Source organism: Amblyraja radiata, chromosome 27, assembly GCF_010909765.2.
Source record: "Amblyraja radiata isolate CabotCenter1 chromosome 27, sAmbRad1.1.pri, whole genome shotgun sequence".
NCBI lineage: Eukaryota > Metazoa > Chordata > Chondrichthyes > Rajiformes > Rajidae > Amblyraja > Amblyraja radiata.
Genome location: NC_045982.1, coordinates 34,261,282 through 34,333,370, shown reverse-complemented (window position 1 = coordinate 34,333,370; position 72,089 = coordinate 34,261,282). Strand labels below are relative to the sequence as shown.

Below are 72,089 nucleotides of genomic sequence, written 5' to 3'. Positions count from 1 at the left end.
TGAAATACCTGTCTTTCCACAGAGAGGAAATGATCCTGTCTGCCTGGTGTGAGGCACAACAATTTAAAAATGATGTTTTATTTTTGCAAATAAGTTGAGGTAACAGAGAACATGCTGAAAACACACGGAGCAATTTGCAGCTTGGGCTGGGGTGCGCTGATTGCTGCAAGATAATAGATGTATGGGGGCAGAGTTAGGCTGGATACTTGTTCATGCACGCAGTCTCTTGTCCAGAGCAGGTCAATCGAGGACCAGAGGACATAGGTTTAAGGTGATGGGGAAAAGATTTAAAAGGAATCTACGGGGTAACCTTTTCACACACTGGGTGGTGATACAAAGCTGCCAGAGGAGGTAGTTGAGGCTGGGACTATCCCAATGTTTAAGAGACAGTTAGACAGGTACATGGATAGGACAGGTTTGGAGGGATATGGGCCAAACGCAGGCAGGTGGGACTAGTGTAGCTGGGGCATGTTGGCCGGTGTGGGAAGGTTGGGCCGAAGGGCCTGTTTCCACGCTGTGCCACCCTATGACTCTATGGTGTCTGACAATGTACTTACTGCCATTTGAGTGTGCATGTGGAGTATGCAGCAGACGTATATAACATAGTTGAGCATAGTGACCTTTCTGGCCTGGGCCTCCTCCACTGTCAGAGTGAGGCCACACACAAATTGGAGGAACAGCACCTCATATTTCGCTTGGGCAGCAAACAATATCCTGACCAGACTGTGGAAGTAACCCTTGCTTGCCCTCTCTCCCATCCCTCCCCCACCCAAGACCTCTTGCTAATTTCACCATTTGTATTCCTTCGTTTTCACCTCGTCCCCCTCCAACAATGGACCATTGTGGGCTCCACCTCTCCTGCGTTATCGATGCAGTCTCTGCTTTGTTCTAAGTCGTTTCATACATCTAGCTTCCCCCTCCCTAACTCTAAGTTTTTCTAATCTATCAATTGGTAACAAGTTTATCCTGCTTCCGTTGATTGAAATTTGCATTAGAACAATACCGCAAAAGATCAGGCCCTTCAGCCCACAATGTATGTGCTGACATGATGACAAGCTAATCTAATCTTCTTTGTTTTCACATGATCCATATTCCTCCATTCCCTGCAAATCCCTGTGCCCATCTAAAAACTTCTTCAATGCCTCTGTTGTTTCAGCCTCCACCACCACCTATGGCAGCACGTTCCAGGCACCCAACACCTTATGTGTAAAAAAAAATACCCCGCAACTCTCCTTTAAACTTTGCTCCTCTCAGCTTAAAGTTATGCCCTCTAGTCTTTGACATTTCCATCCTGGGAAAAAGGTTCTGACTGTCTACCCCATCTCTGCCTCTCATAATTTCATACACTTCCTATCCTTAATGTCCATTCAAACATAACTGTAGGTTGGTTTTTGCTTCCAAAAAACAAATTGTTGAGATTGCCTTTCAGTAAGATTGGATTGTAGAGGCAGAATTTTTGTTTTGTGAAGTTCACTCCATCAACAAGTTGAGTTCAAATGTGAACAAATCTATTTTCTAGGCGGGAAATACGATGCCTGCTTTGCAAAGAAAGATTTTGGAGAGAAGATATATTATCAGTTCAATTAATAAAATTTGAAGTTCTGAATAGATTCTCCATAGAGAATCCCTATTGGCCGAACTTATGATGTTTCTTACACCTGAAGAAATCACCTATTATGTTAAATCGCAAAAAGAGTACAACACCTGTGATCCAATTATTGCTGGAGTTGTCAATATCCTGACCAGACTGTGCAAGTTGCCACTGTTATAAGTTCATTAGTTATCGGAGCAGAATTAGGCCATTCTGCCCATCAGGTCGACTCGGCCATTCAATCATGGCTGATCTATCTTTCCCTCTCAATCCCATTATCTCGCGTTCTATCCAGTAATCGGAGGTGCAAAGGGATTTGGGAGTGCTGTTGCAGGATTCCCATGAAGTTAATTTGCAAGTCAAATCGGTAGTAAAGAAGGCAAACCCAAAGCTAGCATTTATTTCAGGAGGACTAGAGTACAGGGATGTAATGCTGAGACTCTATAAGGCGCTGGTCAGATCGCATTCGGAGTATTGTGAGCAATTTTGGGCCCCGTATCTGAGGATGGATGTGATGGCGCTGGAGAGGGTCCAGAGGAGGTTTACAAAAATGATCCCAGGAATGAGTGGGTTAATATGATGAGCATTTGATGGCACTGGGCCTGTACTCACTGGAGTTTAGAAGGATGAGGGGACACCTCATTAAAAATTACCGAATAGTGAAAGGCCTGGATAGAGTGGATGTGGAGAGGCTGTGTCCACTAGTGGGAGAGTCTAGTACCAGAGGTCATAGCCTCAGAATTAAAAGATGTTTCAATGGGAAGATGATGAGGTGGAATTTATTTAGTCAGAGGGTGACTTTAAATTCCATTGGGAATATTTTGGAGGATCAAGAACAAGAACCAAGGGTGGTGAATCTGTGGAATTCATTGCCACAGAAGGCTGTGGCGGCCAAATCAAAGGATATTTTGTAAGGCTGAAGATGATAGATTCTTGATTAGTACGGGGGTCAGGGGTCAAGGGGAGATGGCCGGAGAATGGGCGGAGAAAGATAGATCAGCCATGATTGAACAGCAAAGTAGACCTTTTAGACCAAATGGCCTAATTCTGCTCCTATCACTTATGAACTATGAACTTCTCCCCATAAACCCTGACATCCTCACTAATCAAGAATATTTAATTCTGTGCCTTAAAAATGTGGGTAGGTTGTGCCAAAAGGCCAGTTTCCACTCTGTGCGTGTCTATGACTCTATACTCTCTCTGGCTGGAAAACATTCAAGAGATTTTACTAAAATATCTTATAAACAATTCTGAAATTCAGTGATATTTAAAAAATGATACTCCATGTCATCATTGATAAGTCAAGGCAATTTAGAGATTAAAAACATGCTGTTCCTATTACTGACCCCTGGCAGCTCAGTGCGTCTCTCCAGAGAAAAATAACTCTGCCTCTTATCTTTTATTGAACATTATAACAACAACTCCTCTAAAATCCATCTGCTCCAATTTCTGATATGTGGCTTTTGAAAATTTGCACTGTCGACAACTAATGCATTTCCTTCTTAAGACATAATCAAAGGTTTCAAAGGTCTTTTATTGTCACGTACCAATTAAGGTGCAGTGATATGCGAATTACCATACAGACATACAAAAAGGCCAACTAACCGAAAGTCTGCGTCGCCTACAAGCCAACTCACAGAATGGCCGCTCAGCCGAAAAGTCAAATAACGGACATGACGTCGCCGGGGGGGGGGCGGGACTTGTCAGCGATTGGTCCAGACCCCCGCGTCCATCACATTGTATGAGGTGCTGTTCCTCCAATTGTGTTGGGCCTCACTCTGACAGTGAAGGAGGCCCAGGACCAAAAGGTCAATATGGGACTGGGAAGGGGAGTTAAACTATTTGGCAACTGGGAGAACGCATAGGCCAAGGCGGACTGAGCGAAGGTTTTCAGCGATACGATCGCCCAGCCTGCGCGTGGTCTTGCTGATATTGGTATTATTGATGGCTTTGTCATTTTTCTCAATTGTCCAATTTGAGAAGTATGTTAATGTTACTCTCACTGTACTCACTCTATACCCATGACTGCGTAGCGAACCACAGTGCGAACTCCATCATCAAGTTCGCTGACGACACCACTATTGTGGGGCGTATCACTGATGGGGATGAGTCAGAGTACAGAAGAGAGATCGAGCAACTGTCCATATGGTGCCAGCGCAATAACCTGGCCCTCAACACCAGCAAAACCAAGGAACTGATTGTGGACTTTGGAAGGAGTAGGAGGGGGACCCACAGCCCCATTTATATCAACGGGTCGATGGTTGAAAGGGTCAAGAACTTCAAATTCCTGGGCGTGCACATCTCTGAAGATCTTTCCTGGTCCGAGAACACTAATGCAATTATCAAAAAAGCTCATCAGTGCCTCTACTTCCTGAGAAGATTACGGAGAGTCGGATTGTCAAGGAAGACTCTCTCTAACTTCTACAGGTGCACAGTCGAGAGCATGCTGACCGGTTGCATCGTGGCTTGGTTCGGCAATTTGAGCGCCCTGGAGAGGAAAAGACTACAAAAAGTAGTAAACACTGCCCAGTCCATCATCGGCTCTGACCTTCCTTCCATCGAGGGGATAAATCGCAGTCGCTGCCTCAAAAAGGCTGGCAGTATCATCAAAGACCCACACCATCCTGGCCACACACTCATCTCCCTGCTACCTTCAGGTAGAAGGTACAGGAGCCTGAAGACTGCAACAACCAGGTTCAGGAATAGCTACTTCCCCTCAGCCATCAGGCTATTAAACCTGGCTCGGACAAAACTCTGATTATTAGGAACCACTTTCTGTTATTTGCACTACCAGTTTATTTATTCATGTGTGTATATATTTATATCATGGTATATGGACACATTTATCTGTTTTGTAGTAAATGCCTACTATTTTCTGTGTGCTTAAGCAAAGCAAGAATTTCATTGTCCTATACAGGGACACATGACAATAAACTCACTTGAACTTGAACTTGAACTGAATCCGAGTTCTCTCTTCCTGGTGAGGCTGTGAGATTGATTGCCAAGTCGATCACAGGAGCCAAAATACCAGGGAAATCCCCTTCATTCTCCTGTTCAACAGGAAGTTAGATAGCGTGAGGTGGTAAATGTCAGCTGAAAGCTCGTGATTCCAGTATCACCTTGGCAGCAATGTGCATGGGAGGGTGCCAGAGCTATGGCTGGCTGCTCCATCTGTATAGTTTAATTTAGAGATACAGCATTTCCCACCGAGTCCACGCCGACCATCGATCACCGTTTACACTCATTCTACTTTAACCCACTTTCATCCACTCGCTACACACTGGAGATAATTTTACAGAGACTAATTTACCTTACAATCCGTCACGTCTTTGGGATGTGGGAGGAAACCAGAGGATTCGGAGAAAACCACCATGGTCACGGGGAGAACGTGCAAACTCCACCCGAGGTCAGGATGAAACCGGGGTCTCTGGCGTTGTGAGGCTGAACCTTCCACAGCTGCCCCAACATTGCCACACAGTGTGATGCTGACCTTCTCCATGAACCGTCTAGTGTGAATGGGTAATCAATGGTCGGCATGAACTCAGCGGGCCGAAGGGCCTGTTTCCTTGTTGCATTGCGAAACTGCACTAAACAGGCAACACTACAATATCAGAAAAAGAGACAAAATGCTGGAGTAACTCAGCGGTTCAGGCACTTATACTCTAGTGGTATGACCTCTACTGTGATGATGAGGCCAGGCACCAGCTCTCGGACACCTCCTCATACCTAAACCCTTGACCATGACCTAGAGACAGGAACCAGGCCATCATCTCCCAGACTGTTTCTGATCTCATCATCTCTGGTGATCTCCCCTCTACAGCCTCCAACCTTATAGTTCCCCAGCTCCCAGCTCCCCGCACTGCCCACTTCTACCTCCTTCTCTAAATCCACAATCAGGACTGCCCTGGTAGACCCATAGATTCTCCCTGCTCCTGCCCCACTGATCTCATCTCCACATACCTTGATTCCACCCTAACCCCACTTGTCCAGTCCCTTCCAACTTACACCAAGGTTTCATTTGTCACATATCTCTCTACATCTCCATCTATATCTCTCGTTTCCCTCTCCCCTGACTCTAGTCTGAAGAAGGGTCTTGACCCAAAACGTCACCTATTCCCTTTCTCCAGAGATGCTGCCTGTCCCGCTGAGATACTCCAGCTTCTTGTGTCTGTCTTTCGTTTAAACCAGCATCTGCAGTTCCTTCCTACACAGTTAGCTTCCAACTCTGTATCCACCACCACCATTAGTTTAGTTTAGTTTAGAGATACAGCGCGGACACAGGCCCTTCGGCCCATCGAGTCCACGCCCACGCCACGTGCGATTCTCCTCTAGCCCTCTAGTCCTCCATCCTCCAGGTGTTAGTGGGGAAGCACTGTGGGCCCAGTTATGGGGAATGATAGAACTGCTCCACGAGTTAAAGTCCTCAATTGTAGTAAGGCAACAGTGAACATATTTGACAGGACATTGCAAAGGTTTGATTAGTAGAGGCTGTTTTCGGGTAAAGGGACATCTGACATGTAGTTGATGTGGAGAGTTCAGGAATGAATGGGCACATATTAGAAGCACCAAAAGTAGAGCCTCTGCTTTACACTTCCAGTGACCTGGCTCCAATCCTGACCTCTGATGCTGCCTGTGTGGAGTTTGCACGTTAAACAAAGACCGGGAACGGGAGAGGAGGGTGTAGGAAGTCAGTGACTGCAGTGGGTGCTGGACAAAGAGGCATTTTCAAGATGGCAGCGGGCGGAGCAGAGGTTAGGTGTCGTCAGAACAACGGGCCTTTAAGGCCAGGATTAGACTGCACTCTTAAGAACTTAACAGCTTTGTGGGTGCCAGAAATGTGGCAATTCTGTGTCGGGCCTCAGGAAGTCTACTGTAACTCATTAATCATTACATGCTTGTAGTTATCCACCATTGTGCTTATCTATAGGTGGCGCAGAGGTAGAGCTGCTGCCTTACAATGCCAGAGACCCGGCTTCCATTCTGACTACGGATGCTGTCCATGTGGAGTTTGCACGTTCTCCCTGTGACCATGTAGGTTTTCCCCAGGTGCTCCGTTTCCTCCCACACTCCAAAGACGAACAGGCTTGTATGTTAATTGGCTTCGGTAAAAATTGTAAATTGTCCCTAATATGTGTAGGATAGCGTTAGTGTGGGGGTGGTCGCTGGTCGGTGCGAAGGGCCTGTTTCCGCACCACACCACACCTCTAAACTAAACTAAACTATGACTTTACTGTATTGAATGCAAAACAAAGAGTCTGACTGTACCTATTTGCCCAGGTACATGTGACAATAAAGTATCACCATCATCCTTGTAGCTGTCGCTATTGTGGCTTTATGCCTTTGGAGCCAACTCTAAGGAAGCCTCAATGATTGTCCGAGCCGGTCTTATCCTCTAAAGATGGCAAACCTGACTCCCCTAGAATCTTAATGCGTATTGGCTCCAGGCAATGGCTGTAATTCATAATTCCCTGTCTGGTTTAACATGTCCACTTGAAGCAGAACAGCCCAAGTTGAAGTCCAATTTGAAGCAATTACTATGCTCTCAACACACTGTTAAAGACATTATTCCAAATAGTGCGGTTAGTTTCCTACGATAGGCACAAAAAGCTGGAGTTACTCAGCAGGACAAGCAGCATCTCTGGAGAGAAGGAATGGGTGATGTTTCGGGTCGAGACCCTTCTTCACACTGAGGTTAAGGGAAACGAGAGATATAGACGGTGATATAGAAAGATCTAGAAATGGTTTCACCTAGCGCACAGCTAATAATGGCCTGTTTCCTTTATCATTGATATATTATTGCATATCTTTTCATTCATTGGTTCTATATCTCTCTATGTCACTATCTATATCTCTCGTTTCCTTCTCCGCTGATTGTCAGTCTGAAGAAGGGTAACGGCCCAAAACAACACTATCCTACATACATTAGGGACAATTTACATTTATACCAAGCTAATTAACCTACAAACCTGTACGTCTTTGGAATGTGGGAGCAAACTGGAGATGCCGGAGAAAACCCACACAGGTCACGGGGGGAACGTGCAAAGTCCATACAGACAGCACTCGTAGTCTGGATGGAACCCGGGGCTCTGGCGCAGTAAGGCAGCAACTTTACCACTGCGCCTGCTGAGTGTTGATATATCCAGATGAGCGCTTGCTCTCCAAGGGCGGCTGATCTTTGTCTCTGTTCCTACGTTGTCAGCTTTGAACTCAGGCCAGAACCAACGGAGGCTGAAATGTCTTTAGCGCTAGAAGGAAGAATGTGGGGAAAATCCTAACGTCATTTTTACAGAGATAATTAGTGCAATAAACTATTTATATTGCTATGATACAGCATTAAAATATTCCCTTCGAACCTTTACGTCTTTGGAGTGTAGGAGGAAACCGGAGATCTCGGAGAAAACACACGCAGGTCACGGGGAGAAAGTACAAACACTGTACAGACGGCACCCGTAGTCAGGATCCAAACCTCGTGTCTGGCGCCGTAAGGCGGCAACTGTACCACTGCGCCACCATATATCTTCCACCCTCTGTGTGGAAACGTCGCCCCGTTGCTCCTATTAAATCTTTCTCCTCTCACCTTAAACCTATGCCAGCCGGTAACGTCAGTGGCAACAAAGTACGGTTTCACTTCAGTGCCCTTTGTGGTTCATTACATAAGCAAAGTTATTAATTGAAAAACAACAAAACTAAATGGAATTCCAAACAAAAAAATGGGGAATGCAGGATAAGGACATAAAACACTGGAAGGATTTATTCCCTGGCAAGATGCCAAATGATTGGAGCAGAAAAGAATGGGTTGCCTATTTAGTTAATCCTACTCAGTGAACAAGTGATTTCCTACTTAATCATGCAAGAGTATTTTTCACAACAAGGTACAAAACCATCTATTGTGTCATTCATGTAGAGTCATGATCAATAGACAATAGACAATAGGTGCAGGAGTAGGCCATTCGGCCCTTCGAGCCAGCACCGCCATTCAATGTGATCATGGCTGGTCATCCACAATCAGTACCCCATTCCTGCCTTCTCCCCATAAGGCAGAGAAGCAACTTCTACAACTCAACTTGCCCGTGCCGGCTAACATGCCCATCTACACTAGTCCCATCTGCCCACTTATGTTCCATTCCTCTAACCCTTTCCTATGCATGTATCTGTCCAACTATCTTTTCAATGTTGTTATATTTGCCTCAGCTACCTCCTCTTGCACCTCATTCCATACACCATCCAAGCTCTGTGTGAAAACGTTGCCCTTCAGTTTCCTATTAAACCTTTCCCATCTCACATTAGGGGTCAAGGAAAGAGCGTTCATGTCGTGGCCCTGTTTCCACCAATCTTTCCACCACCAAGCACAAGAAGCACAAGAGGCACAAGACAGACGCCATTGTATGCAGATGCCGAGAAGTGTGTTCAGCTCTGGCTGAACAACTAATCTTGTGCGTGGGCTCGATAAGAAGAAGAATCTCACCTCAAACCTATGACCTCTGGTTCTTGATCCCCCTACACTGAGTAAAAGACAATACTCCCCAGAGTCCTGCTATTCACTGTGAAGGCCTTGCCCTGGTTTGACTTACCAAATGACAACACCTCACACTTACCTGCATTAAACTCCATTAACCAGTCATCAGCCCTGGATCCCAAAGTAGACATTAAAAAATCCTCACAGTTTAGTGCGATGATCTGGCCAACAAACATCCAAGAAATGTTGTCAACCTGGAAAGGGAGCAGTGAAGATTTATGAGGGTGTTGCCAGGACTAGAGGGTGTGAGCTTTCAGGAGTGGGCTGGGTCTCTATTCCTTGTAGCGCAGGAGGATGAGGGGTGATCTTATAGAGGTGCATAAAATCATGAGAGGAATAGATTGGGTCGACGCACAGTCTCTTGCCCAGAGTAGGGGAATCGAGGACCAGGTTTAAACAGAACAAAGGTTTAAGATGAAGGGGAAAATTGTAAAAGGAACCTGAGGGGTAACGTTTTCACACAAAGGGTGGTGGGTGTATGGAATGAGCTGCAGAGGTATTGAGGCTGGCACTGTCGCAACGTTTAAGAATCATTTAGACAGGTACATGGAAAGATCGGGTTTAGAGGGATATGGGCCAAACGCAGGCAGGTGGGACTAATGTAGCCGGGACATGTGTGGGCAAGTTGGGCCAAAAGGCCTGTTTCCACACTGTAAGACTCTATGAGTCTAAATATCTCTCAACTAGTGTCACAATAATAACTGGCTACTGTAGCTATTGTGGAAGCTTGATCCGCATAAACTGGCTGCTGGATTGCAACACAGACAGCAATTCAAAAACATTTCATTGGCCATGCGGTATTTTGCGGGCATGAAATGGTGCTGAAAGTGTACTTCCTTCTCTCTTTCCTCCCGTTGCTAAGGAGTGAAGATTGGGATAAGAGGGGCTAAAATCCTGGTGGAGGGATATCCTGTGCTGCAATAACATTTGTGACTCACTGCATTATCTCAATGTAAGTGCTGAGCCACCTGTAACTGCTGCGGTTACATTGCAACGTATCAACAAGTTCAAGTTCAAGTGAGTTTATTGTCATGTGTCCCTGTATAGGACAATGAAATTCTTGCTTTGCTCAAGCACACAGAAAATAGTAGGCATTTACTACAAAACAGATAAATGTGTCCATATACCATGATATAAATATATACACACATGAATAAATAAACTGGTAGTGCAAATAACAGAAAGTGGTTGCTAATAATCAGAGTTTTACAGTGTGCAACACCACTGCTTGAAGGTTTCTGGTGCAGATTAAGGTTATAGACATAAAGATAAACATTGAACATAGAACATAGAATAGTGCAAAACAGGAATAGGCCATTCGGCCCAGAACATGATGCCAGGTTAAACTGATCTCATCTGCTTGCAGGTAGACAAAAATGCTGGTGAAACTCAGCGGGTGCAGCAGCATCTATGGAGCGAAGGAAATAAACAATGTTTCGGGCCGAAACCCGAAGGGTTTTGCCTATTTCCTTCGCTCCATAGATGCTGCTGCACCCGCTGAGTTTCTCCAGCATTTTTGTCTACCTTCGATTTTCCAGCATCTGCAGTTCCTTCTTAAACACCTTATCTGCTTGCATGTGATCTATTCCCTCAAAGCCCATGTGCCTGTCTAAAAGCCTTCTAAACTGCACTATCGTATCTGCTTCCACCCCTGGCAATGCTTCCAGGCCTCCACCACCCTCTGTGTACAAAACCTGCCCCACACAACTCCATTAAACCAATGTTCTGACTGTCTACCCTATCTACTCCTGTCATCATTTTATATACTTCTATCAAGTCTCCCCTCAGCCTCCAATGTCCCAGAGAAAATATTCCAAGTTGATCCAACCTCTCCCTATAGCTGATAGCATCTAATCCAGGCAGCATACCAATAAACCTTTTTAGCAACTACTTCAAAGCTCCCCCCTTTCCTGTAATGGGGCGACCAGAACTGCACACAAAACTTCAAGTTACACCCAATACTCTGCAAATGACCATGCATCTTACTAGAATGTTGCCTGGGTTTCAGCAACTAAGTTACAGAGAAAGGTTGAACAAGTTAGGGCTTTATTCTTTGGAGCGCAGAAGGTTAAGGGGGGACTTGATAGAGGTTTTTAAAATGATGAGAGGGATAGACAGAGTTGACGTGGAAAAGCTTTTCCCACTGAGAGTAGGGAAGATTCAAACAAGGGGACATGACTTGAGAATTAAGGGACTGAAGTTTAGGGGTAACATGAGGGGGAACTTCTTTACTCAGAGAGTGGTAGCTGTGTGGAATGAGCTTCCAGTGAAGGTGGTGGAGGCAGGTTCGTTTTTAACATTTAAAAATAAATTGGATAGTTATATGGATGGGAAAGGAATGGAGGGTTATGGTCTGAGCGCAGGTATATGGGACTAGGGGAGCTTATGTGTTCGGCACGGACTAGAAGGGTCGAGATGGCCTGTTTCCGTGCTGTAATTGTTATATGGTTATATGGTTATCTTAATGGGGAAGATGTTTTGGTCTCCAGCCATTGTGAAGTGTAATTTCAAACATTGGGGAAGTTTGGTGGGATTCATGGAATGACACAGGCCCAGAACTGAAGTTAATAAGGAATGATGTGGATAGGAAGAGCGATGTCCTCTATGATCCAGGATATTGTGCATGGTGAATGAATCTCCAGTGGGATGTTTCCACTCAAGGTTTCTACTTGTGGGAAAGTCTAGACCAGAGGCCATAGCCTCCGAATAAAAGGACATACCTTTAGAAAAGAGATGAGGAGGAATTTCTTTAGTCAGAGGGTGGTGAATCTGTGGAATTCATTGCCGCAGAAAGATGTGGAGGCCAAGTCAATGGATCATTTTACGGTGGAGATAGATAGATGCTTGATTAGTACACGAGTCAGGGGTTATGCGGAGAAAGCAGGACAATGGGGTTTGGAGGGAGAGATAGATCTGCCATGATTGAATGGCAGAGTAGACTTGATGGGCCGAACGGCCTAATTTTTTATGAACTACAACTTATGAACATACGAAGAACAAACCATGGATGAATCATCAAGGATATGAGTGTAATGGCAACAAAGATTTTAAGACCTATTTAATTTAGTTTAGAGATACAGCGTGGAAAGAGGCCCTTCAGCCCACTGAGTCCGCACCGACCAGCGATCCCCGCACGTTAACACTATCTTAAACACCAGGGACAATTTTACATTTTTATATTCAATTTTACATTCAACAAACAACCGTTGGCATGCCCCGAAGCCTTTTCCATCATAGCCGGGGACTTCAACAAAGCCAACCTGAAGAAATCACTCCCGAACTACGACCAACACGCCTCCTGCTGCACCAGATTAAACAGCCTTGTGACAAGACCATCAGAGATGCCTATTGCTCTATCCCTTGCCCTCACCGGGAAATCTGGCCATTCAGCTGTGCTGTTTCTTCCTGCATACAGGCAGCAACTGAAGAGAGCACTCCTAGCAGTGAGGACTGTACTGAGCTGGTCAGGGGAGGCAGAGGAACAACTACAAGACTGCTTGGAGTCTGTAGACTGGGCAATGATCAAGGACTCGGCAACGGACCTGAATTAATACACCACAGTCGTTACAGACTTCATAAGGAAATGTGTGGAGGACTGCGTTCCCATGAAAACCATCCGAGTGTTTCCTAACCAGAAGCCTTGGATGAACCAGGAGATCCGCACTCTTCTGAGGACCAGATCCTGGGCATTCAGGTCTGGCGATGCAGAGGTGTACAAGAAGTCCAGATATGACCTTGACAAGACCATCAAAAAGACCAAAAGGGACTTCCGCTCTAAGCTGGAGGATGAAGCGGATGTTCGGCAACTGTGGCAGGGCTTGAATGCCGTCACCTCCTATAAGGCAAAATCAGGAGGCAGCTCAAGCGACAGTGAGGCATCACTCCCTGACGAGCTCAATGTGTTCTACGCACTCTTTGATTGGGAGGACACTGATGTGCCTTCCTGTGCCCCCATAAGCCCTGATGAAATTACAGTCACAGTTAAGGGGCTGTCCCACTTAGGCGACCTAATTGACGAGTTTAGAAGAGTTTAGGAGAGCTTGATAAAATATCATATTGAAGACCTCCATCGACTATGTAGAAGACAAGCTTCGACTAGCTACAACTAGCTATGACTAACTTCGGGAAAATTGGACACCGAATAGTGGAGAGAGAAGACGACCTCCTTCGATCTCCTTCGACCTCCCTTCGACCTCCCTTCGACTATGTTGAAGTCTATCTACGACTACCTTTGACTACCCTCGATTACCTACGACTAAAATGCCGACCTACTACGACCTACTAGGACTAAACCTACTAGTAAAAAAAGTATTGATTTTTTCCATGGCGACCTTTTTTACTCACGGGCATTTTTCAGCATGTTGAAAAATATGCCGTGACCTAGCTGAGGCCTCGAGTACACGGGGACTACTCTCGAGCATGAAGGAGAGTTACGAAGACCTCCTACAACCTCGTGTCGACCATGCTGCGAGTATGAGTTGAGGGCAAACTCGCCAGAACTCGCGGATTAGGTCGCCCAAGTGGGACAGTCCCTTGACAGAGGCCGACGTCAGAAGTGAACCCTCGGAAAGTGTCTGGATCTGATGGTATACCTGGCCGTGATCTCAAATCCTGTGCCGACCAACTGGCTGGAGTTAGTATTGTTATTACTGCTGTGTTTGTGTGTGTGTGTGTGTGTGTGTGTGTGTGTGTGTGTGTGTGTGTGTGTGTGTGTGTGTGTGTGTGTGTGTGTGTGTGTGTGTGTGTGTGTGGGTGTGGGTGTGTGTTTGTGTGTGTGTGTGTTTGTGCGTGTGTGTGTGTGTGTGTTTTGTGTGTGTGTGTGTGTGTGTGTGTGTGTGTGTGTGTGTGTGTGTGTGTGTGTGTGTGTGTGTGTGTGGGTGTGTGTTTGTGTGTGTGTGTGTTTGTGTGTGTGTTTGTGTGTGTGTTTTGTGTGTGTGTGTGTGTGTGTGTGTGTTTTGTGTGTGTGTGTGTGTGTGTGTGTGTGTGTTTGTGTGTGTGTGTGTGTATGTGTGTGTGTGTGTGTGTGTGTGTGTGTGTGTGTGTGTGTGTGTGTGTGTGTGTGTGTGTGTGTGTGTGTGTGTGTGTGTATTCACACACTGAACCGTTTCTCTCATTTATTATACTGTTTACTGTGTACTGTGTGTACATATTCTGTTGTGCTGCTGCAAGTAAGAATGTCAATGTTCTTTCTGGTACATATGACAATAAAATACTGCTGACTTGACTCTCTCGACTCGTGACATTTACACCAAGCCAATTAACCTACAAACCTGTACGTCTTTGGAGTGTGGGAGGAAACCGAAGATCTCGGAGAAAACCCACGCGGCCATGGGGAGAACGTACAAACTCCATACCTATGTTTAAAGTCATCTTCCAGCTTCTCAATCACTACCCTTCCACATTTCTCCAGGCATGCAGGGTGACTTGGACAGGTTGGGGGAGTGGGCGGATGCATGGCAGATGAAGTTTAATGTGGATAAATGTGAGGTTATCCACTTTGGTAGCAAAAACAGGAAGGCAGATTACTATCTAAATGGCATCAAGTTAGGAAAAGGGGAAGTACAACGGGATCTGGGGGTCCTTGTCATCAGTCTATGAAAATAAGCATGCAGGTACAGTAGGCAGTGAAGAAAGCGAATGGCATGTTGGCCTTTTTAACAAGAGGCGTCGAATATAGGAGCAAAGAGGTCCTTCTGCAGTTGTACAGGGCCCTAGTGAGACCGCACCAGGAGTATTGTGTGCAGTTTTAGTCCCCTAATTTGAGGAAGGACATTCTTGCTACTGAGGGAGTGCAGCGTAGGTTTACAAGGTTAATTCCCGGGATGGCAAGACTGTCATATGCTGAGAGAATGGAGCAGCTGGGCTGGTACACTCTGGAGTTTAGAAGGATGAGAGGTGATCTTATTGAAACATATAAGATTGTTAAGGGTTTGGACATGCTAGAAGGAGGAAACATGTTCCCGGTGTTGGGGGAGTCCAAAACCAGGGGCCACAGTTTAAGAATAAGGGGTACGCCATTTAGACCGGAGACGAGGAAACACTTTTTCTCACAGAGAGTGGTGAGTCTGTGGAATTCTCCGCCTCAGAGGGTGGTGGAGGTCGGTTCTCTGGATACTTTCAAGAGAGATCTAGATAGGGCTCTTAGAAATAGTGGAGTTAGGGAATATGGGGAGAAGGCAGGAACGGGTTACTGATTGTGGATGATCAGCCATGATCACATTGAATGACGGTGCTGGCTCGAAGGGCGAATGGCCTACTCCTGCACCTATTGTCTATTGTCTATTGTCTATGCACCTAAGTTTAACTTTGCCGATAATCACTACCTATCATGAGGTCTATCAAACTTTCTTATGCATCACCACACCCTAATATATTTACCATGACTGCAACACGCAGGCCACATTTCACAGATTACTATCAATCAAAGACTTTATTGTCATTCAAAAATACACCAACAAATGCAAATATGAACAAAATGTTGTTGCATCTGGCTCACCGTGCAACATAAAACAACAAAAGGATAAAATGGATAAAAAGATAAAATAGATAAAAAGATTAAATAGATAAATAGATAATAGTGGCGGCACATTACATGGAATTCAAGAGTCTGATGGCTCGGGGGAAGAAGCTGTTGCAAAACATGGCTGTTCTGCTCCTTATGAAGAAAGCTAATGGAATGCTGGCCTTCATAACAAGAGGATTTCAGTACAGGAGTAAAGAGGTTCTTCTGCAGTTGTATAGGGCTCTGGTGAGACCACATCTGGAGTATTGTGTACAGTTTTGGTCTCCTAATTTGAGGAAGGACATCCTTCTGATTGAGGCAGTGCAGGGAAGGTTCACGAGATTGATCCCTGGGATGGCAGGACTGTCATATGAGGAAAGATTGAAAAGACTAGGCTTGTACTCACTGGAGCTTAGAAGGATGAGGGGGATCTTATAGAAACATATATGATTATAAAAGGACTGGACAAGCTAGATGCAGGAAAAATGTTCCCAATGTTGGGCGAGACCAGAACCAGGGGCCACAGTCTTAGAATAAAGGGGAGGTCATTTAAGACTGAGGTGCGAAAAACTTTTTCACCCAGAGAGTTGTGAATTTATGGAATTCCCTGCCACAGAGGGCAGTGGAGGCCAAGTCACTGGATGGATTTAAGAGAGAGTTAGATAGAGCTCTAGGGGGTAGTGGAGTCAAGGGATATGGGGAGAAGGCAGGTACGGGCTATTGATGGGGGACGATCAGCCGTGATCACAATGCTCTCGAAGGGCCGGATGGCCTCCTCCTGCACATATTTTCGATGTTTCTATGTTTCTATGTTATACTGTGATACCTTTTGCCCGAGGGCAGCAGAGTGAAGCATGATGGAGATGTGTGGGGTCTTTTATAATGCTGTTGGCCTTGGACAAGCAACGTTTGCTCGCAATGTCCGGATTGAAGAAAGAGAAGTCCCGATGATTTTACAGTATATCCACTCCTAGATATTTGATTGATATGTTGGCTAGGCAACATGCTCACTAACACACTTCCTCTTACAGAAACATTGCATAACTCAAGCATCACAGCAGCAGAAGTGATCAATAATGGCCGTTGGCTTGCATCCTGTACAAGGGGGGGGGGGGGGGGTGAGTATTTATTCACCAAGAGTGGTGAAGATGGCGGGGGACAATAAATTATGGATGAGGTTTGGTTATCATTCCTCCTGATGGTAAAGGCCAGGGATGCGAGTGTGGTTTATACGTTACTTGTCCATTACAACATTGCAAGAACTGAATCAGAGGCATGACGGCCAATAACAACAATTACCTTCCTCTGCAGACAGGCACAAATGATATGGTCTTCATATTCACCACATTACCAGAGATCCTTATGACATTGGGCACCATTTGATCAATTGAATCTGTACTAGTTTGAGTTTTAGAGAAGCAACATGGAAAGAGGTCTTTTGGTGCACCCAGTCGACGTTGACCAACGATCAGCCCGTAGACTAGTTCTATCCTGCACACTCGGGACAATTAACATTAAATGTGTTTCAACCCAAGTCGTCACCCACTCCTTTTCTCCACAGGTGCAGCCAGATTTTTTGTGTCAATCTTCGGTGTAAACCAGCATTTGCAGTTCCTTCCTATACATTTAACCTACAAATTTGCTAGTCTTTTGGAAAGTGGGGGGAAATGGAGCACCCGGAGAAAACCCACGCAGGTCACGGGGAGATCGTACAAACTGCGTACAGATAGCACCCATAGTCAGGATCAAACCCGAGTGTCTGGCGCTGTAAGGCAGCAGCTCTAGCACTACGCCACAGTGCCGCCCAAAAAACGTTGTGCTTCTTATCCCTGTGACCAACTGTGCTCACCACGTGAGGAGATCTTTGGGCCAACATGCAAGTAGTGAAGAATTCCGCTTTGCCCTCATTTCCGCTGCTTCATGTGTTCTCGTCTCCTTCAGCTCTCTGCATTACAAAGTTATTTTACTTCCTGTTGAGCATCTAGCCAGGGACAGCCGAGGGAATTTCCCCAGCGTTTGGGGCTGGCTCTAAGCAAAGCTGCAGCTCTGCTTCCAGGGAGCAGGTTTGCATAGAATCAGTCTCACTACCTCCAGCAATTGTAGGCAAGCAAATTGTCATGGTAGTGCCAGCAAGTTACCCTTTAAACCACCACAGTTCAAAAACAAAGCACTTAATCCCAATTCTTTGTAGAGTGCATTAGGATGGCCAGAGGCATTGAAAAACAAGCTTTTCTTCTTTCTGCTAAGCATCATTTTCTCTTGTGACTTATGACCTTATCTCCGGTCTTAACCAAAATAGAACACGGCAGATTGGAACAAGATATGGCGATCTTGATTGGTTTATGAAAGTAGTAAAAAAGTCCCCAAGACACATTGCAAGTCTGGGCGTGTGATGGGTGGATGGTTTACACTGCTTGTTGTTTTGCATTCTGTAAAGGTATTTTTCTTTGACAGGTGATGTTTTTTCTCCTTCCATTATTCACGTTGCTCGTAATTATCTGCAGCAGATTTTACAGGAAATTTGCATCTTTTAGTCATCATAAGTTGCCAACTGGCCATTACCTTTGTAAACGTTTCCACTGCAGACTTACCCAGCTGTTGGATTTCCTTTGTTTTTTTAGTTTAGTTTAGAGATACAGCACGGAAACAGGCCCTTCGGCCCACTGAGTCTGCAACGACCAGCGATGCCCGCACACACACGAGGGACAATTTTACATTTTACACCAAGCCAATTAACCTACAAATCTGTTCGTCTTTGCAATGTGGGAAGAAACCGAAGATCTCAGAGAAAACCCACGCAGGTCACGGGGAGGATAGCACCCGTGGTCAGGATTGAACCCGGGCCTCTGGTCCTGTGAGGCAGTAACTCTACCGCTGCGTCACCGGGCCACCAGTGACTTGGTGAATTCAACAGCTTGTAATCTTTGGAGAAAATGGATGGGTGACATTTCGGGTCGGGTCCCAATCCAAAATGTCACCCATCTTTTTCTCCAGAGATGCTGCCTGATCCACTGAGTTACTCCCAACACCTTGTGTCTCTCTTTGGTCTAAACCAGCATCTGCAATTCCTTGATTCTATAGCTAGTAATCTGTTATTGGGGAGAGAGGGGAATGGGTTAGAGTAGGGTGGGGAACAGTTCAAAAGGACCTGGTGTGTTTACTTCAGGTCACAGACCCGAAACATTAATTATTTCCCCTCCCATAGACGCTGCCCGACCTGCTGAGACTTCTTAGTATTTTCATTTTTTGTTTCAGATTATTGGAAACTGCAGGTTTTTTGTTCAGTTTTCATATTAATTTACACGAAAGGAATGCTAAAAATAATGAAAAATAAAAGGAAAAGAAACCAGATGTTTCCTGCAGCTTTCTTTTGACTCTTTGTAACCTAAGAGATAAAAGCAAACAGATAATTAATTTCATGCACTAAAATAGAAATGTTATTAACCATGGTGGCGCAGCAGTAGTGTTGCTGCCTTACAACGCCAGAGATCCTGGTTCGATCTCGAATACGGGTGCTGTCTGTACGGAGTTTGTACGTTCTCCCTGTGACAAGTGGGTTTTTACCAAGATTTCCGGTTTCCTCCCACTCTCCAAAGATGTATAGATTTGTAGGTTAATTGGCTTGGTATAATTGTAATTTTTCCCCTAGTGTGCAGGGATCACTGGTTGGAGTGGAGGGTGGTGAATCTGTGGAAGGCTGTGGAGGCCAAGTCAGTGGATATTTTTAAGGCAGAGAAAGATAGATTCTTGATTAGTACAGGTGTCAGATGTTATGGGGCGAAGGCAGGAGAATGGGGTTAGGAGGGAGAGATAAATCAGCCATGATTGAATGGTGGAGTAGAATTGATGGGCCGAATGGCCTAATTTTACTTATGACCTTATGACTCGGTGGGCTGAACTAAACTGAAAAGAAGCAATTAGCCTTCAAAGGTCATCCATATGTGGAGAATGTTTCTGGACAGGCAGATAAAGGTTTTGGCTCTGGACAACTTAACAGACAGGCTACTTCAAATACAGCTTTACCTTTACAGTAGGCACTTTCAGTTTCATGAGGTGGATGGGTAGGATAGGTTTGGAGGGACATGGGACAAACCCGGGTCAGTGGAACTGACTTAAATGGGGCAACTTGGTATGAAGGGCCTGCTTCTGTGCCATATGACTCTGACTCTATGACGAGATGCAATAAATAAAGCATAATCAGCCAGAAAGGATGCAATGCTGCAGTTTCAATTAATTCAATGGAAATAAAATTGGATGGATCAACTTAACTTAGAAAACATGCCACACTGGTCAACCTGAGGAGCACCTTCAGCAACAGGCTGGTTCCACTAAGATGCAGGACAGAATGCCACAGGAGATCCTTCTTCCCTGTGGCTCCCCCCTCTCAATCTTTGCACAGGCACAATCCTTTCCACTCGTCTCTTTAATTTCATGTTTCATATATTTTATGTTTTTGTGTTTTTTATGGCAGATCAATTTCCCTCCTGGAATGAATACATTTATATCGGATCGTATCGTATCATAGGAGTTAGACACAAACTGCTGGAGTAACTCAGCAGGTCAGGCCGCGTGGGTGGAGAGAATAGAGAGATGATGTTTCAGGTCGGGATCCTGCAATAGGAGGGGGAGAAAGCTGGAAAACCCTATCTATTCCCTCCACAGATCCTGCCTGACCCGCTAAGTTAACTCCAGCACTTTAGCGTTTTCTCAAGCATCTGCGGTCCCATGTGTCTACAGTGTTATTCCAGTACCTTACAATAGGAGTCTAGCGTTCTTTATGGTTACTGCCACTACATGAATGGCATCTGTCTGGTATTTGGACAGAGAAGCAGCTACTAGTTGAGAACCCTACTGAAGCAAACATTAAGCTCAGCAGGTTGAGCAATGGGGACGGTCAATGCTTTGGTTACATATTGTGCATCGGAACTGGGAACGCAGTGACTGTTGCAGTCATCAGTGTAGAGGAGAAAGAGTTGAAGAAATATGCCGGGATTGGTTTAGAACAGGTCTAAATGGAGAAACAAGGAACTACAGATGCTGGTTAATACACAAGAGGACACAAGGTGCTGGAGTAACTCAGCACCTCAGGCAGTATCTCTGGAGAATATGGATAGGCGATGTTTTGGGTCGGGACCTCGTTATAGTGGAGTGGGACAGATAATAGGTGGTTGAAGCAAAGGCCAGAGATAAGAAAGGAAGATGTGAGGGGGTGAGTGGAGGGGAGAAATAGGTAGGAGTCCAAGTGAGGCCCAGGGGAGGGAAGGACATAGGGAAAAGTGAGGGAGGGGGGTTGTGGGGAGTTGGAGGGGGGAGGGGGAGGGGGGGGGTAGTGAGGGCTTATTTAACATTGGAGATTTCAATGTTCATACCATTGGGTAATTATTACTATAATAACATTTAAATGCATTTGGACAGACACATGGATAGGAAAGGTTTAGATGAATATGGGCCAAACACAGGCAGGTTGGGCTAATGTTGATGGGGCATCTTGGTTTGCATAGGCAAGTTAGGCCGAAGATATTCCATAGATAGAAACAAAACGCTGGAGTAACTCAGTGGGTCAATAGACAATAGACAATAGGTGCAGGAGTAGGCCATTCGGCCCTTCGAGCCAGCACCGCCATTCACTGTGATCATGGCTGATCATCCACAATCAGCGCCCCCCCGTTCCTGCCTTTTCCCCATATCCCTTGTCTCTGCTATCTTTAAGTGCTCTATCTAACTCTCTCTTGAAAGCATCCAGAGAACCGGCCTCCATCGCCCTCTGAAGCAGAGAATTCCACAATGTGGTGTGGAGGGAATGCAGGAGTTCTTTGCAATGAATGAAGTCAACGTTCAGCAAAATATGAGGTGCTGTTCCTCCAATTTGCGCTTGGCCTCACTCTGACAATGGAGGAGACCGAGGACAGAAAAGCCTGTGTGGGAATGGGAGGGGGAGTTTAAACGTTTGGCAACCGGGATATCGCGTTGGCCAAGGTAGACTGAGCGTAAGTATTCAGCGAAAGGATCGCTGAGCATGCGCATGGTCTCGCCGATATATAGGTGTCCACACCTGGAACAGCAGACACAGTAAATGATGGGGTGGAAGGTAAGGACTAGGGGGACTCTGTCTCTGTGCGACTATGGGGAGGGGGAGTAAGGGCAGAGCTGCGGGGTACCGAGGAGACATGAGTGAGGGCCTCATCTATAACCCTCATTCTCTAAAGAATGAGGACATGTCGGATGTCCCAGTTTGGAACACCTCATCTTGGGCGCAGATTCGGCGTAGACAGGAATTGGGAGTAGGGGATAAAATCTTTGCAGGAAGCAGGGTGGGAAGAAGTGGTGGTGCTGGCTCAAAGGGCCGAATGGCCATCTCCTGTACCTATTTTCTATGTAAGTGTAGTTGAGATAGTTGTGGGAGTCAGTGGGTTTGTAATAAACATCAGATGATAGTCTACATCCTGTGATGGAGACGGTGAGATGACGAAAAGGGAGGGAGGCATCTGAGATGGTCCAGATGAATTGGAAAGATGGCTAGAAGATGGTGGTGAAGTTAATACTGTCCATGAGTTCTGCATGGGTGCAGGTGGTAGCACCGATGCAGTCGTCAATGCAACAGGGATGGAGTTCAGGGATAGGGCCAGTGTACATCTGGAACAAGGATTGTTCGACATACCCTACAAAGAGGCAGGCACAGCTGGGGCCCACAGCTACACCTTTAGCCTGGAGGAAATGGGAGGAGAGTGTTGGTGGAGGAATATTGGCTGGTTCTGCGGTCATGATAGAAACGGAAGGGCCTTCAGGCCTTTCTGGTGGTGGATAGAGTTGCTGAACGACTGAATATCTATAGTAAAGATGAGGAAATGAGGGCCTGGAAACTGAAAGTTACTAAAGAGTCGAAGGGCGTGCGAAGTGTGGCCAGGAAACTGAAAGTTATTAGAGGCCTGGGAACCTGGTTCGGGTCTGTTTCCATGCTGCGTAACTCTAAAACTGTAATAACAGAGCAATGTCCTTGTACAAAATAGTTTCCTAGCTTTAAAGACATAAAGTATAAATTGTTTTAAATCATTCCTTAGCTACACTTCGCCATAGCTCATTTACAATTGATGTAAACAGTAAATTCTTCTATTTAACAGCACATTACTTATTACTTCACCACGGCACGATCAAACAAAAACTGACCCCATGCTCCATGTACAGGTAACATAAGGTCATATTTAATAGGGGCAGAATTAGGCCATTCGGTCCATCAAGTCTATTCCGCCATTCAATCATGGCTGATCTATCTCTCCCAACCCCATTCTCCATCTCCCCATAACCTCCGACACCTGTACTAATCAATAATCTATTTATCTCTGCCTTAAAAATATCCACTGACTTGGCCTCCACAACATTTCCTAAAGAACGACCTCTAGTCCTAGACTCTCCTACTAGTGAAAACATTCTCTCCACATCCACTCTACTCAAGCCTTTCACTATTCTGTATGTTTCAATTAGGTCCCCCCTCATTCTTCTATACGAGCCAAAACTTATGCCTCTATATGGAGTTTGTACATTCACCCTGTGACCACGTGTGTTTTCTCCGGGTGCTCCGGTTTCCTCCCACATTCCAAAGATGCACGGGTTTGTAGGTTAATTGGAATCTGTAAATTACGGATGCGTTGTGGAAAGCATTTTATTGCGATGCTTCACAACACGGTTTAGGAACAGCTCCATCCAAGACCGCAAGAAATTGCAAAGAATTGTGGACGCAGCCCAGACCATCACGCAAGCCAACCTCCCTTCCGTTGAAGATAGATACAAAATGCTGGAGTAATTCAGCGGGACAGGCAGCATCTCTGGATAGAAGGAATAGGTAGCATTTCAGGTCGAGACCCTTCTTCAGACTGAGAGTTAGGGGAGAGGGAAACAAGAGATACAGAAGGGTAAGGTGTGAAAACTAAAGATCAAAATGGACGAAGCTCAAGGAGAATGTAGACTAGATCATTGTTAGCCAGGGGAAGGTGACGACGAGGCATGCAATGTAAAATATAATCAGAAGGACAGTCAGACTGGCCAGAGATCTAGGATTGGGTAGGGATGGAGAGAGGGGAAAAGCAAGGGTTATTTGAAGTTAGGGAGATCAATATTCATACCGCTGGGTTGTAAGCTGCCCAAGTGAAATATGATGCTCTATTCTTCCAATGTGCTTTGCAAGGCAGCAACTCTACTGCTGCGCCACCGAGCCACACATTGTACTGTGATCACACATCCTGCCTCAGGGCTGCTCCGATCCCCATCACCAGCGGGCAGGCCAGGAGACGCCAGGGAGTAGCACTCCGGGCTGAGCCCAGGCCACAGGCAGAGGAGAAACAGCTGGGTCCCAATAAGCTGGGACTGGATCAACTCTGCTGCCCCCCATCTACCCCACTCCTGATAAACCCTGGGAACCAAGAGAGGGGAGGGGAGGGAGAAAGAAGGAGAATGCGTTTAGAAGTTGACAGGTCATGTTGCAGTTGTATAAGACATTGGTGAGGATGCATTTAGAGTATTGTGTTCAGTTCTGGGCACCATGTTATGGGAAAGATGTTGTCAAGCTGGAAAGGGTACAAAGAGGATTTACAAGGATGTTGCCAGGACTAGAGGGTCTGAGCTATAGGGAGAGGTTGAGTAGGCTGGGTCTCTATCCCTTTGAGCGCAGGAGTAGGGCCGGCCTTAGGAGGTGCGGGGCCCAATTGGGAACAATTTTGGTGAGCCCCAGGTTGCCAGCCAAGGTCTATAGAATAATATAAATATAAATAAAGTCTATTATAGACTATATATCTCTATGGTAGAATGGAAAGTAATCAAAACGTGCACTTAAAAAGTGCCTGCGAGTTAGTGGACCAAACAGATCTAAGCTACATTTTAATATAAAAATTGCATACGGGTAGGCCTATAAGTAACAAACAAAATGTGTAGATCACCTCTGAAAAGTACATAGTTACAATACCACTTGTTTTAGTGACTGTGAAATGGAAAAAAAAGTAATTTAATTAACTAGATCCTGGAAAACCAATAACCATTGGCAAAAAACCAGTCCAGGCATTAAATTTTGGGCTTCAGCCCCATCCTAACTTCGGTGTGTGTGTGTGTGTGTGTGTGTGTGTGTGTGTGTGTGTGTGTGTGTGTGTGTGTGTGTGTGTGTGTTGTGTGTGCGTTATGTGTGTATGTGTGTGTGTTGTCTGTGCGTTATGTGTGTGTGTGTGTGTGTGGTGTGTGTGTGTGTGTGTGTGTGTGTGTGTGTGTTGTCTGTGCGTTATGTGTGTGTGTTGTCTGTGCGTTATGTGTGTGTGTGGGAGGGAATCAGAGAAGGGAAAAGAGAGAGAGGAAGGAGGGAGGTGAGGAAAGAAGGGAGGGTGGGAAGAAGGAAAGGGAGGGAAGGAGAGGAGGGAGAGGGCCGGTGGCGGGAGCGGATGCCGGGGTCCGGTTGTGAGCTGAGGCTGAGGTTTGTAAACGTTGCTCCAACCCCAAGCCCGGCCTTCCCTGTATTGTTCACCGCGTCTCCCCGGGGAGAGAGAGTGGTGGTGCCGGGGCTGTGAACGTGAAGCACGGTGACTGGAGGGGCGGGAGCGCTGCCCCGGGACCATGAGGGAATGACCCTCCTCCCCCTCTCCCCCTTCTCCATTCACCCCTCACACCCACCTCCCCGTCTACCCTTCTCTCCCCCCTCCACCTGGGGAGCACGGGGCCCCCTTAGGTGCTGGGCCCAATTGGGACCAATTGGCTTAAGGCCGGCAACTGCGCAGGAGGATGAGGGGTGATCTTATTGAGGTGTATAAAATCTTGAGAGGAATAGATTGGGTAGATACACAGAGTCTCTTGCCAGTGTAGGTGAATCGAGGACCAGTGGTCATAGATTTAAGGTGAAGGGGAAACAACTTAATAGGTATCTGAGGGGTAGCTTTTTCATAGAAAGGGTGGTGGGTGTATGAATCAAGCTGCCAGAGGAGGTAGTTGAGGCAGGGACTATCCCAACATTTAAGAAACAGTTAGACAGGTACATGGATAGTACAGGTTTGGAGGGATATGGACCAAACGCGGGCAGGTGGGACTAGTGTAGCTGGGACATGTTGGGCCTAAGGGCCTGGTTCCACACTGTATCACTCTATGACTCATAAACTTGCAACGTCATGCACCGACCAGGTAGTTTTGCTCCTTTTCACGACTGACCAATTTTGGCATAACATCTTCATGCAATATATGCTGCACAACTTGCTGAAGAAGGATCCCGACCAGAAACGTCACCCATTCCTTCTCTCCAGAGATGCTGCCTGTCCCATTGAGTTACTCCAGCATTTTGTGATCTCCCAGTAATTAAGATTTTCTCAGAGATTTTCTCTGAGATATTCGGTCTCCTCCCAAAGACGTACAGATTTGTAGATTAATTGGTGTATGTGTAAATTGTCCCGAGTGAGTTTGGGATTGTGTTAGTGTGCGGAGATCTCTGTTAGAGTGCGGGGATCGCTGGTCCGCGCGGACTTGGTGCGTCGAAAGGCCTATTTTTAAACATGCATATAAAAAAAGACAAGCATACAAAGTCTTCCCATGTTATAACTTCTTTAATGTAAGCAGTTTGCTTAACTAGAACAAAATCATTACATATGATTTTGTATATCTGAATTGTTCAAATGCCACCTCAGCCAAGTCAATAACTCGTACAACTTTCAGACGGGCACATGGTGCCAATGTAGCCAACTTTGATTTGCCTTTCAGCCACGATTGCAGAAGAGGCTTCAAAACCAACTATTAACTCAGTGGAGATGGTGAATTAGGAATCAGTAAAGGTACAATATGTACTAACATATCCAGCTCATGGGGAAATAGTTTCACATTGGCAACTTAAGGTGTAAGTTTACACAATCTTACGCTAAGACCCACAAGTCAATTTTTTTTTTCAAACGTAGGTTACAAACCCGTTTCTACACACAATTCACATTGTGTGTAGAAACATTTTACAAATTCTGCACATCCTCAAATGGAATCAGCAACATGTTTAGGTTTCCAGAGGTACACAACATACAAAAAACCTGAAAGTCTGAAACTGTCCTGAGTTACTTAATACAGGAGTTAGCAACGCTGACCTGAAATGTATGGATTACAGTATGCACAGTATATACACAATACAGTGTTCACCAGTTTGCACACACAACTTAAGCACATTGCAATTTTCACCACAGTATCTACCAACCACACAATATATTTATGTACTTTTTAAGTACATGCTATATACAGATAACAATATGTGCAGGTGCCGATTACTGCACAGTGTATGTATTAAACCATGTGCAATACCAATTTAAAATGCATAACAATTATATGTTACAGTATATAAATCACAACATAAGGCTTAAATCTACAAAATCTGACAAAATCCTTTTAAATCCTCTGTATTTCTAAATGATTCTAAATAACAAATTATAAAACTCATGGGCGTTTTGGAAATAATGTAACTTTTACCATGTCTTATGTATCAAAATAAAGTTGTTATTGCAGAGTTTGAAACATGATATGGGCAAAATGCCGATAGAAAGTATTTTGAATGAACTCCTCCCCAGGGAATTCTACGGTGAAATCTGGTGGTGCAGAGGTAGAGTTGCTGCCTCACAGCGCCAGAGACCCGGGTTTGATCCCGACTACGGGTGCTGTCAGTATGCAGTTTGTACGTTCTCCCTGTGACCTGCGTGGGTTTTCCCCGGGATCTCCGGTTTCCTCCCACATTCCAAAGACGTACAGGTTTGGAGGTTAATTGGATTCGGTAAAGATTGTGAATTGTCCCTAGTGTGTGTAGGATCGCGGACTCCTTGGGCCTAAGGGCCTATTTCGCTAAACCAAACGAAACTAATAAAACCAGTTTTAAAATTACTCCATTTCAGGAATTTATACAATCATAAACATGTGAACACAAGCAGGGAATCTATTGGACTTGCATTACTAATTGCATTAATCACAACTTGGGTTGATTCATACGTTTCGTAATCATGTATTGTCCTTCTACTGACTGCTTAGCACGCAACAAAAGCTTTTCACTGTACCTCGGTATACGTGACAATAAACTGAACTGACACTGAAACGTTTTGCTACATTTTTCACATGAAGCACTAGGGTCTTCGGTTTTTATACATCAGAATGCTAGCAGCCAGCTCCTGGGGATCGAGAAGCTGTGGGTGTTGCTTCATGACAGTATCTACCAGGTGGGGTTGGAAGATGGCACACAACTTCATGCGCACACTCTCCCGCTCCTCCTCGCATTGGTCACGAGCAGCCCACTGGCCGCTTGGCCAGTACGGCTCGGCAGCTTGTCGGTCCCCTCTGTTCATGGACCAAGGGTCAGGGAGGCTCTGTGACCTGCTGTTGGTTGAGGGGAGGTGTGAGTCGGGCCAGCAACCATGAGATTGTGTGGAAGCCAGTGAATTGTACTCGTTAGACAGACTGAAGTGTGGCTGGACTGCTATTCTGCCCTGAGGCATACTGCGCCCAGAGACAGTGGTAGAGTGTTGTGTAGGATAACTATAGTGGCCCAACGAAGGCATTGACTCATGAGAATGGTAGCTATACTGATGATGGTCTAAACTGTTTCTGGGTAAATAATATTGTTCATTGCTGATAGGATATGGTTCATTGTGACTATGGGGTCTAGAAGGCCACATTTCAGGGAATTCTTTCTCAAAAGAGGCAAAGCCTTCATCGTAACTTTTATGTAAGCTGGAGCAGGTTGAGCTATTGATGCTGTGGTCAAACGCCATGCGCTGAAACCACTCTGAGCTCATGTTGATGGGTGCATCCTTGGTTAGCGCAGTTCCTTTCAACGGCCCACTGGGGTCTCCAGCGACATCATTCTGCTTTGGGTATTGCCAGTCCGAACTATGTTTCTGTGATGAGTCAATCTCCCTCTGGTTAAATGCTCCACTGTCAGAATAGGGCAACCTCTTTGGCACATTGGCCTTTTTATCCTCCCTGCTCCCAGCGTTGATGTTTTTGGTTGGAGAAGCCCTGGCAGTAGCTCGGAGCTCATCTGCCACCGAACGCTGTGGCTGGTTCACACGCTCCGGGTGGTAAAACTTACACTTGATTCCATATGTGCACTTTTTACCTGTAACAAAAGAAGGGAAGATTAATCTACAGCTCAAGACTTAAGCTTTGGACCTCCCTCCATAGACACATCTATCTCTTGACCAAAAGATGGGCACAAAGTGCTGGAGTAACTTGGTGGGTCAGGCAGCATCTCTGGAGTAAAAAGGACGGGTGACGGTTCAGTTTTGGACGAGTCTAAAGAAGGGTCCCAACTCATAATGTGACCCATCCATCCTTTATGAATTGCATTTCCAATCGAAAATAATCAATAAATGGAAAGGCTGGTTATTCAATAAATGTTATTGAATAAGGAATTGTTTTGTGAAAGATGGTTGCTGCTCTGGCCCTTCAAGTTGTTCCGTGTGTTGATTTAGACCTTGTCCATGGCATTATCTTGATACAATCTAAATTCGAAATAGATCCCAGTTTTTCCAAGGTTTCAAGCAACCACCTTGTGAAGGCAGTGCCCATTTCACTGAACACTTGACATTCGGTGCGAGTGTCCCATCTTGACATTGTGGGCCGACTGGCCTAATTCACCTCAGAGAACTATGAATTTATCAACAGCTACAGTCTACTGAGGGTTGATTTAGACCTTAAATCCATGGTATTATCTTGGTGTAATCTCAATCAGAAATAAATCCCTGCCCTCCCTCTGGAAAGGGAACCTGGAACTAAATCTCTTCAGGAAATGGGTATCTGAAGAAGGGTCTCGACCCGAAACATCACCCATTCCTTCCCTCCAGAGATGCTGTCTGTCCTGCTGAGTTACTCCAGCTTTTTGTGTCTCTCTTCAGGAGATGTTCAGAAGTTGCCACAGAGTACTCACCATAGGGACAATGTTGACGTTTATGCTCTGGGATGACAGGTTTTATTCGGAGATAGTTATCGAGACTGGGTCCATGCCGCCCAAGGGGATCATCCGGAGGCATAAACCTGCACAACACAACAAACCCGTCGTCAGAAATGATCAAACACAGGCAAGTGGTTAACAATGATTTGGTGAATTTACCTGCTGAGAAAGAAAATGTAGGCTCCTTTCTTTGAGTGGATAGCATGCAAAGAAAAGCTTTTCACTCTGCCTTGGTACACGTGACATTAAACTGAACTAAACTAAAACGATGCTGGCAAAAAAAAAAGCTGCATCGTCCTGTCCGGTGCTTTGCTTGTTCATCTCATGTAAAACCATGTTGAGATCAACAAACAAAAGTACAGGACAGGAAGAGTGCTGCTTTTTTATGCAACATCATCTTAGTTTAAGTTTATTGTCACATGTTAAAAGCAGGGTACAGTGAAAGGCTTTTGTTCGCGTGCTATCCACACAAAGAAGACTACATCTTCTCCAGTTGGTGGTATTGCCCAGTCAAAGGAAACTACAGTGGCCTTCAGTCATAGAGTCATACAGCACGGAAACAGGCCCTTCAGCCCAACTTTCCCATGCCCACCAACATGTCCGCCTATGCCAATTCCACCTGCCTGCATTTGGCCCATATCACTTTGCACATTTCCTTTCCAAATTCTTGTCCAAGTGTCTAGCATTTGTTCCTTTGTTCAGTTCCGACTGGTAAAAGAAAAAGTCTGTCTCTGCTCATTTTAAGGATCCTGAATTAAATCAAATGGACAGCTTGCATCCAGTTCTCAAATGAGTCCTTTGAATATAGCAGCTCACAATTGCCGCAGATTGAAAATCCCACTCATTAAAGTTAGAGGTGTTATCATGGGATACCAAAATATCTTAACAAATGCATGTCCTTTTGGGTAAAGCAGATAATTGATATTATGTAGAAGTCACCCTGAACCGAGAGCACTTAATCTCATCGAGGGTTGCGGCAGCTAAAATACTTTCTGCTCTTCAGTGGTGACATCTCACTGCGATTAATTGAAACCACCAATGCACTGAAGCTCAGTGCAGCCAACACCAGGGCTCTGTGGGGGGAGGACCACTGTCTCGGACCCTTCCGCTGCTGGACATTGGGGGGGGGGCAGGGTGTGGTGGAGACACCCCCTCAAACAAGGGTAGCGATATCACCCCAGGGGGCCACATGAGTGGCAGGGGTACTGGGTCCCATGATAGTTTTTGCCAATCACAAAGCAAATGAATGTATCTACAGCTGCCGGGAATGGCAGAGGAATTTTGCACAGCTCTTGTTTGGTATATGTTTTTTGAATAAAGTTCATTTTGATTTTAAAAAATGAAACAACCACAAAGTAAAAAGCACTAGGATTTGTTTCATGCTGGTCAGAGAGAGAACAAGTACACTATGTTTGGGTTGGAAGGAACTGCAGATGCTGGTTCAAGCCAAAAATAGACACAAAATGCTGAAGTAACTCAGAGGGACAGGCAGCATCTCTGGACAGAAGGAATGGGTGACGTTTGGGGTCGAGACCCTTCTTCAGACACACTATTTTTTAATGATTCTCCTGTTCACTTTTCATGAATGACCTGTAAAATGTTACCACCTGTAGGATGGTATTCACACACTGGATGTTCTCCACAGTTGGTTGATTAACCACCCACATATTTTACCCTGCAATTTTTATAAGATGGATACATACTTCATCTTTATTCAGTTGTCTCTGAATTGGGTGCAATTGACGAGTGTTTATTAATCATTAACTTTCGATGAATGAAAGAAATGATTGATTTGACAAGCCAATCATGCCTACCGGCTATTTTTGGTTCATTGAACTTCCTGTGTTCCTTCAGTTTAGTTTGCTGCAGTAATTAAAGCCAGTACATAACTCATGAACAGGCACAGGGCAGATAAGGAATCAAATTCACAGGCATGGCTGTAGGTCAAGTTATTTAGTTAACTTCATTACAATGTCAGACAAGTGCCCCATATCAATAGATTGCATGTCCACTGCCTTTGTAGGCCTGCACTCAATTTTCATTTCAATGGTCAATCAACTTGCTTAAGGAAACAATTAGATCAATTGTTTCATGCAAACTTTTCTTTGCTTTAAGCCTTATGCAAATGTAATTTGTATATTGAGGGAAGAAAATTTGGATATTGAGGGAAGCAAACATCTATTGGTATCTTCAAATACATTTAATTCCCACCTACGATTTATGATTTGACTTGCCGGCTACAGTGTTCAGTTATTGGAAGTGAGTTTCAGCCAATTTGGTTTCAAAATGTGGTTTATGCTAAATTAGTTCTCATCTTGAAACTTGACACCACTGAGAACATAACAAGGCCCACCCTTGCCTATTACAATATGCTGCCGATTAGCAAATGTTTGGCACATATTGAATTTACTTTCTAGTAACCTTATGTTCCCTTCTGTCTGATATTTATGCTCATCAAAACTAGTGTTCTCCAGTGACATGCATGGGGAAAATTCCTTACAGGGGAGAAACATTCCCAATCTAATTCCCAATCAAATTAGCCACTAAATGCTAGAGTAACTCAACGGGTCAGGCAGCATCTCTGGAGAGAAGGAATAGGTGACGATTCAGGCTGGAGTCTGAAAAAGGGCCTTAATCCAGAACATCATCTATTCCTTTTCTCCAGAGATGCTGCCTGACACGCTGAGTTACTGCAGCATTTTGTGTCAATCCCAGATTTCTTTGGTCTATAGGTTGCAGGGAGATAAAATGGGCATTGATCTGGAAGGCTACATGCACTTGAATGGCCCCTTCCTATGTCAAAGGAATTGACAAGTTTCATGCCATTGTTAATACACCAGCATCCGCAGTTCCTTTCTCCACACTCCCACCCAATCAAATTGTTGAGGTTAAAAAGACACAAAGTGCTGGAGTAACTCAGTGGGGCAGTGAGCACATCTGGAGGACATGGATGGATGGATGAATGCTTTGGGTTGGGACCCTTCTGTAGACCTGCTATCCATGTTCTCCAGAGGTGCTGCCTGACCTGCTGAGTTACTCCAGGACTTTGTGGTTTTTATTTTTTGCAAACCCACATCTGCAGTTCTTTGTGTCTAAAATGTTGAGCTTGGTGGTTTCTGTTCAAGTTCCACTTACTTGTCATTCACAAATGAGTACATCAGCAAACGCTCTTCGATGAACTTCTTCCATTCGGGATTTTCGGTCTGCAGGTCCCGGTAAGTGTCATTGGAGACGATGACGCCGTCCGCTTCGTACGACAGTTTGACAATGAAGCGGTCATCGTAACAGACAATCCTCTTCCCAGCAACCCGCCGCGACGGGGTGAAGACCAGTATTTTTTTCTTCTCGAGCTCTCGAAGGTAATGCTGATCTGAAGGAGAAGCAGAGAGAAACGAGCAATTATATCGATGGCTGAGTGAAGTAATGTGACAATGGGCACACAGTGGCCTAACAGTTGCAGTATCACAGCACTACAGACCCCAATTCAATCCTGACCTTGGGTGCTGCCTGTGTGGAGTTTGCATGTTTCCTTCATGTGGTCCAGTTCCCTCCCACATCCCAAAGACGTGCGGAATGGTGGGTTAATTGGCCTCTGCAAACTGTCCCTAGTTCGTGGGTGAGGGGTAGAATCTGGGGGTAGTGGATGGGAGTGTGGGGAGATGGAAATGAGTGTAAAGGGATGATGATGGTCTTTGTAAATGACCCCAAGTGTGTAGCGGGTGGATGGGAGATAAAATAGAACTAATGTGAATGCATGATAGATGGTTGGCGTGGAATCGGTGGGCTGACAGGCCTGTTTCCATACTGCATCTTTCAATCAATCAAAGTTATGATACTCCAAACAACAGCAGCATAACTTACAAAGGAGTATTTCAGCAAACTATGACTATTTTCTAGAATGCGGCTCTTTCCAAATTCTAATTGGCATTGCATATCATGAATGCAGCTGAGAGATAAGTGTGGAATTCTATTGTCTCTATATTTATCATGAGAAAAAAAAAGAAAACGATATATTTATGGTCCAGATATGTCTGTCTGTCTGTCATATAAGCAGAACTAATGTGTGAGGGACTGATACGAAGACCATTTGATGTTATGAATGTTGCATGCTAAGCTAATGCTACAAACATTATAGTGACACTACTGTAATCATTTATTTGGATTTCATTCATTCTCCAGGTGCAGATTACATTTTCAGTCAGCAATGAAGCATAGCAGTAACTTACCAAGAAATGTCATGGCTAGACTTTGAAAGCTGTTTTAACTTTATTATAAATTTATTCCAGACCTAGGTCAAAGACGTTGGCCAAGTAAACACCAGCACGCCAATGAAGTGCGATGCTGATCTCACTCAAGCCCAGGACTGGGGGCTGTAATTAGCTGACGGGACTGTAGTCCAGCAATGTAAACTAAATCCACCTTGGACCACCTTGGACCATTGTGGGCTCCACTTTTCCTTGATCATCGGTACTTTTTTTCCATATCTTTCAAACATTTGTCCAATATCTCTTCTTTCCCTTTCCCTTTCCCCTTTCCCCTTTCCCCTTTCTCAGAAACGAGAAAGTAAATAAAAATAGCGGCAGACTCTCAGCCTGAAGAAGGGTCTCGACCCAAAATGTCACCTATTCCTTTGCTCCAGAGATGCTGCCTGACCCGCTGAGTTGCTCCAGCATTTTGTGTCTATCTTCGGGGAAAACGCAGCCGGGTTGAATTGGCTAGACACAAAGGGCTGGAGTAACTTAGCGTGTCAGGCAGCAGCCCTGGAGAAGAAGGATGGGCGATGTCTCGGGTCACAAGCCATTTGAATTGAACACTTAGTGAGATGCTGAGCAGAGTCTTTGGTGGGTGGGGGGGGATGGGAGAAAGGCAGGATGGGCAAGACACTTTGTCAGACACTGGCAAAGGAGTGCAAAGGCAAATAAAACCATAAGATTGCATTTTCTATGCAAAAAATACTGGCTTGTCTGCCAAGCACCAGACGATGCTGACTGCAGCATGCACAGAAAGGATTGCGTACATCCGCTCACACATTTTGAGAAACGGATCTTAAAGATGCATTTGTACAAAGAGGTGGACGCTGGAAATCTATGGAGAATTCTTTCCTGATTATGCACATCAGTGTAGATTATGCCTACCCAAACCTCTCACCTCTCACCTCAAACCAATGCATTTGAAATGTAGTCGCCGCCACGTTAATGCAGGAAATGTGTAACCAATATCCACATGGCAAGCTGCCACAAGGAACAAGGAGGTAAATGGCTGGAACACCAGTGTGCACAGTATTAACAATCACCAGCAGTGTAAACTCAACATTGTGAAATAATAAGGCTCAGCTAATTCACCAAAACGTTGTAAAGTGTAGCCCTCTGGTGTGATTAGTGTCAAGTTCATTTAACACAGAAACAAACCTTCCATTTTATACGCGTGATCATGTACTCAGTGTCAGAGGGCAGAAACTTTCCTGATTTTATCCCCCGTTAGTGAAGCTATTGGATGAATCTGACTCCAGGCTCATAATAACTGGGAGATCACAAAATGCTGGAGTAACTTCGCGGGACAAGCAGCACCTCAGGAGAGAAGGAACAGGTGACGTTTCGGGTTGAGACCCTTCTTCTGACTGATGTCAGGGGAGGGGGCGGGACGAAGATAGAATGTAGTCGGAGACAGTAAGACTGTCTTACAACCTAAATATTAATTTCTCTAATTTCAAGTAAACTTTGCATTCCCTCGCTCTCTATGTCTACCCTACCCTAGTCACCTTGCTTGTTTCACTGTTTGTCTCCCTTCTTTAGTACCACTTCTACCGCCAACAATGAACCATTGTGGGCTTCACCTTTCCTGAGTCATCGGTGCCAGGACCATCCTTTGCCAATACCTTTTCATACCTTTAGTTTCCCTCTCCGCTGACTCTCAGTCTGAAGAAGGGCCTCGACCCAAAACTTCACCTATTACTTTTTCCAGAGATGCTGCCTGACCCGCTGAGTTGCCCCAGCATTTTGTGTCTATCTTGGTGTAAACCAGCATGACAACTGGGAACGCTGATAGTTAGCTGGTATATTATGTCCTGTACTGTGGTTGCAAGGTGCCTAACAGAGCTAGCAATCCATCCTTTGGAGATTCTCGTCAGGAATAAACACACGACCACTAAACCGGTAACCACAACAGAACGAGGAACTAGAATGCTGCATACCTGTGATCGGCACGTCAGCCCTCGATTGCTCCTTCCTCCAAGATGGGACAAAGACCGTGATGTCTGTGTGACCTCTCTCAAGGAACCAATTCACCGCCAGTTGAATTCCAAGGCAAGAAAAGACTTCTTTATTCCCATGGCTGCAACACAAAAGCAGATTCACCAAGAATAAGACTGAGTTTGCACTTAGTTAAGATCTCACAGCGTTTACTGTCACCGTGGACATTTATACAATTCCACAATTAATTTGACATTTATCTGATATTAAAAAGTACAAGCTCAGACATTATGGGATAAGCTTAACATTAAAATAGTGCAAAGTGTTCTGTCAGAGCTCACTGGGAACTAATGGCTTTATTGTGTTCAGCTGCTATTAAGATAAGAATCCTTGTGCATGATATTCAATTTCTTTTCACGACAATTTGTGACGATATAGGTTTTAATGAAAATTCAGAGCTATTTACAGTTGGTTTTCTGGTCAATTATTTTAATTTAGCAGCTAGGCATAAGCTTTCTTTGGATCACCAAAGACATTTACCAAAAGTGATCCCCTTGCTCACTTGAAAGAAAGCTTTATTCATGTGACATAAAATGTAAAATCCCATGAACACGGATTCCATTGTGTGAGTTCATACAGCTATGTAACTGTGAATATGTGTGTTTGCAGACATAGATTACAGTGGATTTGCAGTGATTTTTGATAGATTTGTGCATGTGGCAAGTCACAAAGTTATCAAAACTTAATTTCTGTCTCTGATTAAACACAAGCCCAGATCCTGGTGTGGTCATGTGGCCATGGGCTGGTGTAGCCAAAGTGGAGCAAGATAGACCACTCCTTCTAAATGCAATGGGCTGACGTGTAGTACACAACGGAACGGAACGTGGGCCTTTTTTTCATCCATTTCCGTAACCCGACCCGACCTGCAGTTCAATCAACATTGCGGGGGAACAGTTTGTGTTAATAAATTAAAATTCTAAAAATGAGAAGATTTTTACCAAATAACTTTTATTTTTGTGAGGATGTTTCCGTAACCGGCTTCCGTCTCCGCACTATCATCCTATGGGATCTTTGGTGCGAGACAGAAGCTGGTTACGAAAATTAGCCATGAATCTACCCATGACTGTACTATGTCTTTTTTGCCGAGTGATCTATCTTGCTTGACGATCTTTGGTCAAATGCTGGTGTGGCCATGTGCTGGTGTGGCCATGTGCGGGTGAACTAAGGAGCTGCCAAGAGGTTTCACAATTACTGAAGCACGGATCACTGAAAGAAGCCAGGATGAAGGACAATGGCAAGTTTCACTGAGCCTCATCTGTTTCAAACAGGAAGATCACCCCAGCCTATCCCCAGAAAACATTGGGAAAAATCTGCTCCTAGACTGCTGCAGTTGCAGGAATATTTGTTGTTGAGCCCGTCTGGAACACGTTTACCCTTTTCAATAATACATGCCTCCTGTACAGGAAAAAAGAATTGCAGATGCTGGGAATCTTATATAAGAACAGGAACAGGAATTAGAGGATGGCGGCCTTCAACCTCTAATGTTAATTCTGTTTCTCTCATTACAGCTTCTGCCCGACCTGCTCAATCTTATAGTCAGAATAGTTAGACATCACACAGCACATAAAGAGTCCCTTCGGCCCACCAAATCCATGCAGACCAACATCGACCGGATTACACTGATCCCATTTTATTCTCGCCACACTCCCATCAACTCCCTCCTGAATCAACCAAACACCCAGAAAAAAAGGGCAATTTACAGTGACTACTAGAGCCGTCTTTGGGACATGGAACGAAACCAGAGCACCTGGGAGAAACCCGTGTAGTTACAAGGAGTACATGCAAACTCCACACAGACAGTGCCAGAGGTCGGAATCAAACCTGCCTCTGATGCTGTGAGGCTGTGGTGCTAACCAAATCTTTCCAGCATTTTCTATTTAATAAGTAAACCAATTCAATGTATTTAAATTTTACCCATCATTTTTTCTCCTGGTGGGGGACAGAACAATCTAACTTCTCTTTGAAATGATCGCCATAATCTATCTTTTGAAAGAGGAAAAGAAGGAACCATCAAATGAGTAGAATATCCCAGAAACATGAGCTCCTATAACATTCAAGGTCTACAGTACAGCACAGGAACAGGCCCTTCGGCCCACAATGTCTGTGCCCGACATGATGTCAAGACCAGCTCTTATCTGCCTGCACATGAACAATATAATTCTGATCACCACATATTGAATTGAATACATTTTGTTAGCCAAGTATGTATACATACAAGGAATTTGTCTTGGTGCTTTGCTCGCAAGTAACAACACGATATACAGTAGACAATTAAAATTAAAACGTTATAATTTAGACATGTGAAGAATGAAATAAAATACCAGAGCACAAGGAGGCTACAGACTTTTGGTTATTGAGTAGAGGTACTACTCGTGGAAAAAAGCTGTTTTTATGTCTGGCTGTGGCAGCTTTGACAGTCCGTAGTTGCCTTCCAGAGGGAAGTGCTTCAAAGAGTTTGTGGCCAGGGTGAGAGGGGTCAGAGGTGATATTACCGGCTTGCTTCCTGGCCCTTGCAGTGTACAGTTCGTCGATGGGGGGAAGGTTGCAGCCAATAACCTTCTCAGCTGATCGAACGATGCACTGAAGCCTCCGGATGTCGTACTTGGTGGCTGAGCCAAACCAGACCATGATGGAGAAGGTGAGGACAGACACTATGATGGCCGTGTAGAATTGAACCATCATTGCCTGTGGCAGATTGTGCTTCCTCAGCTGCTGCAGGAAGTACATCCTCAGCTGGGCCTTTTTGACTGTGGAGTTGATGGTGGCCTCCCATTTAAGGTCCCTGGAGATGATGGTTCCCAGGAACTTAAACGCTCCACAGATGTGACTGTGGTGTTGTTGATGGTGAGTGGGGTGAGGGTAGGGGGAGCTCTCCTAAAGTCTACAATCTATTCCACCGTCTTAAGAGCTTTGAGCTCCAGGTTGTTACGATGTCCATGTGTCTATCCAAAAGCCTCTTAAACGCCACTAAGGTAACTACCTTCACCACTACCCCTGACAGTGTGTTCCAGGCATCCACCACCCTCTGTGTAAAAAGCCTTCCCCGCACATCTCCTTTAAACTTACCCTCTCTCACCTTAAAGCAATGCCCTCTAGTCCTTGATCACATAATGACCACAGGTAAGACTTCATGACCGCAGAACATGCCTGCAGCCCTATGCAATGAAATGTCATTGGTGTTTTAAAGTGGATCATCGGGTGGTAAACTTTCAATAACAAGGTTCCACAAATTGGAATGATGACCAGCTAACTCCCCCTAGCCCCTGACACCCATACTAATCAGGCAGCATTGCTGGAGAAAAGGAATAGGTGATGTTTTGGGTCGAGACCCATCTTCAGACTGAAACATCACACATTCCTTCTCTCGAGAGATGCTGCCTATCCCAAAAGTTATACCCAAGGCCCTTGAATGGGACTTGAACCCACATCTTTCTGACACACAGATAAGAGCGTTATCAACAGTCCCAGCTGGAAACAACGTGACAGTCACACCACACAGCTACTTCCCTTCAGGTTTCGGTCACGCATCGAAACAGTCACGACAGGACGTTGAACTAAACCCCATCGCTGACTGACACTAGTTCATCGAGTTTAACCATTGCCGAATCTCCAAGTACCACGCCGAGCCTGGTGTTGCTTAGAGCAAGACACTTACTTCATGGTGCGGTGCTCACAGCCGGCACCAACGCTGGGATTAATCTACGGTCTCCCTGTCCAAGCCCCTGTGATGATGTGGGCTTCCACACCCCAAAGATGTGTGGGTTGGCAGGTTAGTTGGCCTCCGTGCATTACTCAGAGTATGTAGGTGACTGGTAGAGTTGGGGGAGGGGGTAGCTGAAGGGAATGAGGAGAGAATAGAAATCTGCTGAGTGTGGCATTATTGTAAGTGGGTGTCTGACCTCTTGGTGTGGACTCTATACGTTCATAAATTAATCAGTCCTTGCAATAAAATTAAGCCATTCAGCCTATCAGGTCCACTCCGCCATTCAATCATGGCTGAGCTATCTTTCCCTCTCAACACCCGTACTCATCAAGAATCTGTCAATCTCCGTTTTAAAAATACCCATTGATTTGGCCTCTACAGCCGTCTGTGGCAATGAATTCCACAGATTCACCGTCCTCTGACTAAAGAAACTCCACCCCATCTCCATTCTAAAGGAATGTCCTTTTATTCTGAGGCTATGGCCTCTGGTCCTGGACTCTCCCACGAGTGGAATCATCCTCTCCACATCCACTATTGATCTGTATGGCCTGGTTTTATGCTGTGTGATTCTACAACGAGAACACTGCACTCAATAGAAATACAATTAATTAACTATTTTATTTTGTTTGCCTTTCAGAACAAAATAAAAGCAATGATCCTTTTTACATTTGTCTACCTTTTACATTGACAAGTCAGTAATAAGGAAACAGTTAGGATTAAATTACTTTCCAAATCAACGACAGCCACTATCACCAAGATAAGAACAAAGGTTTTCTTATTGAAGGAAATACACACTCATCATGAACCATATATTTCCATCTGGGAGAGTACTCTCAGCCCACTCCAACCCGCAGAGACATGGATTAAATTAAGCATTTGTCTTGGTTCACTGACATCGAGACATGCCTTGGGCTAATGTAAAGTAAGCAGTCATCACTGCTCCTTTTGAACAGCTTGTTCAATGCAAAGCCCACTCTGCTAACAGGTCAAAGCTGTCATACCTTATAACATGGAAAAGTACAGCACGGGATCAGGCCCTTCAGCCAAACACAATGCCAAGCTAAACTAATCACACCTGCCCAATCCATAACCCTCCATTCTATACATGCCTATCTTAAAGTATCTTAAACACCATTAACATATCGTGGATAGTCATAGAGTCATACAGGGTGAAAACAGGCCCTTCGGCTCCACTTGTCCACACCAACCAACATGCTGGCACGAAGGGCCGAATGGCCTCCTCCTGCATGTATTTTCTATGTCCCATCTGCAGTGGTCCCACCTGCCTGCTTTTGGCCCATTTCCCTCTAAACCTAACCTATCCACATACCTGTCTAAATGTTTCTTAAACATTGCAATAGTATCTGCCTCAATTACCTCCTCCAGCAACTTGTTCCATGCACCCACCACCTTTTGTATGATGTCCTTGAAACTTTTGGTCACCCACTCTACTGCGTCTTCATGTGGCTGGGGGTCCTATATTGCATTACCTCTGCACTGGCCAGGTGCAGCCACAGGCTCATCACTGTTGACCTGATCTAACAGCTAACAACACCACCCACTGCGCACTGATGACAAAAGACCAAGGTTGAACAAAGGTTTGATACAAGACAAGTGGCAGTGGGATACGTTTGTTCGGCCTCAGCGACTTTACGCCAGAAACAGGAAAACAGAGTGTTTGTTTCCACTGCCAATTCTTATCAAGTGACGACAAGATCACATTAGCTTGTGAAGTGACCCACAGCAATGTTTGCCAGCGACACTTACAGTGGTGGCCTTGGCTGGGACAGTCATTACTGGGTTAGCAATCCAAACATAACATAGACACAAAATGAAGGAGTAACTCAGCGGGACAAGCAGCATCTCGGGTCGAGACCTTTCTTCACACTGAAGAAGGGTCTCAACCCAAAACGTCACCCACTCCTGCTCGGTGTAATCCAGCATTTGCAGTTCCTTCCTGCACACATAGTAATCCAGACACCTGGACTAACAATCCGGAGAAGGACACAGAGTGCTGGAGTAACTCACGGCCGGGAGCATCCCTGGAAAACTTAATTTGTTAAACGCAAGCTAAAAAACGAGAATGGGGCATTTGGCTTTGATTTAAATATTTAGTTTGACGTTTAAGTAAGTAAGTACATTTTATTTATATAGCACGTTTAAATCAACTCGCGTTGAAACCAAAGTGCTTTACATAGAAGAAATAATTAAGTTTCCGTACATCGATAGAAAAAAGAAAAAAAAAAGAAAAATGACACAACACATTATAGAATTCAACATGAACGTACCCCCACAACAGAATCAAAATGTTCCACTGGGGGGGAAAGGCACCAGAAAGTTCAGTCCTCTTCCTCTGTGATCACCCGAGGTCGGGGCCTATTTGTGGCCTCCGCAGCCAGTCCGATGTTATAGGCCCTCTTGCTGGGAAGATGGAATTCCGGCGTCGGGTGAACACTCCTCAGCTTGGAATGTCTGGAGCGGCCGCTTCCTCCCCGGAGACCGCGTCGACAGGCAGCGCTGGTTGGAGCTCCGACTCTGGTGATCTCGGATCCCAGGCTCCGTGGTGTTTAAATCCAGCGCCACCTGCGGCTGAATGCTCCACAGACCGCAGCTCCTCGGATGTTGGAGTCGGCGGTCACAGCACTGCGGAGCTTACCGCTCGGCGACCCGAGAAAGGCATCGCCCGCTCCATGTTGGTGTCCCAGCGCTGCACCGCCGCCGAAGCTGTTGTCCCGGCCAGTTCCGACAGGAAACGCTGCTCCAGTCCAATGGTAGGCCGCGAGGAAGGGGCGAAGAAGCAGCTCGGAGGGAAGCCGCCTCTCCGACCAGGTAGGGACTAGGAAATAAAGTTTCCCCCTTCCCCTCTCCCCACCCACCACATAAAAGAAGACCTCCAACTAACATTTTGTTTTTAACAGGACTAAAAATAAAAAAGGGTGAAAGGATGGACTGCAGGCAGAGCAGCCATACACAATGGCGCCCCACTCCTGCAGTCCACCATCTTTTTAAATTTATTATTATCATGTGCACAGTGAAAATCTTTTTGTTGCGTGCTATCCAGTCAGCGGTAAGACTATAAATGATTACAATGAAACAGTTCACAGTATGCAGATAAAGGATAAAGGGTATAACGTTTAGTGTAAGATAAAGTCCAGTAAAGTCTGATTAAAGATAGTTCAAAGGTCTCCAATGAGGTAGATAGGAGAATGGAGTTTGGAGGGAGAGATATATCAGCCATGATTGAGTGGCGGAGTAGATTTGATGGGCCGAATGGCCTAATTCTGCTCCTATAACAGTTTAGTTTAGAGATACAGCGCGGAACCAGGCCCTTCGGCCCACTGAGTCCACAGAGACCAGCGATGCCCGCACATCAACACCATCCCACACACACGAGGGACAATTTATATTGATATGAAACCAATTATCATACAAACCTGTATATCTTCGTGTGTGGGAGGAAACCGAAGTTCTTGGTCACGGGGAGAACGTACAAACTCCGTACAGACAGCACCCGTATCGGGATTGAACCCGGGTCTCTGGCGCTGAAAGCACTATAAGGCAGCAACTCTACCTCTGCGCCACCGTGCCACTCTGATGAGTATATACGGATGATACAGTTGGCAAATAAACATCCTTGCCCTTGAATTGCACACACCTTCCAGTCAACCATTCCACCTCCAGCCCCAGACTGTGACTCTGAAATAAGGTCCCAGTGAATCATCAGTCACACTTCTGGAGCTTCTCCTGTGGTACATTATCTTCATCTGTACCTCGTGACAAAGGCGGAACCTTCTGCTTGGCAGTCAGCACCAGAGCAGAAAATTCCCCCTCAGGAGGAAGTACAGATGTATTTGCATACGATTCATTCAAGCTTAATGGATAAAGGTGCATGTTACCAGTGAGTCAACAGTAAAGGGAGGGGGGCAAAGGTACAGGAAATAGGAAGAAATAGCTTCCCGTAATCATAATCGGATCCAGGAATTTAGTTATTATGTTGCTCTGTACACAAGAGTTAGAGCTCATCGTATTTTAACCTATAATACTCTTGACACAGTCAACAATGACTGCTCAAAGTGCAGCAAAGCTTGCAGGCCTGAAGCCAGTTCCAATGACTCGTGCAGAAGGAAAGACAGACTGCTACCTTGGGTAGCTGGCAGTACCTATAATCCTTGCATTCCCTCTCTCCCCATCCCTCCCCTCCACCCTTGTCATCCTGCCAGTTTCACTGTTCGTATCGCTTTGTTATCACCTCCATAGCCAACAATGGACCATTGTGGGCTCCTTGACCATCGGTGCTGGCTCTGATTTGTTCTGATTGTTCTTCTAGTTTCCCTCTCCCATGACTCTCCATCTGAAGAAGGGTCTTGACCTGAAACGTCATCTATTCCTTTTCTCCAGAGGTGATGTCTGACCTGCTGAGTTATTCGAGCATTTATGGTATAAACCAGCATCTGCAGTTCCTTCCTACATACGACTTCCTGATTAGCTACCCCAGTGCTTATGACTCCCCATTTAGCTACTGGGCATCTGGACATTTCTCTTTCCCTTCTCCCATGTGTATTATGTGCAATTTTTCTCCTAGCTCCCATCGCTACACCTCTTGCCCCTCACCCCCTCCAACCCAACTGACGTTCAACTTGTTGACTGAGAAACAGCACGGTTGTGGCTGTGGTCCTGGGGCATCTGCCTCACTCCCAGCTACATGGTGTCCACTCTGATCAATGTGTTGGCCCATTGGCTGTGAGGTTGTGGTCTGTGGAGTGTGAGAGGGGCAAGGGAAGACCTCACACCTCCGTGGAGAGCCCAGTCCAATGCCCTTCTTACTTATCTTGGAAGAGAAACACAATGCAGGGCAGAGCAGCAAGAATTACATTTCAACGTGGTCCCTCAACATCTTAAGGCATTGATGCAGAAGAATGGGTTAAAACTATAGATCGCAAGATCCAACAAATTCCAAACTTCAAAATAAACATCTGTTCTGTCACATTTCAAGTAATTGAAATTGAAACTTGTTACACATCAGAGAAACATTCTGCGGCAAGACAACTGGTAACAGGGTGGGGATTCTTTGCACCATGTTCATGCATGTTTGGAGCACAGGTTTGTAAACGAATAACACAGCAACCCTACCTCATAGCAACATTGCTGCCATCTATGACAATCGTCCGCAAGTTGGCTTCCTGCTCTTGTGCCTCTTCCCTCGTGGGCCCATTGCTTGGAGTTTTGAGTGAGGAACCACCTCGAGATACCAGGGCAGGCACAGGAATCTCCTCTGCCCCCACGTCCTTCTCTACTGGACCTTCTGCCTTCACCAGCTCCCCTAGTATGGTGTTGGTATCTGCGCTGCTGTCCACCTTCTGAAACACCAAGTGGATCTGCTCCAAAGTGTAACCCAACTTACGGAAGAAATCCATTTTCATTTGCATCTCGGAAGAATCGTTCATGCTCTGGGCGGAATTCTCACTCTCGTGACCGGCGCCATCCTTCCCCTCCAAGTCAACGGCCTTCTTGAGTTCCTTTGAATTGCTGCTTTTCCAAACATTGGCCGAATAGACTTCTTTGGAAGTCAATGTTCGCTTGGCAGGGCAAGTCCTAGTGCTGTGAGAGGAATCAGTTAGGATGCCTTTGCTGCAGGAGGATAGGTCTAAGGGGGAGTGATGGCTGTACTGGGCAGGTTCTGCCAAACTCATTTTCTCCTGCTGGTATAGTCCACGTTCCTTTAAAGCAACATCCTGGAAAGAAAAGCAGAAACGTACATTTGTATTGTTTAGTGCACAAGGCTGACATTGTCAGGGTTCCAGGCCATCCTGACCAAAATACCAAGCTTACACAAACTCAACGGTGGACAGAAAGAGGGCCACTGAGTTCAAGTTATTAATCTGTGCTGAACAGGGTCAGTTAAACAAATAAAAAACTTGCTGTGGGAAATTACTCAAAATTGCTGCAATTTCTTATCAAATAAAGTTAAATTTTTACCTGACCTGTTAATCTGAAACCGAGGTTCAGCTCAACAAATAAAATAACCACAGGCAGAGGAGAAAAAATAATTTATATGAGGTGATCCCACCGTTGACTCATTCTGTGCCCAGACTGCTTGCAAAATGCTACTGGCTACCAGAAATATTAGCCCCTGGGCAACCCACACACACGTTGGTAAAGGTTAAACTAACACATTTGATAAGCAAGGATGTCAATGAATATGGGGAGAAAGCAGGAGTATGGGGTTGAGAGGGAAAGATAAATCAGCCATGATTGAATGGAGGAGTAGATTTGATGGGCCGAATGGCCTAATTCTGCTCCTCCAACTTATGAAGTCCATTTTACTAATTTGAAGTTCTTGTGATGATCCCAAACAGGTTTTAATGCATTATTCAATAAGTCCACCACCCTTGGCTAGGCAACAAATCTGTTAACATTATATGGTGGTTTTCACGGCAACCAAACCACATATACATTGTTTGCCAAACTTTCCTTCAACCCTGGGGAGGTGTCCCAACATGGAACAAAGGTGCATATTGGTTAATGTTGGTCCATGCCAGTAGACCAGATGATCTCAGCCTCTCAATGCAGCCCTGTGGACTCCAGCAGATAAAGGAACAATTTTGGTGACGCACATCATACCTACTGCCGATGTTGCACTCGATTCTAAATATTGCAGATAACATCAAAGTTATCTCATTGCCTAGATCTTGGTTGCAAGCTGTCATGCTGCCTCTGGGACCTCAACTTGTACAAAGTGAATGCCACATTTCCTCCTATACCACAGTCATGACATAGAATAAGTATTACATTGGTTGGAAAGTGCTTTGGAATGTCCTGTGGCTAAGTAAGGTTTTGTACAAGTGCCAGCTTTTTTATCGTTATCACACCTAGCAAATCAAATCCACATACCTAAAATAAGACGGAGTAACTCAACAGGTCAGGCAGCATTTTCTGGAGACCATGGATAGGTGATGTTTTCGGCCGATACCCTTCTTTGGACTAAGAGTCAGGGGAGAGGAAAACTAGAAGGCTTCAGAGCCAGCACTGATCAGCAAAGAGCCCACAATGGTCCATTGTTGGCTGTGGAGGAGGTGATAATGAAGGGATACGAACAATGAAACTAGCAGGACAACTAGGGTGGGGGAGGGACAGAGAGAAAGGGAATTGAAGGGTAACATGAAATGAGAGAAATCAAGATTCATACCGCTGGGGTGTAAGCTGCCCAAGCGAAATATGAGGTGCTGTTCCTCCAATTTGCGTGTGGCCTCACTCTGACAATGGAGGAGGCCCAGGACAGAAAGGTCAGTAAGGGAATGGGAAGGGAAATAAAAATGTTTGGCCACCTGGAGATCAAAAGCAATCAGATGTACATCTGAAACATGTCACCCAATACCTCAAACAGTGTAATGTGTAGGAAAGAACTGCAGATGCTAGTTTAAGTGGAGTTTAGAAGGATGAGAGGGGTTCTTATAGAAACATATAACTTTTTAAAAGGACTGGACAAGCTAGATGCAGGAAAAATGTTCCCAATGTTGGGCAAGTCCGGAACCAGGGGCCACAGTCTTAGAATAAAGGGGAGGCCATTTAAGACTGAGGTGAGAAAAAACGTTTTCACCCAGAGTTGTGAATTTGTGGATTTCCCTGCCACAGAGGGCAATGGAGGCCAAATCATTGGATGGATTTAAGAGAGAGTTAGATAGAGCTCTAGGGGCTAGTGGAATCAGGGGATATGGGGAGAAGGCAGGCACGGGTTATTGATTGGGGACGATCAGCCATGATCACAATGAATGGCGGTGCTGGCTCGAAGGGCCGAATGGCCTACTCCTGCACCTATTTTCTATGTTTCTAAGTTTCTAAATCAAAGGTAGACACAAAATGCTGGAGTAACTCAGCAGGACAGGCAGCATCTCTGGAGAGAAGGAATGGGTCAACAGTTAAGATACTGTTAAGATATTAATGACTGTTTAGGACTGTTGCCAAGTTGATGTACTTATCTCACGGATATTTCCAAAAAAGGGTTTATTGCAAGGAACAAGGAAATACAGTATAATAAATAGCTCAACACCCATTACACCGTAATATATGTTTATATAATACAATATATTAATCATAACACACTTTGTTCCAAAGTCTGGTAATTAGCCCAATCAACTTTCATATTGGCCAGATCAGTTTGCTAGCCTAACCTTTTATTAAATCATTGTTTCTCTCAACCTATTCATCTCAAATCATAGTCTACTATAATAGAATGCACGGGGCCTGATTTTACACTTGTTTGAGTGGATCTGTGAATCTTTCTCTATATTTTTAACAGCAACTGGTTAAAGAAATCCCCTTTGAGCAAACGGATCCTTGCATTTTAATTTAGAGATAAAGCACGATACCGCACGGAAACAGGCCCTTCGGCCCATAGAGACCGCGCCAATCAGCGATCCCTGCACATTAACACTATTCTACATACTAGGGACAATTTACAATTATACCAAGCCAATTAGCCTACAAACCTAAACATCTTTGGAGTGTGGGAGGAAACTGGAGAACCCGAAGAAAACCTACGCAGGTCACGGGGAGAACGTACAAACTCCCTACAGACAGCACCCACAGTCAGGATCGAACCCGGGTCTTTGGTGCTGTAAGGCAGAAACTCTGCTGCTGAGCTGCCGTGATGCCCATTTCTTTGAGCAACTGTTCTGTTTTGGTCTGTGTGATGATCTTGCCCATTTCTCCAAGTCACAAAACATGTTTACTAAAACAGTCGTCGCCCACTACTGCTAATGCTATCACTACTGATAACAAATACCATTATACCATGTTCAAAGTACTACCTGTACTGCAAGGTACTACATTTTTTCAGTGCAGTATGTAATGTGCAAACAAACAACATAACCTGCTCCAACAACTGAGCAATGGCCACATAGTAATCCCCCTGATGTTGACATATCAACTAAAATAAAATGGGTTACCTCAGGCAGTGAAAAAGCTCCTTGATTTGTTTCTCATCCAAATAATTTAATAGCACATCTGAAGACAAAGGACTTCACCTTTATTAATCCTCGTTAAATCTCCATTTACACGGGAGATTGGACCTTTATTACATTTCAGAAACCTGTGACCTTCTTGCCTGACAAATATACGACAAACAAAAAGCATTATTTACAATAAACTCTCCGGTTTCTGTTTTTGTCAAATCCGTTTCCTGATTTCTCGCACAATAAATTTCTAAAAACTTCCTGCAGCGTGGCTGGAACTCCCAACCCAGCAGCACTTTGGGAGTGAGTGCCTTAACCAGAAGGGCTGCAGTGACTCAAGAAAGTGCTTCGTACTTTATCATCACAGTAATTAGGGATAGGCAATAATTGTTGGTCTTGCAGTGATGCCCCCGTTTTGAAAAAAAACCCCATACAGAACTATGACCCAGCACATTTGTAAAGACCTTTTGGATTCTACCACAACCAGAGAGCAGTGCTGAACTACTATCTATCTCATTGGTGACCCGTAGATTATCTTTGATCGGACTTTGCTGCCTTTACCTTGCACTAAACGTTATTCCCTTATCATGTATCTATGCACTGTAAATGGCTCGATTGTAATCACGTATTGTCTTTCCGCTGACTGGTTAGCACGCAACAAAAGCTTTTCACTGTACCTTGGTACACGTGACAATAAACTAAACTGAACTAAAATATGCCGATGTGTGGACTTGCCAATGCTTCAGTTTTACATTGGGGAGGTAAGGAACAGGAAATAAGTGTTGGTCCTGCAAGTAATGTCAACATCGTGTGTCCCAATAAAAAAGTTACATTCCCCGAGCATGATGTGAAGACTGAAAATTTGGTGTATTTCAAGAAATGGGAACGAAAAACATACTGAAAAACATTCAGAGGGCCTCAAATTCTTCATCAAATAACAAAATCTCAGTTGGCAGATTGCCCAGGAGTTGAACATTTACAATCTTGTGAAGAGGGTGATGTAACCTAGCAGGAAAGTCGGCTGTTTTATTTTTATTTGACCCATAAGGTTTCCCCCTAGTTGAAGATTTTTTAAAAACTGGGATAATGGATAATCCTCATTGGTTTCTGATCTACCGATGCTGAGCATCACTCGAGAACATGGATTGGTGAAACTTTAGGTTGGGGCCCTTCTTCAGACTTTACTTGCTTCACATATTTCAAAAGCGTTATTATTTCAGAAATGAGATTGATTATATTTCATAAATCATTTACAATGCGAGGGTCAACCGTTTACTCATGAAACCTCATCGTCTATTTTGGAGCAAAATAGCTGAAGGTAGGGTTATGAGATCCAAATATTTAAAGCCGCAGAAAGGAAAGGAAGGAATTCAAGTGAAGGAATAAATGCAATCAGCGTAGTTTAAATATTGCTTGTGTTGGGCATGTAGGTTCTCTTACATGTAAAACACACATCTCTGTTTTGGTGAATAGTATAGAGCTTACAGATCACCTCTCCTGCATGGCCTTCCCCCAGCAATCCTCTGTATACCTACACCAATCTTAACTGTTTGTTGTAACAGTGCTCCCAATGTTAGTTATCTCGTGGGAGATAGTGAGGCCAAACACACATTGGAGGAACTGCACCTCATATTTTGCTTGGACAGCTTACAACCCAGCGGTATGAATATTGATTTCTCTAGCTTCAAGTAAACCTTGCGTCCCCTCTCTCTCTCTCTCCGTCCCTCCCCCACACTAGTCGTCGTACTAGTTTCACTGTCGTCCTGTTGCGATCACTGTCTGCATAACTCATTGTCACCTACCCTACAGCCAACAATGGACCATTGTGGGCTCTATCTTCCCTTGATTCTCTTTGCTTTTTGCATAACTTTCATTTATTTATTCTATGTGCCGTCTAATTCTTCAAATTTCCCTCTCCCCTGACTCTCAGTCTGAAGAAGGGCCTCCACCCGAAACATCACCTATTCCTTTTCTCCAGACATGCTACCTGACTCGCTGAGTTACTCCAGCACTTTGTGACTATCTTCTAGTTATATTTCAGCTGCTTCAAAAACAATGGACGATGAGTAGAAAACAAACCAGGGAGGGGGTACTGGCATGAAAGAACAAGCTGAAATAGAAACACAGAACAGAAAAATGCACCATTAACTAAAAATGGTGCATAAATGCTTCAAAGACAAAAAACTGAATTCAACAAAGAAAAAATTATGAAGAAATAAATTGATGAGCAATGGACAAAGAGATGACTTTGCATGTTATAAACACCATCAGAGTGGCAGAGCATTGTTTATGCAGGTTGCTGCCATGCAAGAAATTCCAGTATTTGGCAATTCTTTTTGCAGAGCTATGTAATTTTGTCTAGTTGATCCTTTCTGAAATTAAACTGGGTAATGAGCAGTTATGGGGCATTTGTCATCCTGACAATATCCATGCCCCAGCTACACGGGATGACATCATACCCCGTGCCACGCTCCTTCTCGGCACGTGGTCTGGATCACGTGGTCCTGAGAGTGCCCAGCCGTGGCAATTCCTGGGACAAAGTACTCTTGTATGCAAGCCACCAGACGGAGATGCAGCCAAGTTAATACTCACCCAAATCCTAGCTTCCCCTTAGAATCTACTCCACAATATCTCCCTATCTGTGGACATGCCTCCATATTTGCATTAAATCCCTTGGGATTTCCCCTCGCTATCACCCGTGTGTACCTCCCAGCTTTTAATCTCTTTCCCATCCACACTTGCTCCAAATTTCCCGATATCTTTCCCTTCCTCCAACTTGGGAGGGAGGTGCTGGAGATGACTCCGTCTCTTCCACACTCATAGATGGGATGGTGGCGCAGCGGTAGAGTTGCTGCCTTACAGCATCAGAGACCCTGGTCCAATCCTGACTACGGGTGCTGTCTGTACGGAGTTTGTATGTTCTCCCTGTGACCGCATGAGTTTTCCCCTGGTCTCCAGTTTCCTCCCACACTCCAAAGATGTACAAGCTTGCCTGTTAATTGACTTGGTATAAAAGTTTTTTAAAAATCCCTAGTTTGTGTCGGATAGCGTTAGTGTGCGGGGTTCCCTGGTCAGTGGGACTCAGTGGGCCGAAGGGCCTGTTTCCGTGCTGTACTTCTAAACTAAACATCTAGAGTGCTAGAGAATCCTTGAGTCCACCTTATTCACCCACTGCCCATTTCTGCACACATTCATCCCAACAGGAGTCTGACTGCAGGATACTATTAAGCTCCCAAATGAAACATAGAAAATAGGTGCAGGAGGAGGCCATTCGGCCCTTCAAGCCAGCACCGCCATTCATTGTGATCATGGCTGATCGTCCCCAATCAATAACCCGTGCCTGCCTTCTCCCCATATCCCTTGATTCCACTAGCCCCTAGAGCTCTATCTAACTCTCTCTTAAATCCATCCAGTGATTTGGCCTCCACTGCCCTCTGTGGCAGGGAATTCCACAAATTCACAACTCTCTGGGTGAAAACGTTTTTTCTCACCTCAGTCTTAAATGGCCTCCCCTTTATTCTAAGACTGTGGCTTCTGGTTCTAGACTTGCCCAAAATTTGGAACAATTTTCCTGCATCTAGCTTGTCCAGTCGTTTTATAATTTTATATGTTTCTATAAGATTCCCCCTCATCCTTCTAAACTCTAGTGAATACAAGCCTAGTCTTTTCAATCTTTCCTCATTTGACAGTCCCGCATCCCAGGGATCAATCTCGTGAACCTACGCTGCACTGCCTCAATCACAAGGATGCCCTTCCTCAAATTAGGAGACCAAAACTGTACACAATACTCCAGATGTCGTCTCACCAGAGCCCTATACAACTGCCGAAGAATCCTGATGGTTTGGTCTGCGGGTCAAAGGGAGAACGGCTGGGGATGATGAGGGTGGGTGTGGGGGAGATGGTTGGTTCAAACTTTCTAAATTACTCCCTTAATGAATTCCTATTTTTAATCCGAGGAATGTGACAAAGAAAAGGGCAGTGGGATTTTTATTTGCAAGTCTGGATAAGAAGGATTGAATCATAGAATCATAGAATCATAGAAAGTAGGTGCGAGAGTAGACCATCAGGTCCGTCGAGCCCGCACCGCCATTCACTCATGGCTGAACACTAAACAGACACACTTACCCACAAACAGTAGACACAAGACACAGAACACAAGACACTACCCTCCCCTCTATACCGCTATCACCCCTCTCCACCCCAAGAACCGCGTGATCTCCTGGGGGAGGCAAAAAAACGGATAAAAACCCAGGTCCAATTCGGGAAAAAAATCCGGGAAATTCCTCTCCGACCCCAATCCAGGCGATCGACACTTGTCCAGGAGATCACTCAGGTCTACTATACTAACCATACCTAGGTCCATATCCCTGCCCTCTCCCCGTAGCCCCTTATCCCCTTGGCAGCTAAAAAACCATCTATTTTTGACTTAAATAAATTTAACGTTTCTGCTCCCACTGCTCCCTGGGGCAGTGAACTCCACAAACTAAAGATTGAAGATAAACATAAAATGGTGGTGTAACTCAGCAGGTCAGGGAGCATCCCTGGGGAAAAGGAATAGGTAATGTTTTGTATCGAGACCGTTAATCACAGCAGTCTGACCCGCTGACGTGTTTATCTTTGGTGTCAACCAGCATCTGCAGTTCCTTCCTGCACATAACAAAGATTGGAACTTGTACTACACTAAGTACTTCTTTCAAACGATGGCCAATGAAGGAAACTTGGTAAAGAATCACTTGAAGACTGTTCTGTAATCAGACATTATCCAACCTGACTGAGGTGTTCATGATCCACATAAGACTTTATGAGGTTTTAGAGGGCAAAGGGCCAAATGCAGGCAAGTAGGACTAGCCCAGTAGGTCAAGAGTGTCAGGGATTATGGGGAGAAGGCAGGAGAATGGGGTTGAGAGGGAAAGATAGATCAGCCATGATTGAATGGCAGAGTAGACTTGATGGGCCGAATGGCCTAATTCTGTTCCTAGATCTTATGAGCTCGCTCTGCATGTACAAGGTGGGCTGCATAGCTGGAGCCACACATGCCTCTTCTCAGCTTGCTTCACCTCACTCCAGCCTCACACACTAGTTACCTCATTTGTTAATCGCCACCACCATACCTTGTGACCCAGAGTCCCACAGGGCGCTGGGTAAAGTTTAGCCAGGTTAAAATAGCTAACAGCGGAAACTATGCAGACAACTCCTGGCCCTGCTGGGACTCGAGTAGTGGGTAAAAATAACATTTAAACTCAACCATGCACCGTCAGTTCTCAAGCTTATGGTGAGGGTGGGCGGGTAATTTCCTTGCTTCTCTCATTTGAACGCTCAATATACACTTTCATGATCAATATATTCCGATACCGCATTTCTGTTTCATTCTTATAGGTTACAAGAACAAGCCCAATACCTCAAATACGAAGCCCCTCTATTTTTAGCAAAGAAAACACCACTGTAAGTACCAGACACAACATTCATTTCAAAATAACCCAGCCATTCGCCAAAAGATCAGTATGTAACCTAGGTCACATCCAAAGAAAAAAATATCAAAGCCACAAATGTTCTTTCCTTTAGTAAAATACAAAGTGCTAGAGTAACTCAGTGGGTCAGGCAGCACCTCTGGAGAGAGGTAATAGGTGATAGAAACTTACAACATTCTTAAGGGGTTGGACAGGCTAGATGCAGGAAGATTGTTCCCGATGTTGGGGAAGTCCAGAACAAGGGGTCACAGTTTAAGGATAAGGGGGAAATCTTTTAGGACCGAGATGAGGAAAACATTTTTCACACAGAGAGTGGTGAATCTCTGGAATTCTCTGCCACAGAAGGTAGTTGAGGCCAGGTCATTGGCTATATTTAAGAGGGAGTTAGATGTGGCCCTTGTGGCTAAAGGGATCAGAGGGTATGGAGAGAAGGCAGGTACAGGATACTGAGTTGGATGATCAGCCATGATCATATTGAATGGCGGTGCAGGCTCGAAGGGCCGAATGGCCTACTCCTGCACCTATTTTCTATGTTTTAGGTCGGGACCCTTCTTCAGACGAGGAAAGGTTTCGACCCGAAACGTCACCTATTCCTTCTCTCCAGAGATGCTGCCTGTCCCGCTGCGTTACTCTAGCACTTTGTATCTTTCTTCGATGTAAACCAGCATCTGCAGTTCCTTCCTACACAAACTCTAACTCACACGGTTACACGGTTTCTCTAACTACAACTTGCTTACATCTCTCTCCGTCCCTCCCACACCCTGGTTCTCCGTCTAGTTTCTCCTGATTCATTTTACTAATTGTATGTCTCGCTGTCACCTTCCCCTCAGCTAACCATGAACCCATTCTACATTTCCTTGGCCAACGTCTGCTTTGATCTGTTGTTTTGATACCTTACCCTTCCTCATCTCTATGTACCTCCCTCTCCCCTGACTCTCAGTCTGAAGACGGGTCTCGACCCGAAACATCTTCACCCCGAAACTTCTCTCCAGAGATGCCGTCTGACTGACCCGCTGAGTTACTCCAGCTGTCTGTGTTAAAGCAGCATTTGCAATTGCTTCCGACACACGAAGTCCCTTAAAGGGGGCAGTAAGTGGGTGAAATGACCGCGCCCGGTGAGTTTCACGTTATATCCATGCGTGGAACTTAGTCCACGCCACACTCACTGTGGTCCGCTTGCCGTGTTCTCCATCGACCCGTCCTGGAACACGCATACCAACTTCACCCAAACCTGTGTGATGAGCGCTGCGCCGGCAGCCCAGGCTATATATATATGTCTGAGCCAACCCTCCCTCCCACCGCTGAATGAGGTCATTGCTCTCTCATGTTGCCCTGAGCACAAGTGGAACCAGCACCGCCCCCAACTTCACTTCCTCCTTGTGCAGACTAGTTTCACTGCCTTCCTGATTCATGTTACTGTTTGTAAGCCTCCATGTCAACCTTCCCCTCAGCCAACAATGAACCATTCTAAGTAAGTAAGTAATGCCCCTGTCCCACTTAGGAAACCCGAACGGAAACCTCTGGAGACTTTGCGCCTCACCCAAGGTTTCCGTGTGGTTCCTGGAGGTTGCAGGCGGTTGCCGGAGGTTGCAGGTAGTGGAAGCAGGTAGGGAGACTGACAAAAACCTCCGGGAACCGCACGGAAAACTTGGGTGGGGCGCAAAGTCTCCAGAGGTTTCCGTTCAGGTTTCCTAAGTGGAACAGGGGAATAAGTAAAGGGCCTGTCCCACGAGCATGCGACCTGCATGCGGTAAGCGCGACCAAACCGGAAGCGGGGGCCGCGCGGAGGTCGAGTGATCCCCGTACAGGACCGGTCCCACCAGCATGCGCCTGCATGCGGCGAGCGCGACCAAACCGGAAGCGGGGGCCGCGCGGAGGTCGAGTGATCCCCGTACAGGACCGGTCCCACCAGCATGCGCCTGCATGTGGCGAGCGCGACCAAACCGGAAGCGGGGGCTGCGCGGAGGTCGAGTGAGTGACGTGAAGTTCGAGCGAAGTCTGCGGGAAGTTCGCGCATGACGTACGGCGTCAAGACATGCGTACGCCGTCAAGACGCTGCGCACGCCCGTCGAGGCGGTGCGTACGGCGTCGAGGTGGCTGCGGGCTGGCAGGCCGTTGCCTGCCGGCCCGCACACAGTCAGTTTTTCTGAGCCCCGCACGATGTCGGGACCAGCTCCGCACAACTCCATACGGCTCCGGTGATCGAAGTGGGACCGGCCCCGCGAGGCCGTATGGCTCAAGCGACCATGTTAGGTCGCGCTTGCCGCATGGAGTCGCATGCTCGTGGGACAGGCCCTTAAGTAAGTAAGTAAGTTTATTGGCCAAGTATTCACATACAAGGAATTTGCCTTGGTGCTCCGCCCACAAGTAACAACATGACATACAGTGACAGTTACGAATGACTCAGAAAACACTAAACATTAATAATAATAAAACATTAATGATAAAACACCATTGATTAAGCATGTGAACCAACAAAATATCAGATCAAAGGGAGGCTACAGATTTTTGACTGTTGTGTAGAGCAACTACTCATGGATAAAAACTGTTTTTATGTCTGGCTGTGGCAGCTTTGACAGTCCGGAGTCGCCTTCCTGGAGGGCAGTGATTCAAATAGTTTGTGGCCAGGGCTAAGGTAGACAAAAGTACTGGAGAAACTCAGCGGGTGCAGCAGCATCACTACATGCTACGAATCCCAGTTGTGGAGACACTGGCATTGTCTCATTGTAGTACATTGGTCATTCTTTTATTCTGGATTTTAATTAATGTATTGTGTGTTTTTTTAAATACATAATTTTTCATGCTTTTATAAGTGATATACTAAGATTTTATATATACTTTATGATATTGTTTTTAATAAGCAATTCATTTTTATGTAATGTTGCCCCTTGTCTGGACCTTGAGTCTGAAATAAAGTTTATTTTTATTATTATTATTATTATTATTATTATTATTATTATTATTATTATTATTATTATTATTATTATCTATGGAGCGAAGGAAATAGGCAACGTTGCCTATTTCCTTCGCTCCATAGATGCTGCTGCACCCGCTGAGTTTCTCCAGCACTTTTGTCTACCTTCGATTTTCCAGCATCTGCACTTCCTTCTTAAACAATGAACCATTCTACATTTCCTTGATCATCGTCGGCTTTGATGTGCCTGACCCGCTGAGTTGCTCCAGCTTTTTTTGTGATTAACTTCCTCCTTCTCAGCCTGGAGCTGCAAGATACACGGAGATCCGCCATCCCTTCTGCTTTGATGCCCAGTTCTGTGCATTAGACTTCCCTGATTATCTTGAAGCCCTGAAGCTTCTCCCCCTCTCTGTTCCGCCAAAGTCCTGGAAATCCAGAATTCCTTCAATCAACTGGAATGGGGGCAGTGTAAAAATAATCATTTTTATTTTCTATTTCGTTTTGCCTCAGCTGTGCCTCTCAATTGGCAAAACTCATACCTTTAAATCTCAAATTTGTGAAATCACTGGAGAATATGACCACAAACATCCATCCCCTGTTGTGGTTCCAGTGTAGTTGCAGTGCCTGCCATCTCCTCTGATATATTCCACCACACCATTCCAAGGTAGGGCCAGATGATTATTTTTGCTGCTCTGTCCAACATTTAAACTGCATTTCCCTTTGCTGCTCTCGATTACCCTGCTGCATTTCCTGCATTGCTTCAGTAACAAGATGTGTAAAGTCCTTCATAGAACAGTACAGCACAGGATCGGCCCACAATGTCAGTGCCAAAGGTAGACACAAAATGCTGGAGTAACTCAGCGGGACAGTCAGCATCTCTGGAGAGAAGGAATGGGCTGCTGGGCTATGCTGCCTGTCCCGCTGAGTTACTCCAGCATTTTGTGTCTTTCTTCGGTTTAAACCAGCATCTGCAGCTCCTACACGTGTCAGTGCCAAACTTGCTGCCAAGTTAAACTGATCCCCTCTACCTGCAGGTGATCCATATCCCTCCACTCCCTGCATATCCAAGAGGCAAGAGAGTTTTATTGTCATAGGTTCCAAAACAGAACAGTGAAATTCTTACTTGCAGCAGCGCAGCAGATATGTAAACATCGTACACAGACACAAAGTGCTGCAGCAACTATGAAGGGTCAGTCAGGATCTCTGGAGAAAAAGACTGGGTGACGTTTCGAGTGGAGACCCCTCTTCAGACTTCAATAAATATAGTACACTGTAAACACCATAATAAATAACAAAGTGAGGCAACAACTCCAGTAGATCTCTTTGATGGGGGGGAGGTCATGGTCACGTTACTCGTGATCACCAGTGATCTCTCGTGATCAGGCAGTGGTCACCACTTTTTGCAATATTCTTCATCCTTGACCATTCGTTGCAGAATCAGGCCATGATGCAAGCAGTCAATATGCTCTCTACTGTACACCTGTAGAAGTTCAAGAGAATCCTCCCTGACATACCGAAACTCTGCAATCTTCTCAGGAAGTAGAGGCTTTATTTACAATTGCATAAATGAACTGGGTACAGGACAGATCGTCAGAAATATTCACGCCCAGGAATGTGAAGTTTTTGACTCCACCACTGTACTGTTGATGCAAGTTTATAGTCCTTCCTCTTCCAAAGAATACAATCAGTTCCTTGGTCTTACTGACATTGAGAGCCAGGTTGTTGTGCTGGCACCATTTGATTGATTGATTGATTGATTACTTTATTAATCCCCTTATTCAGGGGAAATTCTGATGTCCTTGCAGCACACTAATAAAAATACAACACAGTATTCATAAAGAAATTCAACACCAAAACATCCCCCCACAGTGATTCCCACTGTGGGGGAAGGCACAAAGTCAAGTCCCCATCCTCTTGCCCACCCATAGTCGGGCCTATTGAGGCCTCCACAGTCGCCGCCACGGCGCCCGATGTTCTCGCCGGGTGATGGTACTTTCGTCAGTCGGTGGTGTCGTTGGCGAACTTGAAGATGGAGTTTGCACTGTGCCCACCTACACAGTGGTGAGTATAGAGCAGGGAGCTGAGCACGCAGCCTTGAGGTGCTCCCGTGCTGATTGTTACCGAGGAGGAAGTGTTGCTGCTAATTCATAGCGATAATGGTCTGTTGATGAGGAAGTTGAGGATCCAGTTGCAGGGAAAGGCGCTGACACCAAGTTCCGTGAGCTTGGTAACGGCATTTTTGAAAAAATCAAAAAATGTATTCAATGATTAAAAATAATATTTACAATACAATGAAATAAAACAGAACCCACCACCATAATGCAAGGCAAACAAATATACAAATAAACTACTATACAACTATCTTGCACTCCTTGTCAAGGATGCATTCAACCCCTCGTGGTGCCCAGCAGTCCCGGAAATCCCCCAGGGTGCCCGTGGACAGCGCGTAGTCCCTCTCTAACACCACCCGGGCGTGGACGTAACCCCGGAAACGGGGCAGGCAGTTGGCTCGGGCAAAGCCCTCTTCCGCCTGGCGCTGTGACTCACGGAAGGTCAGCTTGGCAACCCAACCAGGGCATCTTCGGCCCTTACCAATGGCAACCAGCTTTGTGGGGATGATGGCATTGAATCCCGAGCTGTAGTCTATAAACAACAGCCTGATGGATGTGTTTTTATTGTCCAAGTGGTCCAGTGCAGAGTGGAGAGCCAGTGAGATCGCATGTTGACATGTTGACTCTTTGCCTTCTGCCAGCCAGCCAATTTTCTATCCATGCTAGTATCCTACCTCTAATACCATGGGCTCCTTTCTTTTTTAGCAGCCTCACTTGTGGCACCTTATCAAAGGCCTTCTGAATCGACATTCCTTTGTTTATCCTGCTTGTTACCTCCTTAAAAACTCCAACAAATTTGACAGGCAAGATCTCTCCTTAACATGCTGACTTCAGCCTCTTTTAACATGTGCTTCCAATTCCCCCAAATCTCATCATGAATAAAGCACTCCAACATTTTACCCACCACAGAAGTCAGACTAACCGGTGTATAATTTCCTTTTGTCTCACTCCCTTTTTAAGCTGGTCACATTTGTGAATTTCCAGCACTCTTGAGAACATTCCTGATTCTGGTGATACGTGAATGATCACTATTAATGCCTCCACAATCTTTATAGCTACCTCTTTCAGACCTTTCCGCTTCCCAAGCACCTTTTTCTCATAAATAGTGCCTGCACTCACTTCTGTCCCGTGACTCCTGAATTACTGGTGCCTTCCACTGTGTAGACTGACACAAAAAACGTATTCAGTTCCTCTGCCATTACTTTGTTCCCCATTACAACTTCTCCAGAATCATTCCCAGTGGTCCAATGTCCACTTATGCCTCTCTGTTAATCTCTATTTATCTAGGTTAATTGACCTTCTGTAAAACGCCCCTCGTGTGCAGGGAGTCAATGAGAAAATAGAATAAAACATAGAACTAGTGTAAATGGGCGATCAATGGCGTGGACTCGGTGGGCTGAAGGGCTTGTTTCTGTACTGTATCTTTCAATCAAGCGTTTTCCAAGGGTTCACCCACATGGACGATCTCCTGACAAGCGCCTCCATGATCGAGATTACACTTTCGATTGAGGATTTGGGGGAACAAGAAGGTACATTGATGTTCTTCCTTTCAAATCCAGTGAGCTCATCTGGGAGTGATAGCTCGCTGTTGCTTGAGCTGCCTTGGTTTCGTCTTGTAGAAAATGATGGTGTGCAAGTACTGCCACAGCGGCTGAATGTCTGTCTCATCTGCCAGTTTAGAGCAGTGGTGTCTCTTTTCTTTTCTTGATGGCATTATTGAGGTCATACCTGAACTTCCTACATTAAATACTATGGACGGTTGGGATAAAACAATGATTTTTAATTTCTACTAGACCAAGTACAGACCCGTTGTGCCCGCTCCCCCAACGCAATATTCCACCAAACTGCGCATGCGTGGCTGCCGCATTCAAAGTTGTGCCGTTGACGGCTGAAATTGTGTTAAAGTTAATAAACTGAATAGAGGACCCATGGAGGGATTTGTAAAGTAGAAGGAAACTTACCTATGGATCCTTGTTGTGAGGGCAGGCAAGTACACGTGGAAAAAAACCATGGTGATTTAAAAAAAAGAAATATGGGATCCCATTGTGACATAATTGTGACACCAATGCGGCTGACATGCAGGGCAAGTGGAAAAGTGTTTTTTTTTTGTAAAGTTTAAAATTTGAATAACTTGTAAAATATACCATCAATCTGAACGAAACTTGTTTCATTTACATCGCAGGACAATGGTGAGTAAGGTGGGCCAAAAATTGTGGCGCTATCGTGTACCATTTTGGCGGAGTTTTTGGAACTCACGCACACGCACGCATGCATACAAACAAACAAACAAACAAACAAGATGAGAGTTTTAGCAATATATAGATTTTCTACTTCTCTATATTTTTCTGTCAGCAGTGCTTCGTGGGCAAACTATAACCTCTGAATCTCAAGTTTGTGAGTTCACTTGAAAATTGACCACAAAAATCTAGCCAGAGAGCCTGAAGAGGCTCAAAATGACAGTTCTCTAACATATCTCAAGTGCAAATAAGAATGGCCAACATCATTGCCAGTGATGGTGATATTTCATAAATTAGTAAAAATATTCCCATTTCCAATATTGTGTATTGTGTTTTGAAGGTACATCCTTTTATTTCTGAGGCTGTGCACTCTCGTCCTAGACTCTCCCACTAGTGGAAACATCCTCTCCTCATCCACTATCCAGGCCTTTCATTTTTCAATTAGGTTTCAATAAGATCCACCCTCAACCTTCTGAACTCCAGTGAGTACAGGCCCAGAACCTTCAAACACCTCATATGTTACACTTATCATCCCTAGGACCATTCTTGTAAACCTCCTCTGGACCCTCTCCAAATCCAGTCTATCCTTCCTTAGATAAGGGGCCCAAAACGGTTCACAATATTCCAAATATGGCCTTGCCAGTTCCCGATAAAACCCTCAACATTGCATCCTTGCTTTTATATTCTAGTCTCCACGAAATGAATACTAACATTGCATTTGCTGATCTTAACCTGCAAATTAACCTTTTGAGAATCCTGAACCAACTAAGTCCCTTTGCACCTTTGATTTTTGTATCTTCTCCCCATTTCGAAAGTTGTCTACGCTCTTATTCCTTCTACCAAAGTGCATGACCATCCACTTTGCTACGCTGTATTCTATTCGTCACTTCTTTGTCCACTTTCTCAACCTGTCCTAGTCAGAGAAGTGGCAGATGGAATATAGTGTCGCAAAGTGTGGAGACGTGCATTTTGGTAGTAGGAATAAAGACGTAGACTATTTTCTAAATGGGGAGAGAATCCAGAAATCGGAGGTGCAAAGGGATTTGGGAGTGCCAGTGCAGGATTCCCAAAAAGTTAATCTCCAAGTCGAATCGGTAGTAAAGAAAGCTAACTCAACGCTAGCATTTATTTCAGGAGGGCTTGTATACAAAAACAGGGATGTAATGCTGAGGCTCTATAAGGCGCTGGTAAGGCCGCATTTGAAATATTGCGAGCAATTTTAGGCACCATATCTGAGGAAGGATGTGCTGGCTCTGGAGTGGGTTCATAGCAGCTTTACAAGAATGATCCCAGGAATTAGTAGGTTAACCTATGATGAGTATTTGTCGGCACTGGGCCTGTACTCGCTGGAGTTTAGAAGAATGAGGGGGGACCACATTGAAACATAGAGAATAGTGAAAAGCTTGGATAGAGTGTATGTGCAGAGGATGTTTCCGCTAGTGGGAGAGTCTAGGACTAGAGGCCACAGCCTCAGAATTAAAGGGCGTTCTTTTAGAACGGAGACAAGGAGAAATTTCTTTAGTCAGAAGGTGGTGAATCTGTGGAATTATTTGCCACAGAAGGCTGTGTAGGCCATCAGTGGATATTTGTAAGGCAGAAATAGATAGATTCTTGATTAGTACAGGTGTCAGAGGTTATGGGGAGAAAGCAGGAGAATGGGGTTAGGAGGGAGAGATAGATCAGCCATGATTGAATGGCAGATTGACTTGATGGGCCAATTGTCTTCATTCTGCTCCTATCACTTATGACCTTATGACCTTCTGCAGAGAGCCCCTGCTTCCTCAACAACTACCTATTGACAAATTGCAGCAGACTGGTTTCTCAGCACTGGATTAGGTAGCCTGCCATGTGATCAGTTTACACCAGGACTAGCACAGGGCTGAGCCAAAGAAGGATCAGGAAGGAAATGAGAGGATAGAAGTCTGCAGAATAATGACATGAACGGCTGCAGGCCACAGGTTGTGGAATGTGGCACCGTGTAGGCCAAGGGAGGTATAAATAGTTCCTTCCACATTCCTGCCAATTACTTGTCCCTCGCCCAATATTAGCAAAAGTGACGATCTGATCTCAATTCTATTTCTGCTTCTGACATCTTGCTGATGCTAAATTGGTATATGGTCCAACATAATTGAATGGCTGCCACGTGCTATGGGAATCGTAAGGCCTGAGAAAATTTGTCAACTCATAGATTCATAGAGTGGAAACAAGCTGTTAGGCCCAACTTGCCCACACCAACCTACATGTCCCATCTACACTAGTCCTACCTGCCTGTGTTTGGCCCATATCCCTCCAAACCTGCCTTATCCATGTAACGAAGATAGATACAAAAAGCTGTGATAACTCAGCAGGACAGGCAGCATCTCTGGAGAGAAGGAATGGGTGACGTTTCGGGTCAAGACCCTTCTTCAGACTAATTGCTTCTTAAACATTATGATAGACCGGCAGCTTGTTCCATACACCCACCACCCCTCTTACTTTTCTTCCAGCAATCAATTTCAAACAAGTACTTGTAATGATTATTGCCCTCCACATTTAACACCCATCGCATGTCCCCTGCCTCCACTGTTAGAGTATGTGATAATCTGTAAATCTGAAGAATGTTTTGACTGCATTCTTGAGCAGAGTGTGTGGATGGGGACAGGTTGAGTAGGTCTTGAATGTTGGAGAACTGCCTTTTGGCTGTTTGGAGAACAGGAGGATGAGAGGGCATCTTACAGAGCAGTATAAGACCATGCAGGGAATAGATCGGGTAGATGCACAGAGCAGGGGAATCAAGAACCAGAGGACATAGGTTTAAGGTCAGAGGGGAAAGATATAACAGTTACCTGAGGGGCCACGTTTTCACACAAAGGGTGGTGGGTGTATGGAACGAGCTGCCGGAATAGGTAGTTGAGGCTGGTATTCTCACACTGTTTAAAACATATTTGGAGAGGAACATGGATAGGAAAGGTTTAGAGGGATATGGGCGAAAGACGGGCAGGTGGGACTCGTGTTGATGGGACTCCTTGGAAGGCATGGGCTAGTTGGGCCGAAGGGTTGTTTCCGTGCTGTATGACTCTATCTGCAGCCTGTAAACTCCCACCCTGAACATTACAAATGTTTATCAGAATGGATAAATACACTTGGTGAAATGAAAGGTTTAGATGGAAATGGGCCAAATGCAGGCAAATGGGATTAGCTTAGATGGGGCATCTTGGTGAGCAATGATGTGTTAGGGCGAGTGGTCAATTTCTGTGCTATATAGCTGTATGACTGAACTTTCACATGGGGATACAGACACTGATAGATGGTCTGATTAATACAACATCATTTTGAGTAATGAACCTTGCTGCTCATGGAACAGGTAGAATATTTCATTATAATTAAGATGCATGACCATCTAATTTGGTTCTGAGCTGCTCTTGTATCATGGTATATGTGTGGCTAAATGATTTGTGTTTCTGGTCAATAGTGACCCAAGATATTATTATCTTGTTCCAAGGTGGCGCAGTGGTAGAGTTGCTGCCTTATTGTATTGTAAATATTATTTACAATACAAGAGACCCAGGTTTGATCCTGACTACGGGTGCTGTCTGTATGGAGTTTGCATGTTTCTCCCCATGACCTGCGTAGGTTTTACCTGGGAGCTCCGGTTTCTTCCCACACTCCAAAGACGTGCAGGTTTGTAGGTTCGATAAATTGTAAATTGTCCCTAGTGTGTATAGGATAGTGTTAGTGTGTGGGGATGGCTGGTCGGCACGGACTTGGTGGGCCGAAGGGACTGTTTCCACGCTGTATCTCTAAACTAAACTGACATACCGAAACTCTGCAATCTTCTCAGGAAGTAGAGGCTTTATTTATAAATACATGAATGAACATGGGTACAGGACAGATCGTCAGAAATATTCACGCCCAGGAATGTGAAGTTTTTGACTCCACCACTGTACTGTTGATGCAAGTTTATAGTCCTTCCTCTTCCAAAGAACACAATCAGTTCCTTGGTCTTACTGACATTGAGAGCCAGGTTATTGTGCTGGCACCATTTCGTCAGTCGGTGGTGTCGTTGGCGAACTTGAAGATGGAGTTTGCACTGTGCACACCTACACAGTGGTGAGTATAGAGCAGGGAGCTGAGCACGCAGCCTTGAGGTGCTCCCGTGCTGATTGTTACCGAGGAGGAAGTGTTGCTGCTAATTCATAGCAATAATGGTCTGTTGATGAGGAAGTTGAGGATCCAGTTGCAGGGAAAGGCGCTGACACCAAGTTCCGTGAGCTTGGTAACGGCATTTAAAAAAAATCAAAAAATGTATTCAATGATTAAAAATAATATTTACAATACAATAAAATAAAACAGAACCCACCACCATAATACAAGGCAAACAAATATACAAATAAACTACTATACAACTATCTTGCACTCCTTGTCAAGGATGCATTCAACCCCTCGTGGTGCCCAGCAGTCCCGGAAATCCCCCAGGGTGCCCGTGGACAGCGCGTAGTCCCTCTCTAACACCACCCGGGCGTGGACGTAACCCCGGAAACGGGGCAGGCAGTTGGCTCGGGCAGAGCACTCTTCCGCCTGGCGCTGTGACTCGCGGATGGTCAGCTTGGCAACCCAACCAGGGCATCTTCGGCCCTTACCAATGGCAACCAGCTTTGTGGGGATGATGGCATTGAATCCCGAGCTGTAGTCTATAAACAACAGCCTGATGGATGTGTTTTTATTGTCCAAGTGGTCCAGTGCAGAGTGGAGAGCCAGTGAGATCGCATGTTGACATGTTGACTCTTTGCCTTCTGCCAGCCAGCCAATTTTCTATCCGTGCTAGTATCCTACCTCTAATACCATGGGCTCCTTTCTTTTTTAGCAGCCTCACTTGTGGCACCTTATCAAAGGCCTTCTGAATCGACTTTCCTTTGTTTATCCTGCTTGTTACCTCCTTAAAAACTCCAACAAATTTGACAGGCAAGATCTCTCCTTAACATGCTGACTTTAGCCTCTTTTAACATGTGCTTCCAATTCCCCCAAATCTCATCATGAATAAAGCACTCCAACATTTTACCCACCACAGAAGTCAGACTAACCGGTGTATAATTTCCTTTTGTCTCACTCCCTTTTTAAGCTGAAACTTTAAAATCTTTCCCCTGCACGGGAGACCCGACCTTTTCTTTGTCGGGTCTCCGTTGTCGTTGGGGCTGCAACGTGGAGCGGCCTCCAACAGGAACGACCTGAGGTTCCAGCTGCGGAGCTGCCGACTGCTCACCGTCATGGGGCTGGCCGAGTCCGGAGCGGGTAGAGCTGTGGTGGACGCTGCTGCCACCCGACCTCCGGAGATTCGGAGGCTGCAACTGCGGGTTTGGTGGACGGCGGCACCGGGAGCCCGCGGGACCCTGCTGGGAGACCGCTTTTCGGGGCTTCCGCAACGGCGACTTCTCCCGACCGAGTTGCAGGGTTGAAGAGCACCTGAGCGGGGCCTTACAGCATCGCCCCGCGCGGCTTGAAATGGCCGCGGGACTTTGCGAGCGCACGCCGGGGGCTCTAACACCAAGACCCGGTGCGCGACCTTGCATCACCCTGCGTGGCTTTAATGGCCGCGGGACAATCGCCATCGCCAGCCGGGGGCTTTGACTTTGACTCTGACTGACATCGGGGGGGGAGAGTGCAGTGGAGAGATAAGTTTTTTTTGCCTTCCATCACAGCGATGTGATGGATGTTTGTATAAACTGTGTTGTGTCTCGGGTCTTTTTGTTTTGTAATGTATGGCTGCAGAAACGACATTTCGTTTGGACCTCAAGGGGTCCAAATGACAATAAATTGAATTGTATTGTATTGTGTGCAGGGAGCCAATGAGAAAATAGAATAAAACATAGAACTAGTGTAAATGGGCAATCAATGGCGTGGACTCGGTGGGCTGAAGGGCTTGTTTCTGTACTGTATTTTTCAATCAAGCATTTTCCAAGGGTTCACCCACATGGACGATCTCCTGACAAGCGCCTCCATGATCGAGATTACACTTTCGATGGAGGATTTGGGGGAACAAGAAGGTACATTGATGTTCTTCCTTTCAAATCCAGTGAGCTCATCTGGGAGTGATAGCTCGCTGTTGCTTGAGCTGCCTTGGTTTCGTCTTGTAGAAAATGATGGTGTGCAAGTACTGCCACAGCGTGTGAATGTCTGTCTCATCTGCCAGTTTAGAGCAGTGGTGTCTCTTTTCTTTTCTTGATGGTATTATTGAGGTCATACCTGAACTTCCTACATTAAATACTATATACGGTTGGGATAAAACAATGATTTTTAATTTCTACTAGACCAAGTACAGACCCGTTGTGCCCGCTCCCCCAACGCAATATTCCACCAAACTGCGCATGCGTGGCTGCTGCATTCAAAGTTGTGCCGTTGACGGCTGAAATTGTGTTAAAGTTAATAGACTGAATAGAGGACCCATGGAGGGATTTGTAAAGTAGAAGGAAACTTGCCTATGGATCCTTGTTGTGAGGGCAGGCAAGTACAAGTGAAAAAAAAACCCATGGTGATTTAAAAAAAAGAAATATGGGATCCCATTGTGACATCATTGTGACACCAATGCGGCTGACATGCAGGGCAAGTGGAAAAGTGTTTTCTTTTTGTAAAGTTTAAAATCTGAATTTCTTGTAAAATATATCATCAATCTGAACGAAACTTGTTTCATTTACATCGCAGGACAATGGTGAGTAAGGTGGGCCAAATATTGTGCCGCTATCGTGTACCGTTTTGGCGGAGTTTTTGGAACTCACGCACACGCACGCATGCATACAAACAAACAAACAAGATGAGAGTTTTAGTAATATATAGATTTTCTACTTCTCTATATTTTTCTGTCAGCAGTGCTTCGTGGGCAAACTATAACCTCTGAACCTCAAGTTTGTGAGTTCACTTGAAAATTGACCACAAAAATCTAGCCAGAGAGCCTGAAGAGGCTCAAAATGACAGTTCTCTAACATATCTCAAGGGTAAATAAGAATGGCCAACATCATTGCCAGTGATGGTGATATTTCATAAATTAGTAAAAATATTCCCATTTCCAATATTGTGTATTGTGTTTTGAAGGTACGTCCTTTTATTTCTGAGGCTGTGCACTCTCGTCCTAGACTCTCCCACTAGTGGAAACATCCTCTCCTCATCCACTATCCAGGCCTTTCATTTTTCAATTAGGTTTCAATAAGATCCACCCTCAACCTTCTGAACTCCAGTGAGTACAGGCCCAGAACCTTCAAACACCTCATATGTTACACTTGTCATCCCTAGGACCATTCTTGTAAACCTCCTCTGGACCCTCTCCAAATCCAGTCTATCCTTCCTTAGATAAGGGGCCCAAAACGGTTCACAATATTCCAAATATGGCCTTGCCAGTTCCCGATAAAACCCTCAGCATTGCATCCTTGCTTTTATATTCTAGTCTCCACGAAATGAATACTAACATTGCATTTGCTGATCTTAACCTGCAAATTAACCTTTTGAGAATCCTGAACCAACTAAGTCCCTTTGCACCTTTGATTTTTGTATCTTCTCCCCATTTCGAAAGTTGTCTACGCTCTTATTCCTTCTACCAAAGTGCATGACCATCCACTTTGCTACGCTGTATTCTATTCGTCACTTCTTTGTCCACTTTCTCAACCTGTCCTAGTCAGAGAAGTGGCAGATGGAATATAGTGTCGCAAAGTGTGGAGACGTGCATTTTGGTAGTAGGAATAAAGACGTAGACTATTTTCTAAATGGGGAGAGAATCCAGAAATCGGAGGTGCAAAGGGATTTGGGAGTGCCAGTGCAGGATTCCCAAAAAATTAATCTCCAAGTCGAATCGGCAGTAAAGAAAGCTAACTCAACGCTAGCATTTATTTCAGGAGGGCTTGTATACAAAAACAGGGATGTAATGCTGAGGCTCTATAAGGTGCTGGTAAGGCCGCATTTGGAATATTGCGAGCAATTTTAGGCACCATATCTGAGGAAGGATGTGCTGGCTCTGGTGTGGGTTCATAGCAGCTTTACAAGAATGATCCCAGGAATTAGTAGGTTAACCTATGATGAGTATTTGCCGGCACTGGGCCTGTACTCACTGGAGTTTAGAAGAATGAGGGGGGACCACATTGAAACATAGAGAATAGTGAAAAGCTTGGATAGAGTGGATGTGCAGAGGATGTTTCCGCTAGTGGGAGAGTCTAGGACTAGAGGCCACAGCCTCAGAATTAAAGGGCGTTCTTTTAGAACGGAGACAAGGATAAATTTCTTTAGTCAGAGGGTGGTGAATCTGTAGAATTCTTTGCCACAGAAGGCTGTGTAGGCCATCAGTGGATATTTGTAAGGCAGAAATAGATAGATTCTTGATTAGTACAGGTGTCAGAGGTTATGGGGAGAAAGCAGGAGAATGAGGTTAGGAGGGAGAGATAGATCAGCCATGATTGAATGGCAGATTGACTTGATGGACCAATTGTCCTCATTCTGCTCCTATCACTTATGACCTTATGACCTTCTGCAGAGAGCCCCTGCTTCCTCAACAACTACCTATTGACAAATTGCAGCAGACTGGTTTCTCAGCACTGGATTAGGTAGCCTGCCATGTGATCAGCTTACACCAGGACTAGCACAGGGCTGAGCCAAAGAAGGATCAGGAAGGAAATGAGAGGATAGAAGTCTGCAGAAAAAAGACATGAACGGCTGCAGGCCACAGGTTGTGGAATGTGGCACCGTGTAGGCCAAGGGAGGTATAAATAGTTCCTTCCACATTCCTGCCAATTACTTGTCCCTCGCCCAATATTAGCAAAAGTGACGGTCTGATCTCAATTCTATTTCTGCTTCTGACATCTTGCTGATGCTAAATTGGTATATGGTCCAACATAATTGAATGACTGCCATGTGCTATGGGAATCGTAAGGCCTGAGAAAATTTGTCAACTCATAGATTCATAGAGTGGAAACAAGCTGTTAGGCCCAACTTGCCCACACCAACCTACATGTCCCATCTACACTAGTCCTACCTGCCTGTGTTTGGCCCATATCCCTCCAAACCTGCCTTATCCATGTACCGAAGATAGATACAAAAAGCTGTAATAAATCAGCAGGACAGGCAGCATCTCTGGAGAGAAGGAATGGGAGACGTTTCGGGTCAAGACCCTTCTTCAGACTAATTGCTTCTTAAACATTATGATAGACCGGCAGCTTGTTCCATACACCCACCACCCCAGGAACATGGATAGGGAAGGTTTAGAGGGATATGGGCGAAAGACGGGCAGGTGGGACTCGTGTTGATGGGACTCCTTGGAAGGCATGGGCTAGTTGGGTCGAAGGGTTGTTTCCGTGCTGTATGACTCTATCTGCAGCCTGTAAACTCCCACCCTGAACATTACAAATGTTTATCAGAATGGATAAATACACTTGGTGAAAAGAAAGGTTTAGATGGAAATGGGCCAAATGCAGGCAAATGGGATTAGCTTAGATGGGGCATCTTGGTGAGCAATGATGTGTTAGGGCGAGTAGTCAATTTCTGTGCTATATAGCTGTATGACTGAACTTTCACATGGGGATACAGACACTGATAGATGGTCTGATTAATACAACATCATTTTGAGTAATGAACCTTGCTGCTCATGGAACAGATAGAATATTTCATTATAATTAAGATGCATGACCATCTAATTTGGTTCTGAGCTGCTCTTGTATCATGGTATATGTGTGGCTAAATGATTTGTGTTTCTGGTCAATAGTGACCCAAGATATTATTATCTTGTTCCAAGGTGGCGCAGTGGTAGAGTTGGTGCCTTACAGCGCCAGAGACCCAGGTTTGATCCTGACTATGGGTGCTGTCTGTATGGAGTTTGCATGTTCTCCCCATGACCTGCGTAGGTTTTACCTGGGAGCTCTTGTTTCTTCCCACACTCCAAAGACGTGCAGGTTTGTAGGTTCGGTAAAATTGTAAATTGTCCCTAGTGTGTATAGGATAGTGTTAGTGTGTGGGGATCGCTGGTCGGCACGGACTTGGTGGGCCGAAGGGACTGTTTCCACGCTGTATCTCTAAACTAAACTAAAACTAATCTGAGGATGAGACAACTGTAACAGCAGTAAATGTGAAGTGTGGATGATTATGCTCTCTTGTTAGATAGGATCATTGTCTGGCACTTCTGGAAGGTTTTCTGCCACTTATGGCTGAACCCATACCTGAATGTTGACCAGGTCTTGCCGTTTGGATGAGTGGGTTACCTCATATATTGAGGAGTTGCAAATGAAACTCAACCATCCATGCAAATACCCAATGCTGACCTTATGATGGAAGGTTGGGCCGAGGACATGCCCGGCCTGAGGAATCTCTGCAGTGATGCCCTGAACTAGGGATGACTAACCTTCAACAACCAGAAAGGTGGCACAGCGCTAGAGTTGGAGCCTACAGCACCAGTGACCCAGGTTCGATCCTGACCCATGGGTGCCGTCTGTACAGAGTTTGTACGTTCTCTCTGTGACCAGCGTGGGTTTTCCCTGGGTGCTCTGAATTCCTCCCACATTCCAAAGACATGCAGCTTGTTGGTTAATTGGCATTTTTAAAGATTGTAAATTGTGGCTATTGTGTAGGATAGTGACAGTCTACGGGGTAATCGTTAGTTGGCACGGATTCGGTGGGCCGAAGTGTCTGTTTGCATGCTGTATCTCTCAACTAAACTACACTAAACTAAACAAAACCACTGGTGTTCTTCCGTCAATGCCCTTTGACTATGGAGACTGGATGCCCCACTTAGTGAAATGCAAGGGCTGTCGCCCTCACCTGAAGTCTGGAATTCTATTTTGTCTGACCACCAGTTGGTGCCGTATATGGCACCGTGTCAACAGCCTGTCTTGGCCTTTTCTTCTTTGGTTGTTTTTAGTCTGTTTAATTTGTCTGTTTTAGTGTATATTTATTTTGTATTATGTGGGGGGTGGGGGGG

General features: G+C 45.2%; 1 protein-coding gene across 1 annotated transcript; it reads right to left on the bottom strand.

The window, feature by feature from the left end:
* Positions 1 to 27,409: 27,409 nt before the first annotated feature.
* On the bottom strand, positions 27,410 to 55,187 carry zc3h12a (zinc finger CCCH-type containing 12A). Its single transcript, XM_033045485.1, has 6 exons — positions 55,073 to 55,187; positions 44,618 to 45,219; positions 35,727 to 35,866; positions 32,672 to 32,906; positions 29,513 to 29,619; positions 27,410 to 28,702 (listed from the first exon to the last, which is right to left on the bottom strand). The coding sequence occupies exons 1-6, from the start codon at positions 55,118 to 55,120 to the stop codon at positions 27,711 to 27,713; spliced, it is 2,124 nt and encodes a 707-aa protein (XP_032901376.1). The 5' UTR covers positions 55,121 to 55,187; the 3' UTR covers positions 27,410 to 27,710.
* Positions 55,188 to 72,089: the final 16,902 nt, after the last annotated feature.

What these genes read in the sequence shown, in the direction of transcription:
- zc3h12a (XM_033045485.1), bottom strand. Translation starts at nt 55,120, where the DNA reads ATGCGTGTTCCAGGACGGGTCGATGGAGAACACGGCAAGCGGACCACA. An exon ending in GGCAGCAATGTTGCTATGAG is followed by an intron (nt 35,867 to 44,617) that starts GTAGGGTTGCTG and finishes TTTGTGTTGCAG; the next exon opens with CCATGGGAATAAAGAAGTCT. An exon ending in ACGTCAACATTGTCCCTATG is followed by an intron (nt 28,703 to 29,512) that starts GTGAGTACTCTG and finishes CTTTTGTTACAG; the next exon opens with GTAAAAAGTGCACATATGGA.